Below are 72,089 nucleotides of genomic sequence, written 5' to 3' on the forward strand. Positions count from 1 at the left end.
AAGTTTATTGTGGAAATTCAAGTAAGAACGAAAGAGCAACAGCTGGCTAATTTGACAGGGTAACAATCTACAAAACTTACAGATTCGATTGATTTTTTTTTCAGTTACTATTGCTCTGTCATCTGTCTCATAAAAATTGCTTATTTCTCAATGGCTCAGTCCACATAACAGATACAATGAGGAAGTTACACTTCATAGCTATAAGCAATGTGAGCGTTATTGAAGTGATGAGTGTATTGTTATCTCGTGGAGTTAAGCTCAAATCCTCCTCATAGGCTTAGAGAAAAGACTACAGAAAACAGAACTCCACCACCTCCAGGTATTCATTTTTGATTCACAATATATGGTATCCTAGAGATCTGTTGTGAAACATTTACAGAAAGCAATGGATTATATTATTGAACGAATGGGAATTTTTTTTTTTCTAAATATAAATCAATACATTTTTTTAGATTCTGAATGAAGTTATTATTCTTTCATTTCTAGAATATATATATATATATATATATATATATATATATATATATATATATATATATATATATATATATATATATATATATATATATATATATAAAACCAGATAATTCCTGATATTTTATGATAGTCATAAAACTAGAGAATGAAATTATCACTAAGATCCTTCAACTATTATTTCCTTTACTTGTTTCTGCCAAAATATTTTGTGTTTCTCTCATATTGTCCAGAAAAAGCCTCAACACATGCAAACATGCACACACAAAAGTTCCATGCAAGTGATGATTTTCTTCTTTTTTTTTTGTTTAAATTAGTATGGGTCCAAATTTATAAAGCAGACAATATAATTTACTATGGAAAAAAAATATGAAAGACAAAAGTATAAGAAAAAAGGGTTTAGATTACAGAAATATATTCTGCAGCGTCCTATAGTAATGTTTCTGCATTTAACCTTAGTTAGTTAGTGGAACTTTACGGGTAACAAATTTTGTAGCATGTGTTTGCCAGTGCTGGATGAATGAAAGGTGGCATTGGCACAAGTGGAATTTGAACTCAGAATCTAGTGGGAGAGAACAAAATGATGTATTGTAATGGTGTACTGTCTTGACCAGTAAACCATTAAAATACAGCTCTGTATTATGTAACTTAGTATTGAGCCAGTATATATATACAATAGTGACTACTATGTGTGTATGGACACTTATGTCCATTCAGTTGTATGAAGTAAAGAACCAAAACTGATTAGACATATATATTTTGATCCACTATCTATACAGTTCTTCAACACTATTTATGCCATATTTTTTGCAATATTTATAAAAGCAAACACATATTTGTGTGTGTGTGTATCTATGTATGTACGTATGAATATATCTATTTATCTGTATGTATATGTGTGTATATGTAATAAGAACAGACAAATAGGTTTGCAGTGTTGCTACAATTGTTTCATTAGGAGTTTTTATTTTGACATAGGCTTAATACAATTATATTATGCAATACATTGCTTCACTGTCTGCTCTGTGTAATTCTGTTTAGCCTATTAGTAGCATGCTTCACATTGATATGCCTCGATCTTTTATAGATCCATTTTAATTGAATTATATATATATAGGCACAGGAATGACTGTGTGGTAAGAAGCTTGCTTCCCAACTACATGGTTCCAGGTTCAGTCCCACTGCATAGTACCTTGGGCAAGTGTCTTCTACTATAGGCACTGTGCCAACAACCTTGTAAGTGGATATGGTAGATGAAAACTGAAAGAAGCCTGTTGTATATCATCATCATCATCGTTTAACGTCTGCTTTCCATGCTAACCACTCCGAGAGTGTAGTGGGTGCTTTTAAGTGCCGCCAGCATGAGGGCCAGTCTGGCGGTACTGGCAACGGCCACGCTCAAATGGTGTTTTTACGTGCCACCTGCACAGGAATCAGTCCAGCGGCGCTGGCAACAACATATATATATATATATATATTTATATATGTATGTATTTGTGTGTCTGTGTTTGTCCCCCACCACCACCATCACTTGATAACTGATGTTGGTGTGTTTACATCTCCATAACTTAGCAGTGCAGCAAAAGAGACCAATAGAATAAGTACTAGGCTTACAGAGAACAAGTCCTGGGGTCAATTTGTTTGACTAAAGGCAGTGCTCCAACATGGCCACAGTCAAATGACTGAAACAAGTAAAAGGATAAAAGAAAGAATATATATAAGTTTGACTCAGTTTTACATGACTTGAGGTTTCTCTCTTCTTAAAGCATCTCTAATCCTGATTATTTGATGAGTTGCACACATGTGCTCATGAAACTTTAAATAATGTCGAGCTGAGTTAAACTATTATTAAAAATATATGTCACTCCTATCAAATGTGGAGTTACTTTATATATTTTTAAGGAGCTACTTTCTTTCCTTTGTTCACTCATTCATATCACACACACTCACACACACACATACACAAACTGTATGTTGTTGAAAGGTACACACAGGCTGTAGATGGGTATTGTTTCTTTTTTCTTGCATATTTTTTTCTTGATCTGTTTTGACAACTGGTTCACCCAAAACATCAGTGTTCTTTCTTTTCTCAGCATACTGTGTTCTCTGTCACAACTTTCTATGCTAATTTTCTCTGTTTATATTTTATCCATCACCTTTTGAATTTTTGTCTACCTGCTGTAACTTCTCACACTGTCCAACTGTCCATCTCTTAATCCCCTTGTGCCAACTGTGCTATTTTACTTCTCTCTCTCTCTCTCTCTCTCTCTCTATATATATATATATATATATATATATATATATATATATCATCATCATCATCATCGTCGTTTAACGTCCGCTTTCCATCCTAGCATGGGTTGAACGATTTGACTGAGGGATTTAACTGAGGACTGGTGAAACCAGATGGCTACACCAGGTTCCAATCTGATATATATATATGTATATATATATATATATATATATATATATATATATATATATATATATATATATATGTATAAACTCTGCCAAATCAGATTGGAGCCTGGTGTAGCCATCTAGTTTCACCAGTCCTCAGTCAAATCGTCCACACACATATTCATTTGAACATAAGGTGTATCCTTACATACTTTATAGTAAAAACTGCAAACTGTAAGTTTAACATTGTCATAAATTTCAGCACAGCCTGTTTCCATACTGCTGCTATATCAATCTTTGGGTCTTTTACACAATTATTGTATCAAGCAAAGTAAACAAGCTCATTAGATTATTTCAATAAGAATTTCAAAATACATTTATTTATCTATTTTTAGCATTCTATCCCCTTCTTTCGTCAACAGGTAAGGGTTTTGATGTGTGAAATCCTTACCAAGTTCTCTCACAAACTGTCAGAGTTGAAAACAGTTATAGCTACTGCTACAGTTTTAACAATCATCATCATCATCATCATCATCATCATCATTATCATCATCATCACCATTATTTAACTATATATTTATATTTACATATAGTGGGAACCATCAGTATTCTAGCAGCATACTAAAATATGAAGCGTTGCTACAAATAATAATTGCTGGAGCAATAACAGATATATCTAATGGTTCATAATTTTGTCTCATGTTATATATTTCACATCATCTAGGATATTATATTGTCCCCTGACGCTATCATAGACAGCAGGCATACAACTGTACTGGCTAACATAGTTGTCTCTTTATTCCAAATCTATTTGTTAAATACACTCACATTCTCTCTCTCTCTCTCTCTCTCTCCACCCCTATCTCTCTCATACACACACACATACACACACACACATACACACACACTCATGCACACTTACACTCATGCACACTTTTACACATGCACTCATGCATACATTCGCACACATGCCCTTACATATGCACTCACTCACTCATGCACTTACTCATTTTATCTCACCTCCCTCTTTCTCCCTCTCTCTCTTTCACTCACTTATGTTTGGGTGTGGAAGTGGAGAATAACTTTTTCTTGTGTATGGGGATAACCAACCCCTCCCTTGTTAGCTAAGAATATCATTTAGCTAATGGGTGGACAGGGTGGGGTGTACCCAACATGTGCTTAGTTTAACACAGAATGAGCTGTTACACCACATACTTAGTAAATGGCAATCATATGCAGACCATAATCAAAGCCTGAGTCTAAGACTCATTAGCAGAGTTGTCTGAAATCATTGATAAATCCCAGTTTGAAGCTGAATCTGTATATGGAGTTTTCAGTCCTACACAAAGGTGAACTCACTGTGCAAGTTCAGAATCAATTTGTTAATTCCACAGGTTCATCACTGTCTGTTGTTGCATGTTGTTTGTTCTTACTGTGTACTATTTAATTATGGGCTAAGTAGACTGTGCCATTTCATAGTCTCTTAGGCCAAGGACAAAATGCACTGCCATTGAGAGAGTGTGAAGTGGCAAACTCTTGGCTGGTTATTTGCCACTCTGTTGATTTGACCAGCTATGGCTTATGTGTATGTAATGTATGTTGCTTGCTCATGTGAATTTGTGTACATATATACATATATCTCATCATCATCATCATCATAATTCAGTGTCCATTTTTCCATTCATGCCTGGGTTAGATGGAATTTGTTGAGACAGATTTTCTACTGCTGGATGCTGTTCTGGTTACAACCCTCACCTTTTTCCAAGCAAAGTAATATTTTACCCATGATTAGATATGTTTTTTCAATGAAAACTGGAAATGGACAGCCTCGCTTGTATGATGAGGATGCTCATTTACAACCAACTTGTGATGTCAAGACAATAATATATGCATGTACACACACGCACACACATCGATCCTCTTTCAGTTTTTGTCTATCAAACCTACTCACAAGGCTTTGGTCAGCCAGGTGTTATGATAGAAGGCACTAAGCCACGATACCTCTCATTGGGACTGAACCAAGAACCATATGGTCAGAAAGTAAGCTTCTTAACCACACACAGCGACACACATATTTTCATATTTATCAACATGATCCAGTTTTGTATTCAAAGTTCCATTGAAATATAGTACCTTTATTAAGACCTGGCACCAGTTGCTCACAACCTCTGTAATCTCTATGGGGCTGAACAAACATGTGGGTGTTTCTATATATAATGTGTACATAACAGCATCCATGCTGGTGACACATAAAAGGCACCCACTACACTCTCAGAGTGGTTGGCGTAGGAAGGGCATCCAGCTGTAAAAACTAAGCCAAAGTCAGACTGGATCCTGGTGCAGCTCTCTGACTTACTAGTTCCAATCAAACCATCTAACCCATGCCGGCATGGAAATCAGACGTTAAATGATGATGGTGAGGATGAGTTTCTCTAACAAAAGTAGGAGTACTCAGTACATTGTGTGGAGTGAATATATTATTGTATAGTAGATGGATATTGCATTGTCTCTTTGAATGTTTTAAGAGGCAGCTAAAAGAGTGACAACAGGAATGAGATCTGGCTGTAAAACACTGCCCCCAATAGTGAACCTTGATACTGTCATAGGGCCCACTTTAGCAGGGAAAATGGCCTCAAAACGTTTGCTGTTGTTGTTGGTGTGTTAGCAGATAAATATTTCTTATTTTTAATGTCTTTAAGTTGCTTGCTAAACAGAGCATTCTGATAACTTGCTCTATTTAGCACGAAACTTAGATATGGGAAAATAATATTTGCTTACTATATTTTAATACACATCCACACACATGCGTACATACATATAAACACGCATGTGTGCATGTGCACACCCACCCACTAATAAACACACATAAACACACTAAGAAACACACATTTGTTTATGTGTATTGGAAGGTATGTTTATTTGAAGAAACACCTCTTACCGTCTGTGTTTACTCTCCCTCTTCAAGCACTATGTCTGTTATTACAACTTCATTCTTGAGATCATTCTCAATAACACCTGTACCAACCAACATGGGCTTCTCATAGTTTCCTTCCATATCTAAGGAACTTCTTAAATAAAGTGCTTGCTGTTGTTATGTTACTCTACCAAAGTGCCTTTCATTCTGTTCCTTATCCAGAGATTTCAATACTCTGATGAAGATTGTAATTAAAAAAATGATGTAAATGTTTCCTTCATTTTAAGAGCTGGTTCTTAGCTCCATTTAAAACCGTTGTGTGGATAAATGGTAAATCTCAAATTGAGATGATACCAATCTAGCTCAGGTAACATTCCCAGACAATCTAGTACCCACTCCCAGCAGTTATACATAAAATTGAGTGTGCAGTTTTAATTTGCAATTAAAATATCTACTGCAATTTGAAATGAAGATCTATGAGATGAGAGTCCAATACCAAATCCATTGCTTGCTTCTTGCTTGATGGAGTTGGGATCATCCCTGGTTAGTGGTCCCAGAGATATCATCATGCATAGAGCTGACCATGTTTATCAGTGCTGTCTATTGCTGGTGGCCCTGTGCCAGCCCCTCTGCATCCTCCAAAGTGACATTGAGCCTCTGGAGATCTTCCCTAACCATGTCTAGACATCTTCCCACCCTTAGCTGCTACGTTGAATGAGAGTAAAGCCCTGGTAGGATGATCTAGGGAGAGACAGAGGACATAAAACCACTCCTTCAATACTTCATCCCTTCGGTTGAGGGGTTTTGTCTTGTGAGTTACTTTTTGACCTCACTTGTACATAAAAATCACCCAATACACTGTGATGTGGCTGGTGCTAAGAAAGGGTGTCCAGCTGCAGAGACCATGCATATGCAAACATAGGAGCTTGCTACAGTCCTCTGGTTTGTTAGCTCTTATCAAACCATTCAATCCATGCTGGCAAGCAAAACAGACATTAACCCTTTCATTACCAACCCGGCTGAAACTGGCTCTGGCTCTGAGTGCAAATGTCTTGTTTTCATAAGTTTTGAATTAAAATCTTCCACCAAACCTTAGTCACAATTTATGTTCCTAACATTAACTGAATGATATCTAAGTTATTTTACTAAATTCTGAGTTGTATTTAAAGTAATTGAAAGAAACACAAAGCATCTCAAAATAATTACAGTAACAAAAGGGTTAAACAATAATGATGATGATGATGATCGTAGTGGTGGTGGTGGTGGCAGCAGCGGCAGTGGTGGTGATGATGATGATGATGAAAGGCCAGGTGTTATTGTGACACCTGGACCTACATATGCTCATTACTACATAAATCCAAATTAAATTTCTCGGTCTGACCATTCATATAAAATCATACTTTAAACTATATCAGTGATGTGTCTTAGTAAGAGTAAGTCAGAAGCCAGTTTTGTTTTAATGTTATTTATTAAACCTGCATGAATGACAAAGTAAAATTTGTCAATTTAAAGAGTTTTTAACTTGTTATATTCAATTAACCCATTGTACTCAGAATCTGTTCTTTATATTCCAGTGAACAAACCTCATTTTAATTCATTCCTTACAAAGCCTAACTTCAAGTTTTATTACATGGAAAAGTTAATTAAAGGAAGGTCTGGAGCTAATCAACAGTGATTATTACCTGGAATGAATGTAGTTGAACTGAAATTCATAAACTCAATCTTCAGTGACACTGCCCTGTTGATGCTTTCTTTAGACAATACAAGTCCTATATTTCCAGGGTCAATTTTGAGGCATATTTAATTAGATGGTACCTAGTGTGTTGTTTCATCAGTTCTGTAGGAATCATAAGCAAAGTCAACCCTGGTGATATTTGTATATAGATTTATGAAATTGAATACTACTGGATCAAAAATTAAATGTATAGTTTATTGAAGGACAGCCAGGAGGGGCATCCAGTCATAGAATCCATAACAAAGCAGATATTGGTGCTTGGCACAGTCCTGTAGCTCACCAGCTTCTGTTAAACCATCCAACCCATGAGAGCATGGAAAACAGATGGTAAATGGTGATGATACTGTAAACATCAATTAACTTGAACCTAAAAAAGTTTAACCCTTTTGTTACCAATCTGCCTCAATGTGTTTAGTCTGACCTCCATCCTTTGATCAGTATAGGAGGTCCTACCAGGAGCTTATGCTCTGCTGACATATCTCTCAGAGTCAAAAAAGACTAAGCATTGTTAATGGTGGTGGGGGGTCAACCTTACCTTTTGTCTTTTTCAAGATCAATAACAAAGTACTAATCAAGTACTGGTGTTGATTTAACTGACTAAAATCTTGCCCACAAATTTATAGCCATGGGCCATTGTTAGATACCGTCATTGTTATTGAATTGGAGTGCCAGATGGCAGAATTGGTAGAGTACCAGACTTAAATAACTTGAAATATTTTAGTTACATTATTCAACATACTGAGTTCAATCCCACTGAGGGTGGCGGGCAACTTTTCTATCTTTCATCTTTGTAAGGTTGATAAAATATTTATCAGTCAAGTACAAAATGACTTCATTGCAAAAAAGAAACAAGTGTGTGGCTTTGTGCCTATGTAAAGACTATTATTATTATTATTGTTATTGTTATTGTTGTCGTTGTTATCAATATTATTATTATTAAGGCAGAAAACTGGTTGAATTAAGGTGAAAAGCATGTCAGATAAAATGCTTAGCAGCATTTATTCTTGCTTCTTAAATTGTGAGTTCAAATACCACCAAGGTTGACTTTACTTTTCATCCTTTGAGGGTTGATAAATAAGTACCACCTGTCAAGTACTGGGGTTAATGTAATCAATTAATGTCCCCACCCCAAATTTCAGGTCGTGTGTTTATAATAGAAAAGATTATTATTATTATTGTTTTATTTTACTTCTCAGAGCTCTCAATCTTACTCTAGTTAATTCTGTGAGAATGAACAACAACCTGAAGCCTCTACTACTACTACTACTACTAATAATAATAATAATAATAATAATAATAATAATAATAATAATAATAATAATAATAATGTGGTGAGCTGGTGGGATTGTTAGAGCAATATGTCTTCCAACTCATTATGTTCTAAATTCAAAATTTTGCCAAGATCAGCTTTGCCTTTCATCCTCTTAAAGTCAATAAAATAAGTACCTGTTGACCCTGGGGTGGGAGGTGGGGGAACAACATAATTGATTAATTCTCTCCATCAAAAATTTCAGGCCTTGCGCTTATAGTTGAAAGAATTATTATCGTTATTATTGTTGTTGTTGAACACAGCAACTTTGCTGTGGAATGTAACTAAGTGTCATCTGTCCCCAACCAGTGGATTAAGGTAACACCCTTCATCCAGATTTCAAGAACATGAAGGATTCATGCAGTTCCAAGTAATACTGTTTTCTTCACATTTACCATTGTCCTCTCAGTTCAACTTGTAAGCTTGGTACTTGTAGTTCCCAAAGCTCCAACAACAGGTATAACACTCACTTTCTTCAATGATCATGAGGTAGTTGAAGGTATGAGTGATGGTGGCCTAGCATTGACTCTGGGCATCTACAAGAACCGTCTGAGCGGTCTCTTTTGGATCAAGGACCATGAACAGTTTCCAAAAGTCTTTAGCATGGCAGTGCTATGGGGGAGGGTGGGGCATTGCCTGTTTGAATCAAGCTCTTCAAGAATGGAAGTGCCAACAGCTGAATCTGAGATGCATGCTGGGTGACGAAACCATCCTGCAAGCAATTGTTCAGTATCTGTGCATTTGAGGCTTGTGGACTTGTGTTGAGCAGCTTCTGTCTGGAGTAAGATGAATTCAGCTGTCCATCTAGTGTATAATGAAGATTGATGCATTACCTCCCTTTCACAGAGAAGGGAGGCAGAGCTCTCTCTACTTAGTGGCTGTGGCATAAGGGTCTGTGTGGTGAACTCATCTGAATGGTTTGAAGGCAGGCACTTTCCTATATGGCCAAGCTCTCATCAATTTCTTCAAATATCATTTGAAGAGGAAGGCGATGATAGAGAAAGAGCTGCTGTCTTCTAGTGTGTTTATCAAAAGAGGCCTTTGTGGTCAATAAAAGAAATCATTATTATTATTATTATTATTATTATTATTATTATTATTATTATTATTATTATTATTATTAAGGCAGTGAGCTGGCAGAACTGTTAGCACACTGGGCAAAATGCTTAGTGGTACTTCATCTGTCTTTATGTTCAGAGTTCAAATTCTACCAAAGTCAACCTTGCCTTTCATCCTTTCAAGGTTGATAAAATAAGTACCAGTTGAGCACTGGGACTGATGTAATCGACTTATCCTCTGCCCTAAAATTTCTGGCCTTGTACCAAATTTGAAACCATTACTACTACTACTACTACTCCTACTCCTACTACTACTACTACTACTACTACTACTACTACTACTACACTTCTGTGTTCCTGAGATGTACGCAACATTGTTGTGTTAGAAATGTATAGAATTGTTGCTTTTTGTATGTAACATTTGTTTTTTTTTTTTAATGTTTTGTCTGTTTTTGTTGTGTAGATTATGTGTTGTGTTATTTTGTTGGGTGGTGATTGTGTTGAGGATGTGCTGTGAGTGTATTGTGCTATGTCTTATAGTGTTAGATGGTGATTCTATGGATTATGTATTGTGTGGGTTATGTTTTGTCTTATAATGCTGGGTGATGATTGCATAAGAGTATGTTCTGTGTGAGTTGAGTTATATTGTTGGATGGTGATTCTGTTGAGAATGTGGTTGTGCAAGTTGTTATTTTATTAAGTTATGACTGTATAGAATATGCATTATGTTATTTATTATAATCTTGTATAAAATAAAATTGAACATTACCTACTTACTGAAATGCTTTTAATGTCCTATTCCCAAATTGTCTCTGATAACACCTATACTATTTAAAAATTGTGTTGAAATTTTAAAGTTATGGAGCAAGTGCCTATGAAAGATTTTCTCTAGATGCCAAATACTTCAGGGATACCTCCTTTTATTCCTTTTTGTAATGTTATCACCGCAGTCTTGTTATATGGTATTGTTCATCTAAATTGCCTTAACATTCTCCCACTCTCTCTGTTGCCTTATATCATGTTGTTAATCTATGTATAAATATTGATTTATATTTACTAAGTGTAAAAACATGCAGTTTTGTAAGATGGTTACCAATATTTCTTTTTTAATTCCACCTTCTTATTGGTATTCTTTATACTGATCTCAAAATCAAAACAAGGAATCAGAAATATTGGAATCCCAAACTTGATGTTGTAAAGCAGTGCTTCTCAAACTTTTATAATTATTGCCCTTATGCTTTTGCTAAAACTTTTTCAATGTTACTGTTCCTATTATTCAGCAAAATTTAATACACCTCATATACTTATGCATATATATATGCTCATACATGTCAATACATTACCTAATTCTGCAGGTGCAGTGACTATCTTTATTGCATGTGTGGAAATGGCCCTCAGATTTTGACAAGATCTTTTAAATTATAATTTTGTTTATTGTTTATAACTTACATACACAAGTGGTATATACTCAGTTTTGTTTATTTACGTACTCATTTTACAAAATCTTTTGTTATTATTGATGTTGCAGTTTTTATAGTCATTGTTCTTGTGATTGTAGCTAACAAACAATTTACCATAGCATTACATTAACAAAACTTTTACGATAATATCTGAATAGAAGACAAAGACTTAGTAAAGAAGAGTGACACATATCTGTTTCTCTTCACTACTGCGCTCTTTGTTCCAGTACCCATATAAAATTTTCCACTGCCCCCACCCCCAGGGGATAATACTACCGGCTTTGAGAAGCACTGCTGTAAAGCATCTCCACTCTATTCAGTGTGGTTCTTTCTCTCACTGCCACTGATACCAGCACACTATTTTATCATGTTATTAATGTTTCGGTTACAGATTGTAAAAGTCCAAGCTAACTAATAACAGTTAGTGTATATCACATTGAGAAAAACTTCATCATAAAATTTACATTTTTTTTCTTCTCCAAGTACCCAACTATATGTATTTGGTAATGAATCTGCTGCTGCTACTGTTGCTTGTATACATTTATGAAACTGTTTCAGAGTTTGTTTTTTTTAATTCTATTTTGTCTTTTATTGTTATTGTTTTTAAACTTGACTGTTCAAACAATCTTACAGATATATGCCATACACCTGTTGTTTGACTTAGCTAACAACTAAATGCTCAACATATATATTTCAAGTTGTATATTTTTTATTAAGCAATTACATAAAAATGGATAAATTTTCAAATAGGAAATTAAGTGTAATTTCATTTTTTAATTAATTTTTTTTAATAACTTTCTTTGAAGTTTCAGGTTACAAAACTTGTTTTTTTTCTAAGGTTAGCATAATTAATATTTGATTCGAACTGTGAAAGTTAGTGACTGGAAAGATAACATGGATTGATAAGAAGTTCCAAAGGGATACTAATATGGTTCAAAATGATTGTGTATAGACATTAGACATATTTGTTTTTCTACTAGTGGTGGTGGTGTAATGATAAGGTGATTGTAGGGTTTTAAATCGCATTGTGGATAGTTAGGTATAGAGGTGGAGGGCATCAAGTGTCATAGCAGAGGTCACTAGAGTTTTAGTAGAAGAGACATAGATAAAATGTATGGCTTGACAGGGAAATGCTTACATGCATGCATACACACACATACACACACACACACACACACACACACACACACATGCAAATATATTCATACATACATATGTACACACACACACACACAAATATGTATATATAAAATCAACCCAGTAAATTTTCAAAATCCTCAGAATTGGACAAAACGCCTTATATTTCTTCCAGTTTTTTTATGTTCAAGTGTTCAAATCTCATCAAAGTACCAGTTTGGAGTAGTGAATTGGTAACATTGTTAGAGTGTCGGACAAAATGATATGCGATATTTATTCTGACTGTTTACAATTTAAGTTCAAATCCCACTGAAGTCAGATTTGTTTTTGGTCATTTCTGGGGCCAGTAAAAAGTGCCAGTCAAAATACTGGGATGCAGTATTCCCTGCCTTCAGCTATCATGCTTTGGAATTACTAGTGATTTTAGGGTGCAAAGATCAGGAGATGTATTTGTCTACTTGTAAGTTTATTGGTACCTAAACCATATGAGGAACAACTCTAAACATATATTGAAAACATGACTTACTTTTTTTTTTAATCTTCTTTACTAGAGGTTTTTTTTTTATTTTAATGTTTTTATGAGTTCTTTATATTTTGTTTGGAACACTTCCCAGGTCTGCCATGATGGATATTGGATCTTTGATAGAACTCAACTGAATTTCAATACAACACATACTCACACACACACATTATTCTTTAACAAGAATACTGCTGACAGTGACTTTGAAGTTTTGGGGCTGCTTAGCCTACACTGGACTTCAAAGTCACCTGTCCATGTTATTATTGTTAAAGAATAATAAATGTGCATTCTACAAAAAGTATTGAGTAATCCTTCAGTTTAATGTAAAATTGTTATTATTATAACTCAACATAAAAACAAACATTCAATTACCTATTCACACCTGACAGATGCCCAAATGCAAACCTGGAAGTAAATATAATACTACTACTGGATAGCGCAGGGTAAATCTGAAGGTGGACGAGCTTTATACTGTACTCCACTATGTTCTTAACAGAATATAACACACACACACACACACGCGCACACACGCACACACACACACACACACACACACACACACACACCATAAAGAATGTTCCTATTAGTAAAATAACATATAAAAGGCTTGATATCCAATTTTTTGTAGCCCCAGCCCAAAAGAAAAACAAGACATTAAGTATAAGTGATTTTTTTCTATGCATTGCTTGTGAATATGTATGTTTGCTGGTGCACACATATATGTTGTTTATAAATGTTTATATACATAAATCAACCATTTTAAGTTATTGCCATAGGTTTTTGCATCAGGTAAATTTTTATTATTTATTTGCAATATATACACACATATATATTTTTTCTTTTATGTAATCTTAAAAGACAAAACGATTTTTAATGAAGAATTTACTATTCATGCCTATATCTTTTGAAACAAATAGTTTGTTAGTAGCTGTTATTCCATGAAAATCATGAATAAAGAAAAGAAGTTTAAAATCTAAAAAACAAAAAGGTGTGTTCATTACTTTTGATTAAATGTCTGAAATGAGATATTAACAAATTCAACATTTTCAGCTAATTAACTCCATTGTTAAAGATGAAGTAAATAGTTTGAGATTCTCTGATCTTAGGTGCAAGCATGGCTGTGTGGTTAAGAAGCTTGCTTTGCAACCACATGGTTTTGGGTTCAGTCCTACTGTGTGGCATCTTGGGCTAGTGTCTTCTGCATAGCCCCAGGCTGACCAATACCTTGTAAGTGAGTTTGGTAGTTAGAAACTGAATGAAAGCCTGTTGTATATATCTTTTATCTTTTACTTGTTTCACTCATTAGACTGTGGTCATGCTGGGGCACCATCTTGAAGGGGTTAGTTGAACAAACAAATCCCAGTACTTATTTTTGATTTTATTTTTGAAGCCTGATACTTATTCTATCAGCCTCTTTTGCTGAACTGCTTAGTTACAGGGACATAAACAAACCAGTACCAGTTAACAAGCATTGGTCACACACACACACACACACACACACACACACACACACACACACACACACACACACACACACACACACACACACACACACACACACACACACACACACACACACACACACACACACACACAACAGGCCTTTTTCCAGTTTCTGTCTACCAAATCCACTCACATGGCTTTGGTCAGCCCAGAGCTGTAGCAGGAAACACTTTCTCAAGGTGCCATCCAGTAGGACTGAACCCAGAACCATGTAGTTAGAAAGTGAACTTCTTACTACATAGCCATGCCTGTGCCTATATGTACGTGTGTCCGTGTTTTGTGCTTGTCCCCTCTGTGACTGAAGCCTTGTCATTGAATTTGGTAGGCAGAAGTTATCATGATGCATGTATGTGCTTGTGCCTCCTAACAGAGAGGGAAACTGCTTGACAACTGATGCCATTTTTTTGTTTTTTTTTCATCCCTGTAACTTAGTTGTTTGGTAAAAGAGACCAACTGAATAAATACTAGATTTTAAGAAAAAAAAGTCCTTGGGTCAATTTCTTTGACTAAATCCTTCAAGACAGTACCCCCAATATTGGCCACAGTCCAATGACTGAAACAAATATAAGAGAAAAGTTAGTAGTGCTGTTCATTTTTGAATGAATAGCCGATGTTTTTAAGAAATTTGCTTTGCAATTATGAGGTCTTAGATCTGATATCACTGCTTGGTACCATAACCTTAGTTTGACTGGAGCCTTGGGAGTCAAACTGGGTAGATGGAAGCTGTGTTGGAGTTCAATGGATGGACTGTACTTATAATTTAAAAAAATCAGCCTTGTATACAGTGCACCATGCAAATTCTGCCTGAGAATTAGATTAAAGATACTTGTGTCTGAGGAATACTCTGCCACTTCGACATAAGTTCAATGAATAAGTAGCTCAGTTGATCAAACAACTGAATAATCATTGCTGAGGCTGATTACAATTTCTTTCTTTGCTGTAATAAAGGTTAAAAAGAATAATGCACTTTCTGAAGTCATACAGACTCATAGGGTAGGTTTCCTGATTTCTGTGGTATATATATTCCCCATCTCTCACTGGATTGGAATACTCACTTTTACCAACTGAGTAGACTGGAACAACGAGAAATGAAGAGTTTTGCTCAAGAAAACAATGTGTCACCCGGTCCAGGAATCAAAACCCAATCTTAAGATCACGAGTCCAACACCCTACTCATAAACCACAAATCTCCATTGATGTAATGCTAGAAACAAATTAAATTCTGGGTGTGTTTGTGTTGGAATTTTTCAGTTATAATGTTAAATTCTGTATCTAACCTTTATCCAATGTCAATACAGAGATTCAAGTTCATAGGTTGCATTTGAGCACTCTACTATAAAACTAAATTTTTTCATAGTTTCAGATCAAGCTTATGTAAAATAAATTCTTTTATTTTTTTAAAGTTATTGGACTCAAGACATGCTGGAGCACAACATTGAAGAGTTTAGTCAATGAAATCAACTTAAGGACTTATTTTTAGGTCTGGTCCTTATTGTAGCAGACATTTTTAGCCAAACTGCTAAGTTGTGGAATGTAAACAGTCCAACACCTTTGACAAGTGGTGAGACAAGCACACACACACACACACACACACATAAATAAATAAAAGAAGAAAGGAGTCAGAAGTTAGAGAAGTACTTTTTATTAATATTTACCACAATCTTATTGTGCTTTCATTCCTACAGGAATTTTTCACAAACTGTGAAATATTGAGTATATTTCTTTGTGTGTGTGTGTGTGTGTGTGTGTGTGTGTGTGTGTGTGTGTGTGTGTGTGTGTGTGTGTGTGTGTGTGTGTGTGTGTGTGTGTGTGTGTGTGTGCACAAGTGCATGCATACATGTGCATGTGTTTGTGTGATGGATGCTAGCTGTGTGTTGAAAATGTCAGAGATTTGAATATCTTATATTATAAAAGTCAATCTGATCTCCGTCCGTCTGTCTGTCACAACATATATGTAAAAGGAGGGAAGAAGGGGAAGACTCAGAAGAGTAGACAACCCCTGTAACAGCATATATGCAGAAGGAGGGAAGAAGGATTGGAGAAATATAGTGAGACTACTTCAGTAGTACTAGCTACAGGATGCTCAACACCACTAATACTGTACTGACTTTGAGGAAACTCAACTGTGCTGATACTGGAATAGTGAGTGCTGACTGTTTCTCAAATTCCTCTTCAGCCTTCTGACACTGCCCTATGAAGTATGCAATTCCCCATCAGACCTGATTTTGCTATGTCAATAAATAAGATTCAAGGACAAAAATCTATCTGATCCAGTCTTTATACATGGACAGTTTTATGTTGCTAACAGTAGAGTGGGAGATCCTGAAAACCAGCACATATATGCAAACCAAACAGAATTCAGCAGCACAGCCAAGAAGATACAAGATGATGGGAAAAGTATGTTTGACAAGGAATGTTGTTTTATTCTGTAGAATATGAAAAAAGTATTTTGTTCAACAGTATTCAAACTGTGCAGAGATTTACTTGCATAGCAAGTGACCTGATCTGAGATTGTGTGCTGGAACGAAAACAATTGCAGCGTGGAAGGTGTTTATAAGCCGTTTAAAATAACACACAAAAACCGTTAGATTCACTTCAACATTTAAATTTAATTTGTCAAAATATTTTCGTCGCTTTGAGACCGAGACCTGTTCACAGACAGAACTTTGTCAGTGAACAGGTCACGGTCTCAAAGCGACGAAAATATTTTGACAAATTGTTGAAGTGAATCTAACAGTTTTTGTGTGTTATTTTAAATGGCTTATAAACACTTTCCACGCTGCACAGAGGGAGTTGATCTAAACATTATTTGAACAATTTGTGAAGGTATGTACATGATGAACAAATATTTTTACTGGCAGTGTAGCAACAGGTAACAGCCTAGTTTTTAATAAATTTGTTTGCTTGGATCTGGGGGTCAGACAAAAATGTTTGGTGATGGCCAGTTAAGGTGTTCAACTACCTGTTTAGTGTTTACTTCAGCATGTGTAAGTTGTGGTGAATGTTTAAACAAAGGATATATAACTGTATGGTTTCCTTAGTGAGCACAGCTATTACAAAAGAGCTAACTGTTGCTTTCATAGTATTTGATATGATTTTAAATTTGAATTTGAAACAATGAAATTATAAGGAAAAAGATACATAGAATCCACATTATTTTTGTTTACTTATTGTGAAGTTTTTAAAATTTCTAGTTGGTGATAATCATGTATAGTATTATTTCATTCTCTTAGAAATCATCAGTATGACATAACCTGTGACTTATTAGTTAAACACCTTATGAAGGGAAGCATTTCATTAAAGATAGAAATAATTACAGTTCCAACGAAATTCATGGAATGTGTACGTGTATACTTTTTGTTGTTTTTTTGTCATAGAATTTTAGTAGTTTAGCAATCAAGAGAAAAGGGTGAAAGTTTGGTTTTTTAAACAGTTTAGGTGGCAAAAGGGCCAGTTGTTTATTGATTTCAGTGTATATAAGGAATTGTCAGCTATTTATTGTAGAATGAGACATAGAACAAAAATTTTCTGGTTTGTTATTTTAACCATAAGTCAGTCCAGAAATTTCAAGTTGTTTATTAATTTCAGTAAATTGTTGGCTTTAATCTGGGCAAGTCATTAAACAGTTGACTGGTTTTTGTTCAAAGATTTGTGATTTTTTTTTATCTATACATTTGTGTGTATTTGTGCATGAGGGTTGGGATGTTGGGCGGGGGAGGGGGCAGTGATTTATTTTAACATTTTTTTCTAGTGATTTGTTTCAGTAACAGCAACATTATTAATATTTGGTAATTACTTGGTTTGGTTCATCTGGAAAAGTAATTTTTTAATAAAATTTTTCATGTTTCTGTTGTATAGTGAAACTGTATAAGCCTCCCGGTAATACGTATAAGCCATTATAAATAGTAGCTTGTCATCAAGAGAGGGTCAAGAGTCGAAGAGTTAACAGTTGGCAGTTCTAGTTGGTGTCTTGTGGAGCTATCAGCGATAGTAAGACAGAAGAAGTTAGTATATTACTATTCTGGTATGAAGAGATACAACGGTATCTGATGACTAGTAACTATTGTGGCTACTAGTGTAAAACAGCATCTACACTACAACGGCAGTCACACATCACACCAATGGGAGGAACCCACTTTACAGCAGTGGTGATGAGGAAAAACAAATTTACGTTAAGTGAAAACAAACCATTCACACAGAGAGTTTAAACTAATTCATTTGAAAAATTAAATAATTCAACAAAAAAGAAACAAAAATTTTGTTGTACAAACTCACAAAAATCGTAAAATATGGAGGACTTGTTAACTGGGGTAGTTGAGTTGCAAAAACAGCAACAATAAGGATTGCAGCAGCAAATGTTACAACTAGTGAAGTTGATAACCAAACCAGAGAATACATTTTCGCCCGACCATGTAGCAAATTCCACAAGTGAATTCAAATATGACCTCGAAGAAGGAACAACTTCCAGGTTTACTTTCAAAGATTTGAACAAATTTTTGAAAAAGAATGTCAGGATTGGACAGACAAAATGAAAACATGTCTAGTTTTAAGAAAACTAATGACAGCAGAGCATGAGAAGTATAGTAACTTCATATTGCCAAAAAAGCATCCAACATAAATTTCACCGATACAGTCGACATTTTGTGAAAAATGTTTAGTGAAAAGAGCTCACTGTTTAATACTAGATGGAAATGTTTAAACATAGAAAAGAGCAAAGATGAAGACTTCACTACTTACACAGGCAGAGTCAACAAAGAATGTGAGAGATTTAGGCTGGCTATGTTTACTCCAGATTCTCTCAAGTGTTTGATTTTTGCACAAGGATCGACAGATTAAAGGGATGCAGAAATTCAAACAAAAATTCTAGCAAAACTGGACATGAACCAGGATTTGACATTGCAGAAACTGTTGGAAGAGTGTGACATGATATAAAAATTAAGGCATGACACAGAAGAAATTCAATGGAAAAAGTGTTTTCACATAAGACAAGTGTCAAAAAGGTTGGAAGACAAATAAAGTGTTGCAGGAAAAACAGAAAAAATATCAGGATGTAGACCCAGGTATGGCATGTGGTGGGATGCACCTGAAAAAAGATTGTCTATATAAAAAAGCAAAGTGTTTTTGCTGCGGATTTACAGGATATATAAAATCACACTGCAAAAACTAGAATGCTAGGAAAATGGAACAAACAAGAAAAAATAAATAGTTTGTCAGCAGGAAAAGTTGTGATTACAGCAAACAGAAAATTTATGAATGTGTGAACTGAAACCACTAGTGTCAGAATGCAATTAGACATGGGAAGTGACATCACAATCATAAATGAGAACAAATGGGTAAACCAAAATTTTGTAGTTCAAGCAAAATAGTGTATGATGTTACAGGAAGAAAATTATATTTCATGGGTAAACAAGTTTGTAATATAATGTTCAAATGTCAAGCCAAAAGAGTGAATGTTTATGTGTTGAAAATATCCATGAATTTATTTGGCACCGGGTGTATGGAGAAATTTAATTTATGGGATACACCCATAAGCATTATGTGCAATAACATAAATGGAGCAGTCAAACGATTGAACAAGATCAATGAACTGAGACAAAAATATGAAAAACTTTCCCAAAATATTTTTCAGAAGGTTTAGGCTGTTGCACAAAAACAAAAGCAAGGTTTACTATCAAAGAAAATTCAACATCTATTTTCAGGCCCAAATGGAATGTGCCATTTGTGGAAGTAGATCAGGTTAATAAAGAACTAGAAAGGCTGGAAAGCCTGAATATAATTGAAAAAGGTTGACCATGCAGACTGGGCAGCACCAGCGATCTATGTGAAAAAAAAAAAAAAAATAAGAGTGTGCACAGACTTGTCAACCAGATTAAATGACTGTTTACTCACACACAATTACCCACTACCAAACCCAGAAGAAGTATTTGCAAGACTAAATAGAGGGAAAATTTAAACCTCTCAGAGGCATACCTTCAAATTCAGTTAGAGGAAGACTGCACACATTTACTAACAATCAACATGCACTGTGGATTGTACAAGTTCAAACGACTGCCATTTGGAGTAAAAGTGACACTTGCCATTTTCCAACAAATAATGGGTGTGATGTTAAGTGATTGTAACTTCACCATCTCATACCTCAAAGACATTTTGATAAAGAGTGAGTCTTGGGTGCAACATGTCAGACACATAAAGAAAGTATTCGAGAGAATAAGTATGGGCTAAAACTGACAGAAGGAAAATGTGAATTTTTGATAGAAAAAGTAAAATACCTAGATCAAGCAATCAATAAAAGTGGACACAGACTGGACCCATCAAGGTAATCTGAAATATGCTGCCCCCAATGAATGTGACAATGCTACAAACATTCCTAGGCTTGATAAATATACCAAGCGCATATCTCGGATATACATAAGGTAAAGGCACCACTTAATGAATTACTAAAAAAAAATGCCAGATGGGTTTGGACAGAGAAATGTCAGAAAGCAATGAATTAAAAGATGTAACTTCAGACTTGAACCTTATGCATTTCGACCCAAAGTTAAAGATAATACTAGCTGCAGATGCTAGCAAGTATGGGATAGGAGCTGTGCTCCTACACAAGGATAATGATGGCAGGAGAAAGGCCATAGCTCACACATCAAGGACATTATTGTCAGCAGAAAAGAGCTATAGCCAGATTGGAAAAGAGATGTTGGCTATTATATTTGGTGTGAAAATGTTCCACAGGTTTGTTCATGGTAGACATTTTTGGTTGCAACCAGACCATAGACTTCTAATAATGATATACAGTTCCAAGAAAGGAATCCTGACACATGGCAAACAGACTGCAGCGGTGGGGTACCATTCTGTTAAACTACGATTATAGAATGGAATATCTACTTTCAAAAAAGTTGGGGCATGCTGATGGTCTGTCTAGGTTAATTCCTAGAAATAACGAACTGCTGGGGGACACCATAATGGCAGTGTTAAGAGTGGAAGTGGAAACAATAAAAGTGATGTGGAACATTGTGTGTGAACTACCAGTAACTTTGGAAGAAATAAAAAGAAATGCAAGAAACGACGAATTTATTAATGCGACAAAAAGAAAACTGTGGTCGACAAAAGGAAATAGAAAAAGGTCTGAGGTAAAGAACCACCAAGATGTGAGCATGTAATTTATATGTGATGATGTGCTAATGTACGCTCAGAGGGTGGCCATACCACAGACATTACAGAAGAGAATGCTAAAAGAGTTCCACATGGAACACCCAGGCATCTCTAGAATGAAAGCGCTGATGCGAAGTTTCGTATACTGGCCAAGCATAGACAAGGAAGTTGAAAATCTGGTAAAAGGCTGCAGAGGATATGCACTGGCAGTGAAACTACCTACTACAAAATGTGAACCTTGGCTGAGAGTGAAAATACCATGGTCCCAATTGCATATCGATTTTGCAGGCCCGGTAAATGGATATTATTACTTAATAGTAGTGGATAGCTACACAAAATGGCCTGAGGTCATGAGGTGTAAATCTCATATCTCATATATGGTAATCTCAATCTCATATATGGTAATCTCAATCTCATATATGGTAATAAACTTCTTACACAAGCTGTTCACAAGATTTGGTGTACCGGATATAATTGTCTCTGATAACAGAACACAGTTTGTATCCTGTGAGTTTAAAAGGTTCTGTGAGATGTTTACGTTAGAACATAAAACTATAGTATCGTATCAATCTAGATCTAATGGAAGGGCCAAACGGTCCATGGACACTTTTAAGAGAGCTTTAGAGAAAGTTAATAAGGAAGCCACGAACAAGGTCATGATCCAACAGTTCTTAAGGATATACAGGGTAACTCCGAACCTAAATGTGCCAGAAGGGAATTCACCAGCAGAATTAATACTTGCCAGAAAGGTGAAGTCAGTATTCAATAAACTGTTACCAGTGAAGAAAAAAATATATGTTAGTAAAAGACATGCCAAAATTCTTTAGAATCGGTGATAAGGTATATATAAGAATGAACAAAGATGGCAAGCAATACTGGGGAGAAGGAGAAATTGTTACATAGGAAGAATGATGTATGGTGTAAGAAGCAGAAATGGAATAGAAAGGAGATATTGAAATCCGCTTAAGGAAAGAGTCATAGAAAAGGAACCAGTCAGAGTAGAAATACTGATGGATTGGCTTTATGACACTATTCAGGTTCCAATACTGTTACAAGTTGAAACCACATGTACAAGGAAAAGGAAGAACACTGAATTCCTAAAAGTTGATCCTAAGAAGAAAAAATATTGAGTATATAAAAAAAAAAAAAGAGGAAATGGGGCAAATGAAAGAAATTGATTGTTAAATAAAATAATTAAAAGGGGAGATGTATAGTGAAACTGTATACCCCTCCCGGTAATAAGTGGTAATAAGGAACCAGCCATTATAAATAAGGAACCAGCCATTATAAATAAGGAACCAGCCATTATAAATAGACCAGTAGCTGACTGTCAAGAGGGGGTCATGAGTCAAAGAGTTGAGAGTCAACAGTTTTAGTTGGTATCTTGTGGAGCTGTCAGTGATAGTAAGACAGAATTTAGTGTATTACTATTATGAAGAGATACAACGGTATCCAATGACTAGTAACTATTGTGGCTACTAGCATAAAACAGCAACTACACTACAATGGCAGTCACACACCACACCAGTGAACCCACTTTACAACAGTTTCTATAAATAGAGTTTTTACTCATTTAATTTTGGAGTAAATATTTTGATAAAATGTCTCTCTATTTCCGTCCAGTAATTTGAATCACCACTTGCGCTCTTATGGAATTTGATCTTTCTGCAGATTTCTAGAGGTTTGCTTAATGGTATCCTCTCTGAGTCTGCATGTTTAATCTACAGTTTATATACTCTTGCGTGTTCAGTAATGGAGTTTCCAATCTGACTGATGTATTTTTCTTTGCAGTTGGAGAGGTTTATGCAATATGATAGATTTCTTGTTTTGTGTAGTTCATGTTTGCACTTATTTGGAAAAGGAATTTGCTTTTAAATATTTTATTGGATCCTGTTTCCAAATATTTGAAATCATTACTGAATATTTCACATTAGCTGTTTTCACAAGCTTTAACAGAAAGTTCAGAGTTATCTTCTGATGTGGATTCTTCCCATGTGAGGTGTTTTTTCCAGATCTTGTGGTTGATATTTGCTGTTCATTATACAATGGAGTTACATATTTTTAGGTGGAAGTGTAAAAATGACAGGTCACTATGACTGGTTTCTGTCATGATTTTAATGGATGGATGAAGGGTTTTCAGAATGATATAAAATGTTTGTAGTTCACAAGTTCATACCAATCCTACACATACACACACACACACACACACATACACACACACACACACACACACACATACACACATACACACACATGCGCGCGCGCACACACAATATTTCACAACTTTTTAAAATTCCTGTAGAAATGGAAGTGCTAATAAGAGAGTGATAAATTTTAATGAAAACTATTTTTCCAACTTCTGATTACTTTCTTATTTTATTAATATTTCAAATATGTACAGCACCACAGACATTCTATATGCACACACACACACATCAGCCATTTGGTTAAGATCAAAGTGCAGTATATATATATATATATATATATATATATATATATAGGTTCAAAAAAGGAAAATGACAAAAAAACAACAAAAACAACAACGCGAGGACGTGATACAGATTGTGTTACTGGACGCTCGGGAAAGGAAAGAAAGAGAATTTGACGTTTCGAGCGGAGCTCTTCATAGGAAACATAGGAAAGTCCAAAGAAGGGAAAGACAGAGGAAGAAAAAATCACCAACAATATCCACGAGGTTACATTGTGTGTGTGTGTGTATGTATGTATGTATGTATGTATGTATGTATATAATCCAAGAGAGTTAGGGGTTGAGGATCCAACCCACTAAGGGATAATATCTATCCAATATACTACTGGGAGGGTACCCAGTTATTGTTATACTAGTGCTATACCAAATGCAATAAGTGGGTGTGGGTAAAAGGGGGTTGTTTTACCCTAAATTTATATAGCAATAAGAAAATGGAGGGGAATATGAGGTACTCATCAACTTGCCCCCTCCATTTTATTATTGCTATATATATATATATATACACACACACATACATATATAACAGATCAGAATTCAAGTGAATCAAGCACTTAAATGGTAAGGCAGCAGGTTGGATTGAAAAGTAAAATGTGTATACAACAAAAATAAAAATAGAGGAATACATACACAGGTATCGAAGAAGAGGTAGAAAAATATTCAGGCTATGTGTACAATTAACTGTACCTGACTGAGTATATGAATAGCCCTGAGGCTAAACAAGAAATGCACGTACTAAATGTTTGGACCATAATATCCATCAGATCTATGCAGGTTCCAAGAGAGGGGAATAATAAATAGATAAAAAAGTGTGTGTGTGTGTATATATGTATATATATATATGTATTACACACACACACACACACACACACACACAACAGGCTTCTGCATAGTTCCTGTCTACTAAATTCACTTAAATTTGGTCAGTCCAAGGTTTATAATAGAAGGCACTTACCTAAAGGTACCTTGCAGTAGGACTGAATCTGAATCATTTGGTTGTGAAGTGAACTCCCTAACCATGCAGCCATGCTTGCACATGTAGAAAGAATAAATCTTGAATATACTCGCATGCAGAAAATTAACATCATTATCATTTTACATGCACTTTCTATGCTGGTTTGGATTGGACATAACATCATGATTAGTGACAATTCTTATCCAGAGTTACTGCCCTTTTAGCCATAGTAGAGGACTATATCTTACTCGGATTTCCCATTTTAAAATGGTTTCTATATCTGAAAGCTCTTTTTAAATACCACTATCTCACAATAACTAGATGAAATAAATGTTTTGATTAGATGAATCAAGATGTAACTAGTAAGTTTCTTGTGTATCTAATTACCACTCTCTCCCTCTCTTTCTTCCCCGTCCTCCATCTCTTTCTTCCCCGTCCTCCATCTCTTTCTGTTAGACACATATACATTCATGGTGATTACTCCATCTTCATAGATGATTGCCATCTCTGAACTTCCACATTGTCAATGGCATTTCTGACATTCCATCCATGAACACTCAGGTGACTATTCACTTCTGCTGCAGGTCTATATTGGATGAAACATTTAGGTAAAAGATGAACATTTTAACTTCCACTGGACTGATCTGGTTACTTTGTGGGATATGATCTCTGTGGATTGCCATATGTCTTTACAGACCTAAAATCATCTTGCAAACTTTTTCACATATTACACATGTTGAATCACCTGGTCTAGAATGAAGAGCATTGCATACAGTTGATCTTTCATGGGAATTCATGTGCTTGACATACTCAACCATAGAAAGAAGTATATATACACAGCTACTGCTGCTGCTACTACTATCACCACCCCGTCACCACTACCATCAAACCTACTACTACTACTACTACTACTACTACTACTACTACTACTACTACTACTACTATTACTACAACTACTACTACTACTTGTTGGTCTTGGTATATTCAATCATGTCATTTTTAAAGACTTAGGGTCTGATTGTTATTGCAAAAATAGTATTTCTCATCATCATCATCGTTTAACGTCTGCTTTCCATGCTAGCATGGGTTGGACGATTTGACTGAGGACTGGTGAACCAGATGGCTACACCAGGCTCCAATCTGATTTGGCAGAGTTTCTACAATTTCTCAATAAGCAGACCAATATTTGTTCCTTTAAACATGAATTGAGAGGTTTCTACGATTTTACTTTGAGAAATATTGCCATTGATCAGTATCAAATATACAGAAAAAAAAATGCTTTTTTCCCCTCAAAAATGAGGCATTTCTGTACAGCAAAAATGGTAGCTAAACAAGAAAAAGTAAGGGTCATTTTCAGATTCAGCGCCCTAAAATGAGCTAAAAAAGATGTTTGATGTCTCGACACCATTTCAAAAAAAATTTTTTTTTTGTTGACCAGTGTTATTTTTCTCTTTGCTGGTATAATCTATCAAATAAATAAATAAAAGAGTGAGAGAAAATGGATATGAATATTTCACTCTCAAACACAATAGACTGCATGATGGAAGGAAAAAGGTAAGATGGATAAACTGAAAGAAGAGAGAAAGGTATTTAAAATAGTGACAGAATTACTTCAGTCAGTAAAACAGTTAGTTATGCTGTAAAATCTATTTTGATTTAATGAATGCAGTTCTTTCTACCACTTGAAACCATTCATTTTTGAGGTAGAAAAAATTATGTTCCAGAATTCATCAATCAGTAAAACAGTCAATTCTGTTTTTTGTGAGTTTTTTTATTTAAATATTTGTTGCTATATAATAATTGTTAAGTTAATTTTGAAAAGTAATGAAAATTCTCCTTATCGTGAATAAAAATAATCCCCTAAAACTTATCATTTACCACTTTATTTATGTATAAAGGAGTTTTGGTTGAAATGTTATGCTAATCTTGTGGACAATATTATTTCAAAAATTTCTTTTCTGACATTCATCATATATATACTACAAACATTACTAACATATAGATACATATTCACAAACATGAGAGCTTTTATGCGATTACTTCACCAGTTAGAAATAGCAATCAAGTCTTCAACAAATTCACCAGAAAAAAAACATCATAATGATGAAAATAGAAACTTAGCCAGAAATGTTGATTATGGAGAAGTCAACAAAGTAAATGTTAGTATTGTACATTGTAGAGTCTGAGTTTACAGAATTCAAAATAAAATATTCTAAAAATAAAACAGTCTTGAAATATCATTTGCTTAGTCTCTGCTGAGAAAGACAACCTTAAATTCCATAAATTACTCAGGTAAAGTCCAACAAATATAACATCTATTTGTCTGAAAATGAAAATAGAGTAAATTTAACAACCTCCATAGACTATTTGTATTTAAACTGAATATATTTTATATTATGAAGGTCACAGAGAAAATCATTGTACAATTGATCTGTAACAGAGTACACACAGATGAGGTACAGTTTGTTTTTGTTCTCAGTAGAGGTACGACAGATACAATTTTTCTAGTGAGGTAAATGTTGGAGAAACACTTGGTTAATAAATTCCTGGCTTTTGTCGATTTGGAGAAAGTATTTGACAGGGTGTTGTGTTCAGTAATTTAGTGGTCACTGAGGAAACTAAGAGAAGACAAATGGCTTGTGAAGATTGTATAAGCTATGTACAAAGATGCAATAAGTGACATGTAAGTTGATAATGATTATAGTGATGAATTTAGTGTGATGGAAGGAGTTCATCAAGGTTCAGTCTTCAGTGTATCCTATTCATCAAAGTTCTACAGAACTAAACAGAAGAGTTTAAGACTGGCTGTCCTTAAAAATTCCTATATACTGATGATCTAGTTCTTATAACTGAATCTATTGGGGAATTTGAGAGGAAATTTCAGGATTAGAAACTACACCTAGAATCAAGTGACCTCAGGGTAAACTTAGAAAAGATGAGGGTTTTAGTATGTAACAGAGAAGGTGTCATCAGTAAAATAGCCTTATCTGAACTGCAGAAAAGGAGTAAGTATAAACTCCATACACTGTGTCCAATGTAAGCTATAGACCAAGAGATTGGCTGTAAATATAAGCTTTATATATGCTAGATGCACTGGAGCAGAACATACTATAAGTACACCAGAAGCAAATTCTCTTAAATGCCGGATGGCTCATTGGAAGTTGGTAGCTTTTACTAGGAGATGTAATTAACAAGATGTAATTTGCAAGGTTGCTTTGAAAGTATAGTGGTGAGAATAAGAGCAGGCCAGAGGAAGTTTAGGGAACTACTACTGCTACCATCAACAAATGTTTCAGAGTGAAGGGAAGATTGTATGATACTTGTTAGAACTGCAATGCTCCATGTTCGTGAGACATGGACTTTGAATACAGAGTATTTGAGAACACTGGGAAAAAAAAATGAAGCAGGCATGCTCTGTTGGATGTGCAGTGTAAGTGTGTATGAAAGCCATAGTAGAAATCTGCTGAGAGATAAAATTGGCATAAGAGAAATCAGATGTAGTGTGCAAGAAAGTGATACATATAGATGAAGACAACTGCAAAAAAGGTGAGCAACTCAGGAAGACATGGGATGAAGTGGCAAAGGCTAATCTCAGAACCTCATACAGGAGATGATAAAGACCAACCAGGATGACTGGCAATATGCAATTTTCAAGAAAACACTGCCTTGGCAATATTGAGTTCTGGTAGTGCTTTATGTATATTTATACACAGCTGGGCTCTTTATCCAATTCATTTCCTCTTCAAGTCATCCCATGACCCATCATCTCTCCATCTGCAGCTCTTTGTTGATACCACTTACTTTTCTTACTACTCAGAATTGTTTCACTTGTTATCCATCCTTCTTCTATCAATACTTTTCTCTCCACCTACATTTTCATTGAACACCACCCCCACTGAGCTATCTAATTATTTTTACTTCCTCTACCACCATACATGTCTCAACTTCCTCATGCACTATGCCTTTCATTCTTTTCTCATCAATAACATAACGACCAGTTGAACACTGAAGTTGGTTTAATCAACTTACCCTTTCCCCTAAAATTGCTGCCAAAAGTATGAAACCATTATTTGGCACGTAAAAGCACCCACTACACTCTTGGAGTGGTTGGCGTTAGGAAGGGCATCCAGCTGTAGAAACTCTGCCAAATCAGATTGGAGCCTGGTGTAGCCATCTGGATCACCAGTCCTCAGTCAAATCGTCCAACCCATGCTAGCATGGAAAGTGTACATTAAACGATGATGATGATGATGATTGTGAAGATCACCCCCACCACCTTCTTTTAACAGGGAAGGGCAGGCAATTTTTATATGTTTGGTGGCCATGGCTAAAGAAGTTGTATGATGAACAAAAGATTGAAGGGGCTGAAGACAAACTGTTTCCTCTTTGGCCAATCCCTCATCAACTTCTTAGTCATTTTGTTGAAAGGTGAATGAGAGTGGTGGGAATGGTTCTAGTGATTGGGCCTGCCCTAAGTATATGGCTGTAAATTGGAGATAAGGAACTGAGAAAAGACACCTGCCCCAGAAGTCAGGGCACCTGTTGTTGTATGGGGATTTTCCATAAGCAGCCTTGAACGTCTCCCCCCTATTGAGAATTACACAGTTTTTTTAGTTTTTTTTTTAATGTTAAACGAGTTTACATGCAAAACCCTCACAGCAATATACATACATGCACATACACACACACATTCACTGTTTTGTCCTGTGCCACCTATAATGTTTTTCTTGATGTAAGCCCTTTGTTGTCAGTAAAGAATTTTTTTTTCTTATTATTATTCCTTCGTAACACAGTGTAGGTAAAAATGCACCGGAGTCTTTAGTCATCTGTCAAGTCACAACAAGGACCTTAGACAGATAATACTTTCTTTAAGCTGTGTGCTGTGCCCAATAAAGCTGCTTTTTGCAAGACATCAATCTTGTATGGGATTTCCAGTTGCCTTAAGAAGTCTTGAAGTTTCAATGGGATTGAGCCCAAGACTCCGATCACCACTGGTATCACTTTTATATTACCCTCTTGCATTCCATACAGTCTTGCCATTTCCACTTTCAATTCGGAGTACTTGGTGATTTTTTCAACCTCCTTACTCACAACATTCATGTCATTTGGTATGGCTACATCAATGATCTGACAGTATTTGTCTCTCTTACTCAATATGACAATATCCCGCTGATGGTGTTCGATTACACGATCCATCTGAAAATCATAGTCCCAGAGTATCGTTACTTTTCCATCCTCCTGCATGACTTTATTTGGTGCATGCTCATACCATTTCTCTGTTACTTCATATTGGTATTTATGGCATAAGAGCCAATGGAGATACACACACATTTTATTGTGGTGGTTCTTGTACTCTTTTTGTGCAAGGCTCTCACATCCATTTACCAAGTGGATCACATTTTCCACAGCCTTTCCTTCTGCATTTCTGGGTGTCAGAAGTTTTATAGATGTTATACTTCACTGACTTGGTAGCAAACGCCTGGTCTTGTGCAGCAATGATCAAGCTTTTGGTAGTACGCTTCAAATTACCTCACTCAAGCCATGCCCACGATGCTGTATTATCCTTAGCATCCTGTATATTCCTTTCAAACAGTCCATGCATTCTCTTTTCAAGGTCTTCTTTTCTCTTCTCCTCAGCTCTTTGGTTAAACTCTTCCTTGCCCATCATTTCATCTGCATTTACACCCATATCTTTTGCAGCAGGTCTTTATCACTATTTATCAAATACTCGGCAAGCGTTCTCCTTTCACTCCTTATACAATGGTCTATACTAATTAGTCCTCTGCCACCATTCTTTCTTTTCATATATAATCTGTTTGTTTGCTTTAGGGATTAGCGCCCCATGCAGCATCATCAACTTTCTCGTCTTTCTATCCAGTATTGATATTTCCTCCTTAGTCCATTTGTGGATGGATGCACTATATCTGACCATTGCAACTGCCCAGATAAATTCATTGCGGTAATCAAATTTTTGGCATTCAGGCTGGATTTCAACACCATCTTCACCCTTTTTTGATACGCCTCACTGACCTTGACTTTCATCAGAAAATTTGTAATGTTGACTTGCATCAGAAAATTTGTGATGTTGTCAGCTACACAAAGCATCTGCAGGCATTCAACAATCCAAGAATGAGGCATCATATCATATGCCTTCTTAAAGTCAATCCAAGCCATAGACATGTTTGTATGATGTTTTTTACAATGCCCCAAAACTGTTTTATCGATGACCAGGTGATCTTTGGTACTCTGAGAACTCTTCCTACATCCTTTTTGTTCCCTTGGTAGTATTTCTTCCTGTGCCAGGAAAGTGTACATCTTTACCGCACATATTCCAGTGAGTATCTTCCAGATTATGTTTAGGCATGCTATGGGACGGTAGTTTCCCACAATATTCCCCTTTCTTCTATCATTCATTATAAGTGTTGTCTTCCCAGTCACCATCCACATGGGGACTGTACCTTTCAGGACACACTCATTCAATTGGGCTGCTAGTCTTTCATGCACCATGTGGCATCTCTTCAGCCAAAAGCCATGAATCCCATCTAGTCTGGGGGCTTTCCAGTTGGGCACTTTACCTACTTGTTCTTTCACATCACCCGTTCTTATGACAATATTCCTTTGTTTCTTTCTTCCTTGTAATTCTGTCTTGATAGTTCCTATCCACATTGCATCCCTTTTATGCACCACATTGTCTCCCCATAATCTGCTCCAGAACTCCTTGGCTTGATTTGCATCAGAAGAATCATTATCCCCATTGTCTCCTTGTAACGTTCAGAAGAATTGCATTAGGTTATTTTTGAACAATCTGTTCTTCTCGAACTGCTTATTTCTGTTCACAAATCTTCTGATTTTCTGGCTTTTTGCCATAATCCCCTGTTTTAACTGCTCTTATTACTGCATCAAACCTGTTCTCCTGTATTTTATATTTCTTCTCTAATTTTTCTCGGTCAGTCTTTATCCCATTTTTCCAGTTTCGTCTTAACTATTGCTCAATTTTTCCTAGGTTTTGCCTTGCACACATTATGTCCCTTTTCACTATAATTCTTTTGCTCCCCCATTTATTATTATTATTGTTATTAGGGCATTATTATTGTTGTTGTTGTTGTTGTTAGGGCAGCATGCTGGTAGAATTTTAGAGTATGAGACAAAATCTTTGTGGTATTTCTGCCTACTCATTACATTGTGAGTTCAAATTTCATCAGGGTGCACCTTGCCTTTCATTCCTTGAAGGACTTGATAAAGTAAGTACCAACTGAGCACTGGGATTCGTGCAACTGACCCACCCCCTGTCCTCAAATTTCAGGTTTGGTGCCTATAATAGAAAGAATTGGTGTTATTATTTTTTGTTTATAGTAAAAGCTTCTGTGAGCTTAGAATGAGCCTATTTTGATTTTCAGTCTTGGACATTTCTTCAGCTATGTCACTGACAGTTTTTATGAAATGGATGAATGTTACAACTACTTTTTCATTATAAATAACCTACGAAGACTCTCTCTCTTCATATCAGTTTATTATTCAATATCATTATTTATATTTAGCCCCAAGTCAAACCGAAGACAAATAATGTTCCAATGGAGACTATTACATCTTTATGCAAATATTAGACTTTTTCACCATGTAGAGCACACATCAAACTTAGTGTTTGTACCACAATAAAAGGGGCTATCTGTCGATAAAGGTAGACAGATAAAGAAAGTATTTGTTCAGCAATTTCTGTACAAAATTTTTATTTCTTTAATTTTTTTCAGCTGCACTGTTAATGTTTATGCATTTTTTGTGTATTACATGTATTATGTATATGTATGCATGTATATTTGTGTAAGTACTATGTTCATGTATTTTTTGTGTATATATGTTTATGTATGTGTATGTATATATGTGTATGAATGTGTATACACAAATATACATACATATACAGTACTAACAAAAATATACATAAGCGATTCAACTGAAAAAAAAAAATTAAGAAATAAACACTTTTTACTGAAATTGCTGAACAAGTACTTTCATAATCCGTCTACCTTTATCGAAAGATAGTCACAAAAAGTACTCATTACACTGTGAAGCAGTTGGTGCGAGAAAAGCATCCGGCTGGAGAGACCAAATGAAAAATGGTCCCAGTGAGCGAGACCTTGTCTTCTGACTTGTCAACGTTGGGAAGTAACTCTGAATATGAACTGAGTCAGTCCATGACAACTCACCAAACCCATGTCAGAACGGAAAGCAGACGTGAAGACGTGATGATGATGACGATGATGATTAGTCTAGTTCGAACAATAAATAAATAAATAAATGAATAACAATAATCAAATATTTTATGTTAAATCATTGCTGAATTTCTTTTCACTTTATTACAAAACTCCGTGAAATAAAACAAAAATTATATTTATATCAATTCATTATCCAGTATCCTTATTTATATTTAGCCCTAAGTGAAACCTAAGACTAACGTCGTTCAATGGGGATCATTCCCTCTTTCTGCACATATAAGACGAAATTATTCAATGTGTTACTTAGCAGAATGCGATTTAGGGAAGATGTGGCTGCTACTTCTAGCAAGCCAATCGACCACGTAGGTGTCTCCCATTGGTTCGTCCAAACAATGTTCAATGAAACAGATGGAAAAAGGAGGAGAGTGAAACGAAGCTTCCTTTTTTTTTTTTTATCTCCTTTTGTGCTACATCCGTCTGTCTGTGTGTCGAATTATCTCCCTTTAACGTGTTTACATCCTAAAAAAAAAGTTAAAGGATGGTTGGAAGGAACGGTTAGTATATATAATATATATATATGTCTATATAGATATAAGCACATATATTTCATTATATGTAGCTGACACGTATATATTGATATTCATTTATAAAATGTAGGGTAAATGCATGCGAAAGCTACAGTGTAAATAGATGCATTCTTCTTATAAACTGTATAAATGCATCATATGTACTTGCATGTATGGTGATGGTCTGTTTTGTAGTTGGTTAATTTAAAAACTATCCAAAATCCAACAACAAATATGCATTTACTCTAATTCATATTAATTCATTGTGCATGTATTATATTGTGGTCGATGTAAATCACTTTGAGCTTATCTCTTTCTTGTGTCGTCTCTGTCTGTGTTTATACTTCACACTATATTTCTGTCTAAATCTTTTCTCTTCGCTTGGTTCTTTTCGTCTTTTCTTTTTTCTACCTCGCTGTTCCCTCTCTCTTTCTCTCTCTCTCACTGTTGGTCTGTATTTGTATCAGACTCTCTCTAAATTGTTATGTGTGCTTGTAAAACAGTTTAGAAAAGACAGAAAGAAAAAAAAAAAAAAAACCTCATATAACTTCTTCGTAAATTAATATTGCCCCGTCCCGTTCTTCCCCATATATGTATGTTTCTACGGTAACTTATCGAAATTTACCGTTTCTACACATGTATTGCTACTTACAAAGTCTCTTTTATTACACACACAAACACAGCTAACGAAGTGGGAACTTCTTCACGATCGCCCGATCCGTTAGAAATAGCAGCTAAATCTTTCTACTACATCTTATTTTAAATGAACAAAAATAAAATGAAAACAAATCTGGCATTATTAATCCAGCTTTAACACCTTTGATCATATATAACTGCTCAACCAAGGTTGATCTCCGTTTAAACTACAAAACATATAGAACAGCTTCTGTGAAATATATACAGTAACTGTTTATTGTACAGTTCAACGGTTGCTTAAAACACCTCCAGAACAACTTGTAAATATTGCTGCACCGTTTAAGCTGTTATTTCACCAAACATTAAACTTATCTCTAATATGTGAGAAAAAAGATTGTTTCTGTGATGCCACTTAACTTCTCTCTGATTTTTTTTAAAAAATACATATAATTAATCCTACTTGTGTGGATTTTCTAAAATTTTTAGCCAATTATGTCACCCAAAATTTGCTAACTTTTACAAAGTTTTTCATATTTTAAAAGTTGTCTTGTCACCGGTAGATAACTTTTACCATCAAATATTGTTAATACAGCTAGAATTACACCGTGCTGAAAGATATATATGTGTGTGTGTGTATATATATATATATATATATATATATATATATATATATATATATATATAGTTGAAATTTACAGAAAAACAAAAGACGAAGACAGGTGTATAAACAACAAACAGGTGTATTAGTTTAACGCTCGGGAAGGTGAGAAAGTCTTTTACGTTTCGAGCCTACGCTCTTCAACAGAAAGGAATACGAGAAAATAAACAGAGAGAATAAAAAAAAAAAAAATTTGGAGCTAGCGGTCAATCATGCATATATATATATCAGCGACGGTTCGTCGCTGGAAAAAGCATCTAGTATTTTGCGCGTAGGGTGAGCTTTCATCACTAGCTTGTGATTAACACACGAGTCCGTGTGTAGCACGTAAGGCTAGGGATGGGAACGATGACCTCCCCTCGCAAATACTAATCGGACACAGAATGTGTGTCGTTAGCCATCTGGAAGAGAAGTCTTCCTGGGGCTATAAAAGTTAGTAGCACTATCCCGTTTTGGACGCCACACTTGGTTGGCAATTATATGTTGCAATATATATATATATATATATATATATATATATATATATATATATATATATATATATATATATATATATATGCACCTATATGTAATATAATGAAATTAACGTCGACGTGTTGTAATAATAGTAATAATTTGAAAATAGGTTTTAAAATAAACTAAATAGAAACATGAGTAAAAATATCCAGTTCTATAAGCGACATACACCCATGTAAAGTTTCTAGAGAGTAAATACTAGAATAAATGTAGTGGTGGGTAATCTTGTACTTTAACGTACCGTTTTCACTTTTGCAGACTAGCTTTTTTTTTCCTTCTAATTGTGCAGTGGTTTTTTTCTTCCTTACAGTTTCGTAAATGAATGATATCAATAATGATAATAAATACAATGATAATAATAACAATGATTTAGTAATTAGAATTTTAAATAAATTCCCTTCAGGAAATATTCTTCACGTGTTGCTAGGAGAATTTCATATTTTTCCAAAACTCAATCACCACCAGGCTTATATACATTTTTATATTGTGAAGCAGTAAATCCATATAATTAATAAACAATTACAGAACACAGCTGGTGTTTGTAGACATACTGAAAGCCGAAAGTTAGAAGAAAACACCAGCAAAATTAAAAAGTAATACATTACTCATGGAAAATCCCCAGGTAAAAAGAAAACTACGTCTGCAAAAGTGAAGTCTCTACGTTTATAGTTTTAGATAACCTAAACTTATTCTTTCAAAGCATGCCAAAGTGCTTTTAGATCTAAACGTGCGTTACAGTATATTTAGCTGTGTTGAACCGGCATCGTTTTGAACAAAAAATGCACACACACACACACAACAGTTGTTTTGTCCCATGTCATCTGTAGCGAAGCAGACCATAGATAATCAAGAGTGGCCCACTGCGTGTATTTGTTGGACATTGTATGTCTTGGACTACATTGTCCAACATGTCTCGTTCTTTTCAAAGGCTGTATGGTGGAATTTGATTGAGATTCGCTTGTTATTTCTAGCAGGTCATTTGACCTGCTAGAAATAGAGGCTAGTGTGTGTTCTCTCTCTCTCTCTCTCTCTCTCTCTCTATATATATATATATATATATATATATATATATATATATATATATATATATGTATGTATATATATATAAATAAATCTATCTATGTATATATATATATCAAGCTTTTTGTATGTGTAAATGTAATTGAATAGTAACTTTGTAACATTCACATATGCATGTACGTACTTATATATACAAATAACTATTTAGTCGTTGCTTAAATAAATCGTTTACGAAAGTATGTCTGCATTATCTGTTTACTAAAAAAGAAAAAGCCATTGATAGCGATAAAGTAACTATTGTTGTTATTGTTGTTCTAGCATTTCTCTGGGCAGTGTCTTGTCCAGTTACAGGTGAGCTTTGAATGAACAGGGCTATGGTCATAGACATTCCAGCTCCGACAATCCAAGCTTTATTCAAACGTTAACATTATATCTAGGACTTGCATTATACGACGTGTCTTATTTTTATAATTTTTTTTTCTTTTTCGAGTGTAAGGAATGATTTGATAGAGATTGAGCTGCTATTTGTAGCAAGTCGATTTACTGTATGCATGAAATCTTATTGCTCTGTGGTAACTGTTGCGGTTTAGAATTGTTTTCTCTTTACTATTTTTATTGCATTTATTTTTCTAAGCGTGAGGTTTTATCCCTTATTTGGTTCGATGCTCTCTCACTTGGTACTGGTACTAAATAAAGCACCTGGTTAATTTTGAAGTTTATTTAAACTGTTTTGTAGTTTAATTGACGGCATTAGCAACGCCGTCATTATTATTAGAATTCGACTGCAGTTATTACAGTCATCATTATTGTTGTGATACAAACGAATGTCACGAATATCCCAGTTTCTCTTAGCCATCTCCACGTTATTTTGCTTATGTTAGCAGTCACCAACATTCGTCATGTTGCGACTGCCGCTAGTGTTGACGTTACCTGTCGTCTTTCTCTAGTGTTGATAAACTAGTAAGTAGTACCAGTTTTATACGATTAAATTAACAGCACTAGTCCTCCGCCATCCAAAATTAATTGTCACCATCTGTCTGTTGAAGTTAGACATCGATATTGTCAGAGTCGGTAGAGTTACCGACAGCTCTCCTTGCAGTATTTAGTCATGGTATTTGATTTTTACGTTGAGTTGAAATCCCTTCTAGATCCGACTTTGCCTGTCATCCTTCCAGGGGCGATAAAATAAGTACCAATTGAATTCTCGGGTAGAACTAATCAACTATATCTATTCCTTACATTTCAGACCTTGCCCCTATATAAGAAACTAATATTTTAAATGCCTTGGGAACCAATAAGGAAGCCTTTATGTCGACGCTCGACCATTCTAGAATTAGCAACCAAATTTTCCTCATGTCACACAATATTGTCTTATGGGATACTTTGGATATTGTTGTCTGGAAAAAGAAAAGATGGTCATGGTTGGAATGTCTCTGATCAGAGGTTTTGTTCGTTCAGGGTTGATTTTGGACTTGTTACTTTGGATGTCTCAGTCGAAAAAAAGTTGTAACTTTGTGTTATTTCGGAAATCATCATCATCATCATCATTATGAACATCATTTTTTCAGCTATTTCTTGGGAATTACTGCTGCCCCATCACATTGCACCTATGTTTCTGAAGTATAGGCAGCATCGTCTTTTAGGGATGAAGAATTCTCTGTGTATGCTCCATCAGTTTTGCTTTGGTTCTGATATTATTTCAGTGTTCCATTTGTTGGTCGGAATATCTTGTTTCAGTCATTGGACTGTAGCTATGCTGGGGCACCACCTTGAAGGGTTTAGTCAAACAAATCAATCCCAGTATTTATATGTCTGGTACTACCAAACTGCTAAGTAACGTGGACATAAACTAACTAACAACAATTGTCAAGCAATGATGGGGAACAAACACACACATATATACACAACAAGTTTCCATAAAGTTTCCATTCACCAAATTCTTACAGAGCATTAGTTGACCCAGGCCTATTATAGAAGATACCTAAAATGCTATACAGTTGGACTGAACCCAGAAACGTGGTTACAAAGCATACTTCTTAACCATGCAATATGAGTTGAATAATTGTTGTTTTTACAATAATTAAATAAGTCCAAAATAGTAATTAATTTTTTTAGCTGAGTAAATTGGGGTCATGATCAATAGACTATAGAGTAGGTAATTTAATATCAGGAATAAGTTCAAATCCTTAGACATCTGTAATATTACTGTGTATCAGGGTTCTCCACTGCTTTCCGGATGGAAAGGCAAGTACGTTTTATTCTCATAATAAGCAATTGTGTGGAATGCTACAAATATAACATTACTCCAGCTACAAAAGTTAAACCATGTTGGTCATTATTTCTTTGTAACTTCTGGATTCCCTTTTAGATTTGGCAGTTCCCAGTTGAAGTATTGTACATCTTAATTTGCTGTGAGTATTAGCAGGATTCAGTGATATTGGCAATATGGGTATGAGATGTTTTGGCATTGCCTATTTGATGTTACTGGTTCAATGCTGACTTATTTCACATCAAGCATTTTAATATTTCTCTTGTTCTCAACTTCTTTCTCCCCCCCCCCCACTATGTGCAAACATGTTCCTCTACATGTATGTGCCATCATTCTTATACATGACATGTCCAAACCAACACATTGTTTTCTCAAGATCCTAAAACCAACGTACCTCATTAAAAGCATTGGTGTTGGTTCTGGTGCCATGTAAAAAGCACCCAGTACACTCTGTAAAGCGGTTGGCATTAGGAAGCACATCCAGCCATAGAAACCAAAGCCAAAACAGACTGTGGAACCTGGTGCAGCCCCTGGCCTTGCCAGTTTCTGTCAAGTTGTCCAACCCATGCCAGCATAGAAAACGGACATTAAATTTTGATGATGACTACATTCAATTCCTCTTATACCCACTTTTTCTCTTAAATCATCTGTACTTTGTCATTCATGCACATTCAGCAGAGCATGCTTGCTTCATTTCTTTCCAGTCTTCATATATCCTTCACATTCACTGACCATATTTTGGTTACCATGCTGCATTGCACTTTGTGCACAAGTTGCATATAATATATTACTCAGTGGAAGAGAGAATCCTTTTTGTTGCCTTCAGAGAAATTTTTCCACTTTCAGGACACGCATTCTACTGGGGATTTGGTCACTTAGGTAACAGCTGCTATCAGCTACTTGTATCAAGCCTTCCAAGAATTTGAAAGAATGTATTTTATTTTTGCTCTGATTGCTAACTACTCCTGTTTGTCTGCCACATGCAAACCTGTTGTTCACCATCAACCTGCCTGTGAACTCAGTTCACCTCTTGTGCACCCATAGATCACACCATGTACTCTCTAAAGTGTCCCTGTCTACTTCTTCTCCACATATTCAACATGACCATACACACACACACACGCACACACACACACACACACACACACACACACGCACACATGTATGAAGGTCTTTTATACAATTTCCTTCTACCAAATCCCACTCAAGATATGTTTGGTGTTATTTGCTTTTAGTGCCTTGCAGAGGTATTGAACCTGGAATTAGGTTGTGAAGCAGATTTCTTAACCACACAGCCATATCTGTACCTCTTTATATGTACTGCTTCTCAATAGGATCCAGCAAATGGCTTAAAAGTTCTTTAGAATGTGGGGACAAAAAATGCAATTGTGTGGCTTTGTGAGTAAGAAATTTGCTTTGTAGCCATGTGGTTTTGGGTTCAGCCTCACTGTGCAACACCTTTGCTAAGTGTCTTCTGCTATAGTCCTATCTTGACCAATATCTTGTGAGTAAATTTGGTTGATGAAGAATCTGAGCATTCAGCTGTAAAACTTTGCCTCAAATCTAAATGATGCCGTTATGGAAAAAAACAGATGCTAAACAAACTTTGTTGTTTTCCACAAGCTCTTTCAGAAAGATGTCTATTACATTGAAGATTGTTACAACTGGGAGACAATACAGGGTCAAAGTCTTACTTTATTCATGAGTTTTTTTTTATTGTTTTTATCTTTCATATTATAAATATCAAAATTTAGATAGATTTTATTTTTCTTTATTTTTAGATGATGGAATACAACAAGCAGCTGCTGTTTTTGACAAGAATTCTTCACTTTTGAATTTTTGAAAGATAATTTCTTGATGTAAATGCATAAATATATCTGCTGAAAATTATTTGGCAGACTTGCAGAAAATAAAAACTGGTTATGATTTTATACTATTCTGCTATGTCTTTGAAAACTAATGCTGTTAAGAAAAGGAAAAAGACATTACCAAAGTATATTGCCTTCAGATTCTACCCAAGTGATAGGTTATTGGATAAATGAATATTGACTATGGAATTCTATCAGCCTTTTAATTCTTGATATGTCTTGAAAACAAATTTGATTGCATTTTTCAAATGGGAGGAGCAGCTGTAAGCATTGTTTTCAAAATATTTTTGTTTTCAAAAATTAAAACTGATTTTGGAGAATCTAAATTCAAAAGATGAAGTTATTACAGACAATGAAATCAAATTTATAAGTTAAAATTAAAATATATATTTATATATACACACACACACACATACTTACACATGTATGGGTGTGTATGTGTATATATAAGTATATGTATGTAAAGAGAAAGGACAATCCACTAACAGTTAAATATACATACTAATTTGTTTCTTTTAAAATACCAATTGTTATTAGTTGCTGTCTAGAATTTGACCATTAAAAATTATGGATAAAAACTTGTCACCGAAACCATTTCCTTGTGACTTGTGTGGAGAAAGTTTTTCACGTCGCAGTACTATGTTGCAACATAAACGAACTCACACTGGTGAGAAACCGTTCCATTGTGAGATCTGTTCAAAAGGATTTACACGACCATACACACTACAAAAGCATCGTCGCTGCCACACGGGTGAAAAACCATTTGCTTGTGATATTTGTGGTCGTAATTTCTCGCGCAGCAGTACTTTGCATGAACACAAGCGAACACATGCCGGTGACAAACCGTTCCAGTGTGATATCTGTAGGGACAACTTTTCACGGCGGAGCACATTACTCCAACACCATCGCACGCATTCTGGCGAGAAACCGTTTCCCTGTGACGTTTGTGGGAAGAAGTTTACGCGTCGATACACTTTGCAGAAACATGCAAGAGACCACACACGTGAAGCACCATATCACTGTGAAATATGCGGGTGCCGGTTCACACGGCCTTTCGCTCTTCAGAAACATCGCCGCTCACATACAGGAGAAAAACGATTCCATTGTGATGTATGTGGGGAGAGTTTTTCTCGAAGAAGCAACCTGCATGTTCATCAAAGAACCCACACTGGAGAAAAGCCCTTCAGCTGTTCGTTGTGTGGCAAAAGCTTTTCTCGCAGAAGCAATCTACAAGTACACATACGCAGTCACTCAGGAATTAAGCCGTACTGCTGTGAATATTGCAGCAAACGGTTTGTTCGAAGCAGCACACTGTTAGAACATAAACGCATTCACACAGGTGAGAAAGCTTCATTCCAAAACTTTAATCCTCCTCCTCCTCCTCCTCCTTCTGTTGCCATCAATCCAACTACTGTTGTCAGCAACAATAACAACAACAATAATGCTGAGAAGAATAGTTGTGTCATGAAAAGTTCAATTGATGACAGCCACAAAGAATTTGTTTTCAGTACTAACAATAACAACACCAACACTAACAGTGACGTTGCCATGGGAAATGGTAAACAGTTTACCTACAACATTATTACAGCAGCTGCTAACAACACTTTTCAGAATACTAATGGAGACGAAAACTCTCACAATGAGGCACTTCTTGCAACAGATAATAATATGCAATTCAATCAACCCAGACTAGCCACCACCACTACAACTGATGGCTCTATGTTGCACTGCAGCAACTGTGGAAAGCCATATGCCCAATGTTGCCATGTACAACACCAGCAGCTGTTGCTGCAAAGGGGAGCAACCTATTTACAGTCGCAAGCCAGGACCCGGTTATCAGCTTTGGTGACAGCCAGAAAATGGCTTGAGCCGCCCACTGTGATAGTAGCTGCCTCTACCACTGCAAACCAGACCAGTATGCCCCCGAATGCTGCTGCCACAGCGATAGCTTATTCTGAACCTTCCAAAACAGGCCTTCAAACTAATCTTGCTGCAGAGACACTGCCACCTACAGCTTGTAATACACTGGTAGTTGTACAACCCCCAACTGCTTGCCCTATAATGGAAACCTGAATATTTCACAACAGATTGAACTGCTCTGAGCCTCTCTGAAACTTACTGGTGTGATACACAGATATCCACCAACGTCTAAAGTGGTAATATTATATGCAAATACAGCAATGATGGAAAATACAAAATTGGACAATCTCTTTTTCTAAATTGTTAAAATATTCCAGTAATGATAAAAAAAAAAAAAAGAAATTTTTTTTAAGTAAGGTAAAGTTAAAAGAAAAAAAGAAATGAGAGTTAAAAAAAAAAATGAGTGACTGTTTTTTTTTCATGTTATAATTGAAGTTATATTTGGCTAATCTATTTTTGTTTCAACTTTAATATGATTATTATTAAGGCAGTGAGCTGGCAGAAACGTTAACATGCTGGGCGAAATGCTTAGCGGTATTTCGTCTGTCTTTACGTTCTGAGTTCAAATTCTGCCGAGGTCGACTTTGCCTTCCATCCTTTTGGGGTCGATAAATTAAGTACCAGTTGCATACTGGGGTCGAGCTAATCAACTGGTCCCCGCCCCAAAAATTTCAGGCCTTGTGCCTAGAGTAGAAAAGATTATTATTATTATTGATTTGCATATGAAGTGGGGTTCTTTTTTTTTTTTGTTCTATTTAAATACACTTATGATGCATACACTTATAATTTCCACTTGTTATACACAGCACTTCAACACCTTATATATATATATACATATATATATATATATATATATATATATATATATATATATATATATATATATATGAATGTTCCCCAGCCTGCCTATTTGATACCCCTTTCCTTTTTGCTAAACATGTGTACATCTGTTTACCCAGGTATTTGTACTCTCCTCTTGCACTCACACACACATGCAGACACACGCACGTTTGCATTCTCACAAGTCGTTTCTCTGTTATGAGCATTCTCAAACATGCATATAGTTGCCTAACCCAACATATACATGTGTATACCCAGCCCAGAAACGAGCATACCACCACCATGCCTCCTTCAACCCAAATAACATTTCTGTATACCTGGATAATATACATGTGTCTCCTGTCCAGCATACATGCATACATATCTGTGCATGTTGCAACAATAGTACATGTATTCACATATGTACAGTATACTACTGCAGATCCTACTAATGTTTGTATGTGTGTAGTACACAGCACACAATATGCACAGCCCTCAATCACATGCATGTGTGTGTGTGTATATATATATATATATATATATATATATATATATATATATATATATATAGTTCCAGGTTTTTGTGGCTTAGTATTTCTCTCATATCAGTGCACTCATTGAAATATTATTTTTGACTTGCACTTCAGCTGAAAAGTTATTTTTGTGATAATGCATTTGAGTGATTTTTCAGATGTTATATATATATATATATATATATATATATATATATATATATATGGGTGTACCTGTCTACTAATTGTTAGGTTAACTTGTTTCTCTGCAATTTCACCAGTCCCCTCTCTCTCTTTCTAATGTTATTTTGTTCTCCTCTGTATGCAGTTTAATGTATTTTAATGTGTGTAAACGTGCATATATATATATATATATATATATATGTATGTTTGTGTGTGTATTGAAATTACGAAATTGATATTGGAATTCAATCTTTTGTTGGGGAAGAAAATCAAAACACTTTTAATAATGAATTTTTACTCGGGCTGGAGTGTGTCTGTGTGTATGAGTGTGAGTTAGGAGACATTTGAATTTCTTTGAGTTAAATGTGATGATGTTTTAACACACATACACACATACAAACACACATGTATATACACAGACACATATTAAATCTTACCAAAATCAAACTCATTTAATCTGAAGTGTGGCACATAACCACGAAAAAATTCAAAGACACACACACACACACAAGGTGCAACATATCCCCCCAAGGAATGGTTTAGAAATAGAATGTCCTATTTTTCCATCAATTTAGAGCAACTGGCCATTTTCGTTGCCTTGTTTAGGCAGCCCCAGGTCAGCCCTGACCAAATAGACATATAATCAAATATTTTCCAGCTGTGCCCATCCTCTCTCTCTCTCTGTATATTAGGGACTACATTATCCAATGTGTTCCTTATTTTTAAGACACTTCGGTGTATTTAAAGCTGTTGGTTGCTATTTTTAGCATGCAATTGTATATGGCTGGCTGGCTGGCTCTCTGTCAGTTTTGATAATGGGGCTTCAGTTGTTTAATTGACTACATTACCTGCTTATTGAGTTGGTGTGTAAGTGGCTGAGTATTCCACCAAAACATGTGTCCTAAATGTAATTCTCTGGCAGATTTTGCATGACACCATCTGTTATAAGGCTGTACCTGTGAATTACAGATTCAATCATTTCAACAGGCTTCAATTCAGTTTCTGCCTATCCACCTTCACTCACATATTATGGGGTTGACCCGAGACTAGAAAATATCACTTGCCCAAATGCCATATGTTGGAATTGAACCCAGGACCTCATGGTTACAAAATTCTCAACTGTTCAGCCATACTGTATATTCTTTTATTCTTTTGCTTGTTTCAGTCATTTGACTGACCATGCTGGAGAACCACCTTGAAGTGTTTTAGTCAAACAATCTTAGTATTTATTCTATCAGTCTCCTTTGCCAAACCACTGAGTTATGGGGATGTAAACACACTAACACTGGTTGTCAAATAGTGATGTGAGGACAAAGACACACACACACACATATATATGATGGTCTTCTTTCAGTTTCCTTCTACCAAATCTACTCACAAGGCATTGGTTGGCCTGAGGCTATAATAGAAGACATTTGCCCAAGGTGCCATGCGGTGTAGGGCTGAACCTAGAACCATGTGGTTAGGAAGCAAACTTCTTACCACACAGCCACACCTATATCTATATATATATATATATATATATATATATATATATATAGATAGATAGATAGATTGATATTACTGGAAATCATTGCAATGTACTGGAGATTGAAAGTTTTGAAAAAACCCTTCACTTTAATGGGTAGGATTTAATTTGATTATAGAATTTACAGTATACTGGAGAGATTTAAGATTGGAAACTAATAAGATACTCAGCTGTTATTACAGCTGTATCCAGCCACTGCTGCTAGAAGGAATATCGCAGCAAGAGATATGCATCTTGACAATGGTCATAGTATACTGTAGAGCTTGTTACTCTGCCAGCTTAGATGCATTGATTATAAATCTATTTCATGTGCTTTTGTTGTGAATTTAAACAATACACTTAATGCTGTGATGATCAGTTTATGTAACTGCCAAAGATAGTTACTGAAACGTCTGGGTGTTGTTTTACATTTGATAAGTCATTATTTTGTCTAGCGTGGGTTGGGAGAATTCATTACTCATCTACCTAATGCCACTGGTTTTTAAAAAAGACCAACGGCACATCAGAATCCAGACTTGAAGGAACTATCACCATCTTCAACTGGCTGACGATTATCTCCCTTGTGGCTGTTCCTCTGACATGATCTACAAAAGTTCTTGCCTGTGTTCAACAACAAAACTTTCTGTGAATGTGTTTTGTAAAAGTGAAAAGGAAAACTAATACATTTATGTTTGTATTAACAATTCAAATGTGATGCATAACACAACATTATATTTTCTTTCAATTCATGATTGTTCTTCCTCTGTGAAACGCCAGTAAAAGTTACTTAGCTGCACTATTATATGTGGTGGTTCTAACTGTTAAAATCTTAAGTGAAACATGCACACAACACAATCCAAGACATTGAAGTTGCAAAGGAAACTATCAGTTAAAACATTTGAGAAAAAGTTGTTTTTTTTTCCAGTTTTTGCTTGCTTCCACAGCTTATGCAACCCAAATACTCTAATGTAGTCATTCCTCAGTTATGGTATCTAGCTGCCTTTTCTCCACTCCCCATCAGTTTCAATGGCTTTAAACAAGCCTCCCTCCTCTGACAATCATTGTTTAAAAAAAGATCCCTAAAAATGAAACTGTATACATAATTTTTTTTTTCCTTAATAGCTTCCTAATACTTTTTGCATTAAATATGTTAACACTAACTTTATTATATCTGTATAATAGTAAAGTCATTGCTAACGTACTCAGAAATTTTAATTCACTAAAATTTCACCATTAGTGAAGAAATATCATTAGCATAATGATTTAATTGGTGAAAAAAGGTAGTGGAGATGATCTTGAAATTTAAAATAAATAAAAAAAAAAATGCAGTGAAGAGTGAAGTCTTCTCACTGATTGTATTAACCAATACATATATTGGTTAATTTGATCATGGACCATAATTTAAAATTGTATGAGTCGTATATGTATATATAATGTATTTATATACATATATGTATGTATATACATATATATATATATATTTATTTACTTTACTTATTTGACCATGATTTTATTTTTACTGTCTCACTATTTCTGTTTCTCTCTCTCTCTCTCTCTCTTATACACACACACACACATTTGAGATCTAGTACTCAATACATAAATCAGAGTTTATATTTGAAGCTCAAACTGACTTTCATTGTTTATTTATATTACTTATCACATGACTGATATTTTGATATTCATGAAACAATGTTGAGAAGCTTCTACTTTCATATATAAATATATACACACACATAAGATATATGTGAATATATATATATATATATCTATATATATATATATACATACTGACTAAAATAAAATATGAAGATCAGGTTTTGAAATTAAAAAAAATATGCATAAGCACATTTGCAGTTGTCTGTTTTAATGCAGTGGAAGCAACATTTGGCTAAGGATAATGCTTTTATTTATTTATTTATTTTTTTTGACTAACAGTAAGCAACATCCAACTGGCAAAAGATACATATAAACACAAATTCTCACAGAATTATTATTATTAATAGCTGGATAATTCATGTTTACATTACAACTGTTTGCTTTACTTCAGGTAATGTAGATTGTATTATTCTAAATCATCATCATTTAACATCCCCTTTTCCATGCTGGCATTTATTTGACAGTCCATGAGGAAATGACAAGCCAGAGGACTGTGCTGAGCTCCAATGTCTGCTTTGGCATGGTTACTATGGCAGAATGTCCTTCCTAAAGCCAGTTCTTTATAGAATGTACTGGGTGTTTTTTTTAAATTATTTTCTTGTGGCACCAGCATTAGTGAGGTAATCTAGTCCTCACAAGATAAGGCTCTTCAACTGGTTGGGGTATAAGTTTTGAAGGATGTGAAAGTATGATAGATGTGAACAAATGTTTTATTGAAGAGGAGGATACATGGCTTTCCCAGCTGGAAAGAGATAGTGAGATGGTGAGGATATATATACCCTTTAGGTCCAAGGTGAATATGCGTAAGAGAATACAGTTAGAAGAACAGAAAGGCTGGGTGAGGAGGTAGGCAAGTGCACTAGAGTAAAAAAAGTGTGACAAAGGATTAGAGGTGAGGATTTGATCTCACTCCACACCATTGAACAGCTATTTTAGTGCTAAACTAATAGCCGTGATGTAAAAGCAGATTAACCAGCTGTTGATAAAATATATAGTACTCTGCAAATTAGTATTCAGTTCTCTTGTGTATAATTGCTTTTAATTCTAAAAAAATTTTTATATAAATTATTTATGTTAATTATTAATCACTAATCAAGATCAATTAGTTGGAGTCCTATGGGAGAGCACATTTTCTTTTTCCTCTTCTAATTTTAATGTATATGTGTGTATGTATGTACATCTTATTATATATATATAGGATGAGATAATGTTAGATTATATCTATAGGTCTGGTGAAACAAACAGGAAAATAGAACTCAAAATGTGTTTGTGTGTGTGTGTGTGTGTGTGTGTGTGTATGTATATATATATATTAAACTATATTTGATTTGCAGAAGTTGCAGAGTAACTCAAAGGCTGAGAGTTTCATGCATTGGCCCTTGAGTCACTCTGTAACATTTGCTGATTAAATATATATACACACACATGCATGTATTTATACACATATACAAATAAATACAGTGTGCATACATTATATGTGTGTATTAAGGTGGTGAGCTATCAGAAACGTTAGCATGCCAGGCGAAATGCTAAGTGGTATTTCGCCTGTCTTTATGTTCTGAGTTCAAACTACGCTGAGGTCAACTTTGCATTCATGTTTTTCGGGGTCGATAAGTTAAGTACCAGTTGCGTACTGGGGTTGATCTAATTGATCCCTCCCAAATTTTGGGCCTTGTGCCTAGAGTAGAAAAGATCATATGTGTGTGTATTTGAAGGCATGTGGCCTAGTGCGTACAGCTTTGGGCTTAGAATCATGAAGTCAGGAGTTCAGTTCTTGGGCTGGATGATGTATTGTGTCCATGAGCAAGGCCCTTCATCTCCCATTGCTGTAGCCTATAATAGCAGCAGCAGCTGTTGATTAACTCACTGGTGGGCTGGGATCCTATTTAAGGAAAAGTCTTGTGCTCTCAATTGCTTAAAAGCCTTAGAAACTGGAGTAAGCTCCGGCCAAATGAGCCTGTTACCTTGAAACAGACTTCAACTTTTTTTTAATATATATATATATATATATACACTTACAAACACATATATGTGCACACCCATACCTACACAAGTTGTTTTTTTAAAGAAACTGTTTAGATGAGAGGTTATTAAAATTCTTCAGAAGCTGATATAGTGAGTTTGATTTTGGTTCAGCATTTTAACATGTGTGATGATGCCGAGTTGGTGCCACTGGCATTTGATTTCTAATCTTGCCATCTTGTTTTTCAGCCATGCAAGTCAGTATATGAATGTACAAGTATGAGTGAATTGTATTCAAAGTTAAATTTTTTTCACTTAAAACAAAGATATTCCTTGGGTATAGGTGATGTCCCTATGCTGTACTATAATTTAGTTCAGGAATGGGGGAAATCTCTAGTTTTAAAAAAACATTGTATTTTTCTTGAAACGCTATATGTCAATTAACCAGGATTCCTAACACTGCATGCTGAAAATTATAAACATATACTGGAAAATGTCTATAGTTTATTTTCATATTCACAAACTTTAACCCTTTTGTGCTTTTGTTACCATATTTCTGTTGAAATACACTGCCTTTGTTTTGATTAGTTTGAAAATAATGAAGAATTTATTAAACTAACTCTATTATCAATCTGATATTTAGAACAAAAATGATCATGAAATTTGGTTTTTAGATAATTTTAAATCAGGAAATTAGTATCATAGAACCGAGGGCAGTCTCAGGCAGGTTGGTATTAAAAGGGTTAAATTAAGCCTAGTCATAATAATAATAAGTAAATTTATTAAACATTCACTAAATCAGTCTTAATTTGTTTTAAAATAGTTGACTAAAGAAATAACATTTAAGTGAAAGGGCCATCAGATTTTACAGCCTTTTCACTGCAGATTCCTTGACCTAAAGTCAGTCAAGGAAGATAGTTGGGAAGTTAAATCTATCTCAAGATTTTGCAGTTACTGGATTTCGTTTACATCTTCAGAGTAGACATGGTTATAATGATACAGCTTTCTGTGTATAAGTCTTTAGACATTAGACATAGGTGTTTCTCTCTCTCTCTCTCTCTCTTGCATCATTACCATCATTGTCATCATCACCACCACCACACACATTTCACATCTGCCTTTTTTGAAACAATTATTCTGTCTAAAAGACAGTGGTTTCTCTCCAACCTTCTTTTGAACTGTATTAAGCAACCCAACACTGTACACTTTCTTCTCTTTGACAATCAGGTTGCTGTGTTTTCAATATGGTTATTTTCACCTCCAAAAAATATTTATCATTTTTTTTTTTTTTTAGATTCATGTATTAACTGTTTCCATTTGTAAACCTGGTTGGAAGAAGGGCTTAATTGATTGATTATTGATCCATTGATCCTGGTTGATAATCAGGGAAAATGATTTATAATTTTCTTCATTATTATATATGTACTAAGTTGGTACCACTGAGGTCAGCTTTGCTTTTTATCCAAAGCAGTCAATTAAGCAATTACCTGTTAGTAAAGTACTGGGATTGATTGAATCAACTCATTCCCTTCCTTAAATTTCAAGCCTTGTACCCACATCAGAAACATTTGTTACCATGCCAGACAAACTGCTTTGTGGCATATTTTCAGGCTTTACATTCTGAGTTCAAATTCCACCTGTCATCATTTCAGAAGTACCAGTTGAGCACAGGGGTTAATGTTGTTGACTAGTCCCCTGCCCCCCAAAATTGTACCTATTTTAGAAAGAATTATTATTGTTTTTATTTTCATTATTATAGGTGTGCTAGCAGAATTGTGAGTGTCAGGAAAAAATATTTGTTATTTCTTCCGACCTTTATGGTCTAAGTTCAAATCATGCTAAGGTCAACTTTGCTGTTTGTCTCTCCAGAATTGATAAAATAAAGTACCGGTCAAGTACTGAAGTCTAACCCCTTCCCAGATTTTAGGCCTTGCTTCTATGTTAAAAACAACAATTGTTATTGTTGCCGTCATTATTTTTGATAATAATAATAATAATAATGATAATAATAATAATAATAAGCAGCGAACTGCTGCTGGTAGAAGCATTAGCGCTTTAGAGAAAATACCTTGTCTTTCTGAGTCAACTTCGCTTTCATCCCTCTGAAGTCGATAAAATAAGTGCTTGAGTTGAGAGTATCAATTATTCCTTCCCCTCAAAATTACTGGCCCCTCAGGCCTAAATTAGGAACAAATATTAAGGATGCTGAATTGGCAGAATCGTCAGAACTTCAAGAAAAATGCTTTAAAGTACCAATGAAATAATGGAGTTGGTATCAACTACCAGTCTCCTTTCAGACTTGTTGACCTTCTACCCAAATTAGAAATAATTGTTCATTAGAGCATTGAAATCATACTGGTATTTGTTCCAGCTCTTTACATTCTGAGTTCAAATCTTGCCAAGGTCAACTCTGCCTTTCATCTTTAGGGGGTTGATAAAATAAAGTACTAGTCAAGTGCTGTGGTTGACTAACTCTGCCTCCCTTCAGAATTGATTGCCTTGGACCTAAATCAGAAATCATAATCATTATTATTATTATTAAGGCAATAAGCTGGTAGAATTGTTAGCATGCCAGGTAAAATGCTTAGCAGCATTTTGTTTGTGTTTACATTCTGAGTGCAAATTCTGCTGAGGTCAACTTTGCCTTTCATCCTTTCGGGGTTGATAAAATAAGTACCATTTGATCACTAGGGTCAATGTAATGGACTTACTCATTCTCCGAAATTGCTGGCCTTGTGTCAAAATTTGAAATCATTATTACCTCTGCCTTAGTGAAGGCAGAAGGATTGTTTTCAGTCATTGTTTGTGTGTTTGTTTGTTTGTCTGTGGACAAGATATCTCAAGAACCACTGAATGGATTCAGATGAAACTTTCAGGGATGTTTGGCCTCATGACTGGCATGAACTGATTAGATTTTGGGATCAATCTGGTACCGGACAAGGATTCTGGATTATTTTTCCTGTTCTTTTACTCAATTTTTGAGAGCAGTCGGGTTCATTTTTAGTATTCTCGTTTGTGAGAGCAGTCGAGTTTACTTCAGATATTCTCATTTTAAAAATCATCTCCGGCTAATCGTTGAGAAGATGTTGGTGTTGTCTTGGTGGAGGTTTGCATTCTCAGAGTGCTCTTGTTATTATTAAGGTCAGCTTTGCCTTTCATCCTTTTGGGGTTGATAAATTAAGTACTAGTAAAACACTGGGTTGATGTAATTGGTTAGCCCCCTCCCCCAAAAGATTTCTGGCCTTGTGCCTTTAGTAGAAAGGATTATTATTATTACTATTGTTTTCATTTTGCTTAGTGTACTCAAGTGCAAAAAAATTAATTCTGTTTATTATCATTATATACTAATACAACAAAAAAGTAGATAGCAGTTCAAATTGTAATTTGTTTTTGTTTCATGTTTTTACTGCTAAGACAATAATTTGAATTAAATTGAATTTTCTCAGTGGTAGACACTGAACAAAAGAAGTGGTGGTGGGGGGGGGGGGAATCAACATTACTGAACAATTTAGATTTTAAGAAAGGTTTCTGCAAGCAGCATGATGATATGCAAGAATAGTTTTTGCTTTCAACTGCCCTCTCCCTGCTTCTCTTTTTAACTCATAATTTTCTCCCCTTCTTTGATAATGTATTATTTTTCTCTCATGAAATTCTGAAGAAATGTGAGAATTTCATCTTAAATAATAGCAGCAGTTGTTGAAGCAAAGCTTTTTATTTTTCTTTGATTAACGAGTTTTATTCTGAAGCAGTATGACCAAATGAATTTCTCCTCAAATTTATTGTGATATGTGCATGGCAATACCTAACTTTTAAGATAATTTGTCAATTCTCAAGTTGTGTGAGTGTAGGAATGTCAAAGAATTTTGCCTAAGTGTATAGTGACAATTACTAAAAGTGATCAAGCAAAGTGAGACCTGATCCTTGGAATAAATTCTCAGACTGTATGAGTCTTAAGAACTTCCTTTCAGATTTCTAGTGTTAATGGAAAGTGAGGTCTAATTTTTCAGTAATAAGTCTAAGTTCTTAAGCAGCATGAATGTAAAGAATTTTCCTCAGAAATTATATCATCCATGGCTGAAAATGGAAAGAGAGCATATGTTTACATCGAGGTGTTGATGTAAAATTTCCTCTCAAATTTATGACAACAGGTGAAAGAAAAGGAGTGGGTGTAACTGATTTTGCCAAGCTCAAATAAGTGAATTATTATAGTATTGGTTTTGCAGATTTAGAATGTTTTTTTGTTTTTTTTTTATGTTTATGCAGTTCTCTTTATAGACAGATGCTTTTACTAACACCAGTCATTCACCTGGGAATGAAAGAATAGAATCTCTTGCTAGACCAGCAGACTGAAACAAACCGAGTTCTGTAGCTTGCTCAAAGGACACCATGTCTAGCATATTGTGCACAGTTGAGTATTGAAATTACATGCAGTGCACAACTTTTAATTCCTAATTTGTCTAAGTGTAGCTTGGTGATGAATGAATTCTGCCTGTCTTGCTTGCCTTAAATAGACAAAAGTATAATGTGACAGTAACTCATGAATTTATTATGAGATATATATATTTATATACATATATATATGTGTGTGTGTATTTTTACATGCACACATACATATTCCCAGATGTATATCATTATCACCATTTCATGTCCATTCTTCATGCCTCTATGCTGGCATGGGTTAGACAAGATGTTACAGTCCAAGTCAGTTCTTATTCAGAGTTTCTGTATATGCTAGTGCACATATATATTAAAAGTTACACATATATATACGTGTGTGTGTGTGTGTATATATAGATAGAGTAATAATTCTAACAAGATGTCCTACCCATTAAAAGCTGAAAATTAGACCTAGATGAGTATGAACATGATCCATAACTGTAGTGGTCCCATTAGGCTTAGGAAGCAGCTAGGACCACACTTTGGTTATTGAACTCACATGTTCTCTTTTAGGAACTACAAACCCCAAAGTCTTTTTAAGAGCAAGGCTATACCAAGAAAATTATATAGAATGAATGAATTCATATAGTCATCTGTAATGTTTATTTATATATCTATGAAGAGATAAACGTGTGTGTGTGTCATACTTTTACAAGAAGGGTGACTGACTTCAAAATTTTAGGCTGCTACTTTTTGTTGAACAGACCAACAAAAGCTACCACCAGGCTGAACCTTTAATTTACTGTTACTCTCCTTGTAAAAATGTAATATGTACTCTACAGAAGAGTAATTAATGATTCTTCAGTTTAATGTTAAATTGTTTTTATTATAACTTGGCATAAAACCAAACATATACAGATACACACACACAGATTGATGAATTTTTATGATTACAAAGAACTGCTTACATATAAAGAAGAGTGAATATTTTATTAGATGCTGGAGTCTCTTGAATCATTGCTGATTATTTGAATAAAAGAAGGGAAGCCATGTGGCTATAAATAAGCAGATGTATTTGTAACCACATGATATATGATTAACCATTTGTGGTTTTTAACGAAAGATCAGAATTAATGAATTCTTGCACACACTTCCATTGATATTTATTAAGGAATTTCCAAATACCAACTGATTAAAATACTTTTACCCTACATAATTGGTTTACCATACATACCCTTGAAGATGATTGCTCATTGAAAAAAAGAAAAGAAAAAAAACTATTCACTTTCTCAGCAATACCAAAATTACATATACAATAGCCATTTTCTTGTTTTTGTTTGTTTTGCACTTAATATGAAAATATATTTTTTGGCATGTAAATAGCTGAAGGTGTGATGCATTTTCCAAATATCTTTTCTTTTTCTTTTTTTTTTTTTTGATAACCAATCATATTTCACTGACTAATTGTATTTTGATGTGTATTTATGAATATTTCTGCTTACATAGTGTCACACTACCCTTGTTCAAATAATAAGCAATGTGAAATTCAGGCTAACTGTGTATGTGTGTGTATATATATATATATATATACACACACACACAGGTACACACCAATTTTACATTATATATATATAGATAAATAAATAGAAATATATACTTATATATATAAACACTCACTCTCTCACACACACACACACACACACACACACACACACACACACACACACACATCGGTATGTACCTGTCATAATATACCTACAACATTACACAAAAAAAACTATAAAAAATATTTTTAGATTTTATTTTTAATGCTCTACAATTGTTCTTGTTATTATTTGTAAAAGGCAAAAATCTTGTACTTTTTTTAATATTTCCAAAATCTAATTTGTTCCAATTACAAAAATGAATATATATATATATATATATATATATATATATATAACCTTTTATTTAAAAAGGTATTTAGCTGAAAATGGTTATTATTTAATCAATTCCGACTATAAATTAGGTAACTGTTATAACAGTAGACTTTTGTTTCTATTTTGTTTATTTTTTTTTGTCAGTCTCTGTTCTAGCACCAGTCTCCTCTGTGCATTTCCCAGTTTAAAACCATTATCATTGTAATCATTATTATTACTGAAAAGGGCAGTACCTGGCAAAATCAGTAGATTGCCAAATGAAAAATATATATGCCTTACATTTAAATTAGATCCATTTATATTCTGAGATTAACTTTGCCTTCCAACCATCTGCGGTTGATAAAATATGTACCAGCTGAGTACTCAAGTTGATCTCAAAGAATATAACCTATCTTTATATTTAGTGGCCTTGTGCTTATGTTACAAATGATATTATCATTACTATTAAGGTGGTGGAGCTGGCAGAATCATTAGCATGTTAGATGAAATACTTAGCAGCATTTCTTCCAGCTCTCCACATTCTTAGCTCAAATCCTGCCGAGGTGAACTTTGCCACTCATTCTTTCAAGCTTGATAAAATAAAGTGCCAGTTTAGTGTTGGGAGTCAGTGCAATTGACTTACCCCCCACCCCCACCCCCACTCCACTCCGAAATTCCTGGCTGTGCCAAAATTAGAAGGAATTATTATTATTACTCGGGTGGTAAGCTGGCAGAATTGTTAACCCATCAGGCGGTGAGCTGGCAGAATCGTTAGCACACCGGGCGAAATGCTTAGTGGTATTTCGTCTGCCGCTACGTTCTGAGTTCAAATTCCACCGAGGTTGACTTTGCCTGTCATCCTTTAAATAAGTACCAGTTACGCACTGGGGTCGATATAATCGACTTGATCCGTTTGCTTGTCCCCTCTGTGTGTAGCCCCTTGTGGGCAGTAAAGAAATAAGAATTGTTAACCCATCAGACAAAGTCTTAGTGCATTTCTTCTGGCTCTTTATCATCTGGGTCCAAATGCTGTCAGGGTCAACTTTGCCTTTAATCCTTGGGGGGGGGGGGGGGGGTCAATGAAATAAAGTACCAGTTAAGCACTGAGGTCAAAGTAATCAACTACCACCCTTCCCCCTAATTTCTGGCCTTGTGCTTACAGTAGAAAGAATTATTATTATTGTTATTATTTGTTTTGCAAGATTCCTGATGTGAAATCCTGTGTTGAAACAGATATTGTTATATTTCCTTTAATTATCATTATTATTATTATTATTATCTAAGGCGGCAAACTGGCAGAATCTTTAGTACGCCAGGCAAAATGCTGCTAAGCATTTTGTCTGTCTTTATGTTCTGGGTTCAAATTTCGCTGAGGTTGACTTTGCCTTTCAGGGTCAATAAAATAAGTACCAGTTGAACACTGGGGTTCATGTAATTGACTTATCCCCTCCCCGGATATTGCTGGCCTTGTGCCAAAATTTGAAATTATTATTACAACAAAGGACAATGACTGGCAAAATAGGTAGAGCACTGGACAATACACCTTGTAATATTTAGTTACATCCCAAGTAGAAATCCTGGTATTGTTGAGAAAGTCTTTCTTACTTTAGGAGTAGATTAAGTAATTACTAGTTAATTACCGGGTGCTAATTAATTGTATCTCTCATCCAAAATGCTTAGCTTTGTGCCTATATTAGAAACTTATTATTATTGGCATTGATTTTAATTCATTGTCCTCTCCCCCTCTTACTGAAATGTGTGGCCTTTTGTTTAAGTAAGAAATTATTTTTCTGTTAACGTGTATGTTGTTGGTTCAATTCCTGCCAAGATCGATTTTGCCTTTTATCCTTCCAAGAGCCAATAAAATAAATACCAGTCAAAAACTGGGGTTGATTTAATTGACTGTGCCTTCCCTCTGAAAAAAATATTTTGTGGCCTTGTGCCAGTGTTAGATATTGTTATTGTATTATCCATTGTTCTCTGTCTGTTATGAGTTCAAATCCTGCCAGAGTTGTCTTTGCATTTAGCCTTCCAGAGTTGATTGAATAAGTACCAGTAATATACTGAAACTCTGATTAAATCAACTACACTTGCTTTCCGACAACAGTTTTTGACCTTGTGCTTGCATGAGAAATCATATTTTTATTATTAGAGTAGTGAGTTGGCAGTAACAGTAGAATGATGAGCAAAATTTCACTTGCTGTACATAGTTAGTTACATTCTTAGTTCAAATTCTGCCAGGATCAACTTTGCCTTCTATACTTCCAAGGTCAATAAAATTAGTACCATTTGAGCATGGAGGTGGGGGTGATTGACTTGACTGTACTCTTCATTCAAAATTTGTGGCATTGTGCTTAGGTTAAAAGTTATTAATTTGTTTTTCTGTATGTGATGGCATAAAAGACACAGGCATATAGATGCACCCTAATTTCATCAGTGTGTATTCATGAAAAAACTTTTAATGCATTAAAGCATGTAATGAAGGCCCAGCTTTGCTTATAGGACTCTGATGATTTTTTTTTTTTTTTTTTTTGAGACGTTTTTGGGGGAAAAACTAAGCATGTCTTATATGACCAGCACATGATACTAACTGCAGTAGGGCCTTCCATTGGCACATAAACCTGTTGTTTCTTCTCTCTCTACCTACTCTGATATTACTATAGCTGCCTTTGCTCTATTGAATTAATTAGTGGTATACTACCTCCACCCAGTCCTGCTGACAAACACATCTATCCTCATTTTGTTACCTCTTACTGTGCCTCACCACCCTCGCCTTGCACGTTGCACACACACACACACACACACACACCCCCCAGCCCTGCCCTTCAAATTATTCTTCCCAGATTATCAACCTTCTGTAATTTCCTGGCAACATATTTCTCTGCAGATGTCAACTTGCTGAGGATCAAGCTGACTGCCAACTGCATCAATTTTGACCAGTCTGAGAGAGTCTGCTGCAAAGGTTCATGAGTACAACCCCTAAAATTTCATTGTAGCCATTATAGACCATGCTCAATAAAAAATCCCTTGCTTTAAAGATGCATGGATTCAATCATCATTGTAAGAAATTTGTACAATTTCCGCTCACCCTTCCACCTTATAACTATTGATTCCGTTCAGTTTTTTATGTAATTGCTTCATAATGATGCATTCAGCTATTTTGTTGTTGTTTTCATTATCTAAACAGACATCTTAAGGTCAAATTCCTGGGTTTTTTGCGCTTTTTTTCAAGCTCATCCTTCTTTTTTAAGATGGTTATGAGTGATTATGTGGAAGATTTAGCTGCTATTTTTAGCAAGTTAAATGATTATTTATAGGCTCCCTTGTTACTTGGTTTTGTTTTTTTTTTTAATAGAGGAGCAAAATGATATGACTTCTGTAGATGTCTTTGTAAATTTGAATTTTCTTTTAATGTTTATATTTATTTTACTTTTTTTTATAAACTCATATATGTCCTGAATTTTGTTTTTTAAAAAAAATTTTTTTTGTCCACTCCATTTGTCCGTTGACATTGCTAATGATACTCTCAACACTGCTTCAGCAAATAGACTGAAGTGTACACTTCACTGATGAGGTCTAATAATACTGAAATATGTCCGGAGTTGTCTCCCATACTCAACAAAATGATTAAAATAATATTAGTCGTTCAGCTAATGATGTCATTTCTTCACTGCATAATTCTAATTAGATTTTTTGGGGGATTCTCACTTTATTAAATATGCTAACACTAACTTAACTATTGTTTTTTTCATGCAGATGACGTCTCTGAGTAATTAACTTCAGTGAATTATTTTTTTAAATATTTAAATATTTTCACATCTCCTTGTGTACACTGTTGTACATCTACTTAGTGATTCTCTCAACAATACACCAGCAAGTATGGTGACGTCTGTTATACTGTGGAAATCTATCTAATAAAACTGAAACATGTCTGAAGTTATATCCCTTACTTGCTGGAATAATTAAAACTATATTAGTCATTGAGCTAATGTTGTGTTTTCCTCACCACGTAATTGTTTCTAATTACATTTTTGATGCTCATTACATTAAATATGTTAACACTAACTTAACTGTTGTTTTGTCATGTGGATGGTGTCTCAAAATAATTAATCTTTGTGATTTATTTTATCACTTCATTCAAAGTGTTCTATCAGACACACACACACACATCATAGATACACTGTGCATACATTCTACATGTCACTGACACTTCACACGTATCACAGACTAAGATACATTTTACATATATATATATATAATATATATATATATATATATATACACACATATATATGCTGACACCTCATACCTCTTACTCACACACACGAAAGCATATACCAATTTTGATGTTCACAGAAACAGATGGATCTGTTCTAATGTTGAAATGCATAATGCACACATACATTCATTCACGCACCTTACATTGTGTATGCATACACTGAATCATACAAACATGTCTTGTGTAACAAATATACAAATTCATTCTGATATGTACAAACACGCATATCAGTGTCATGTAAAAAATACTCATGCTGGTGCTACATTAGAAGCATCCAGCACACACTGCAAAGTGGTTTACATTAGGAATGGCATCCAGCCATAGAAACCAATCCAAATCAGACTGGAACCTGGTGCCAGCTCTGGTCAAACTATCTAACCCATGCCAGCATGGACAATGGATGTTAAAGGATGATGATCATGATGATATATATATATATATATATAAGGATGGAGCTGTGCATGTGTATACATACACACAAACTCTCAGATGTCTGTTACATCTGATATTTCATAATGGTTATTAATTAAAGCAATGATGGAATATGTGCATTTGTATTTGATTTCCCTCTTACACTTTGTCACTATATTTCATTGTTGAGTTTAGGTAACAAGCTGGCAGAATCATCAGATGAAATGCTTAGTGGCATTTCTTCCAGCTATTTATGTTCTGAGTTTAAATTCCACAGAAGTCAACTTTGCCTTTCCTCCCTTCTGGTTTGCTAATATAAAGTACCAGTCAAATACTGGGGTTGATGTAATTGACTTGCTCCCTCTCTTCAAAATTGCTGACCTTGTGCAAGAATCAAAAAGAATATTTCACTCACACAAATACATACATGCATGCATACATACATACATACATACATACAGACAAACAGCATTAATTTGGATTTCAAATCCCCATACCAAAGGATGTGACAATTGTTTCTGAAATGAGGATACCCTTGGTCAGTTGTGGACCTGACATTCTGCCACGTCCAGGCCATCGACTGTACCACAATTCTCTTATGCATGTCTACAGACTGTGTCCTACTTTTTCTCAATTTCCATGTGCCTGTCCTTCCATTGAAAGATAAACTTATTTACAACTTCTTAATTCTACTTTCTGACTCCACAGCTGCTCCAAGCTTTTCTTCACCACCTCTCGTCACTTTCAGAAATGATAAGAACCTCAGAAACCTCCTAGTAAGAAGCTCCAGACCACCTAGCCCTACACAACCCAGCACTCTTAAATGCAATTTCCGACAGTGCAGCACCTACCCCTACATTAATAACACTACAACAACTATTGAGCCTAGATTACAATCTCATATTCCTCAGAATTTCTGATGTACTTTGTATCATCTTTTATATTGTATCATATGCAAACTTTTCAGCGTTTTTAGCACTGGGGAAACAGGTTGATGTTTGCCTGGAGCACATTCAAAGCGTTCTACTATATATGCCAGGCCAACCTGCCACCACCCATTTCGGCACTACAGGTCATTCCATCACTCACTTATCTGTGCATGGCAATGCTGCACACTATGGATTCACATTATCAAGTAAGCAGTGGGAGCAACATTTCATGTTATCAACAAGTTCATTATCCCTTTAGCATTTTATGTGGCCCATATGTTCTACCTATTTAATGTTCAGCTCATTTGTCCCTTCCTCCCAGCCCCTACAGGCTGCCAATCATGTCATTCCTCTCTCAGCCTCCCCAACTGTATCATCTTTACTACTCCTACTGCCTCCACCCCACCCCCACCCCCACCCTTCTGCATCCTTCTATCTCTCCTAACTAATGGTTCCTTCTCATCCATCTTTCAACTTCTGGCAGTCTGTCTCTCCATTCCCTCATTCTCCTTCCACGCCAATCCTTCAACTCACTTTGTACCTTGTGGAGTCACCTAGGCACCTCATTGCCATTATCTATCTCTTGCCACTCCTACTGTTCATTTTCTCTTTCTCTCCCCTTCCCCTATTAAATGTGTGTAGCCATGCAGATCCTCTACAAGAACCTGCTCTGCCTCCTACTTATCTTCCGAACTCTTCATCCACTAACATGAAGCTGACCCCACTCCCCTGCTCAGAGCTTGTAGTTCTGCAAGCTGCATGGCAACCTCAGCAGTGAATGTGACACACACACACAAAAAAAAGGCACCCAGTTCACTATAAAGTGGTTGGCATTAGGAAGGGCATCCAGCTGTAGAAACCATGCCAGAATAAACAACGGAGCACAATGCAGTCCTTGGACACACCAGATCCTGTCAGACCATCCAACCTATTGCAGCATAGAATACAGATATTAAATGTTGATGATGTATGTATGTGTATCATTGTCTCCTTTCCTTGACATTGTGTCTTAAGTGTGAGTGTTGCTATCATGTAAGCGATGTCCTTCATTTCCAATTTTCTGTGGAAACATGTCCAGTCATGGGGAAATATTACCTTGCTTGGTGAGAGGACAGGCATCCAGCTATAGACAATCTGCCTCAACAAATTCATCTGGCCCATGTGAGCAAAGAAAAATAGATGTTAAATGATGATGTTTCAGTAGATTTGATCTCCAATCATTATCAGGTGCTATATATATATATCATCATCATCATTTAATGTCCATGTTGGCATGTATGTGTGTGTGTGTCTTTGCAATTGTCCTCCGCCTCACCACTTGACAACTGGTGTTGGTTTGTTTACATCCCTTTAACTTAGCATTTCAGCACAGGAGACTGATAGAGTGAGTACTGGAGTCAATTTATGTAACTAAAAGAAGTGCCCCAGCATGGTCACTGTCCTACATTTGAAGCAAGTAAAAGATAAATATTACATTTGTAACTAACAGTGTGGAGACATCAAAAATTAATAATAAATACATTCACTAGAATTAAGGCCATGTAACTCTTACTTGTTAGCTGAGTGTGATTACCCTAATTAAATGTGTGGAATGCTATAGGTGCTCAGGTGGTAACTGTGTTGCTAGCAGAAACAACTACATACATGCATTGCAGTATTCCGTGTCAGCATTTCTTTTTAAAATTTAAAGTTCACTACTGCATGTATCTTTAACCGTGGATTCTCCCAATAAAGGAGGAGCTAGTTTTTAGGAGCCTCAATGAAAATGCCTTGAATAGGAAAGAGGAACAGCTATGTAAAGTCACATACTATATTTTTAGATGACTTAAAATGTTTTTATTTTTGACTTCAGTATGTGAGCTGTATATGTTTCCAGCGTGGAGGCGCAATGGCCGAGTGGTTAGGGCAGCGGACTCGCGGTCATAGGATCGCGGTTTCGATTCCCAGACCGGGCGTTGTGAGTGTTTATTGAGCGAAAACACCTAAAGCTCCACGAGGCTCCGGCAGGGGATGGTGGCGAACCCTGCTGTACTCTTTCGCCACAACTTTCTCTCACTCTTACTTCCTGTTTCTGTTGTGCCTGTAATTCAAAGGGTCAGCCTTGTCACACTGTGTCACGCTGAATATCCCCGAGAACTACGTTAAGGGTACACATGTTCTGTGGAGTGCTCAGCCATTTGCACATTAATTTCATGAGTAGGCTGTTCTGTTGATCGGATCAACTGGAACCCTTGACATCGTAAGCAACGGAGTGCCAACGAACAAATGTTTCCAGCAATATATAAATAAATATGCACATCATCATCATCATCTCTTCCTGGTTATGTAGGAAGGGGTGATAATATATTACACTGAAAAATAAGAAAATATTTCAGCACTGGTTGGCCACCTTTCAGAGAACAAGAACCCATCATTTTTCTACTTATGAAGAGAGTCTCATAGCAATTGCTATTTAAATTGATCACAAATCTGCACTAAGCTGAAATGGCTGGACTCAATTGCATATTGTTTTAGTTAGCAGCATGGTTAATTACTTCATATTTTTATGTACAAACAGAGTATATTAAAAAAGCTGAGGTTGGAGTTAGGAGGGTGAGATTAGACATAAGCTATCAGTCTTTGTGAGCTGAAAAGTTGGGTAACATTGTACACCTGCATACTACTCAACCTTGGTTGCATGTACACATATTAAAGAACTAAGGACTATTTACTCTTATGGTGTACAAGGTAACTCTACCATGCTGGTGCTATGATGAAATACACTCAGCAAAATTCTTGATGAACGAGTGGAATAAGATGCGGTCAAGAGACCCCTTTAAGCTTGTTTTAAGGTCATTACCTCTTTGGTTTTTATACTGATAAAATGCATTCAGTATACCCTGTTAGATAGGAAGAGCATCAACAATAATGAAACATGGAGATGTATTCTGAGCCAGAATTAATTGCCTAATAAGTACTGACTCAGACCATGATGACCCTTACATCCCATGCCAGCATGGAAAGCAGATGCAGAATAATGACAGTGATATATATCATCATCATCATCATCATTGTTTTAATGTCCCCTTTTCCATGCTTGCATGTTGTAAGCCCCTTGGACATTATTGTTCCGAGGCCTATGACTCATAGGACTGGTTTCTTGAATGGGACGCTAGTCTGTCACAGGGGTACCCCTTTACAGCCAAATGAAACATTTTGCTTGAGAACACAACACACAGCCTGGTCTGAGAATCGATAACAATCTTGAAATTGTGAGTGCAATATCCTAACTACTGGGCCACATACCTTCACATGCTTGTATGGGTCAAACAATTCATTGAAGCAGATTTTCAATGGCTGGATGCCCTTCCTGTTACCAGCTTTCACCTGCTTCCAGTCCTCAGAGCTCTGGTTGACATCTTGGAGTGGGAGAGATAAAAAAACATACCTGAACTATATAGATTAGCCCCTATTCTTCCAGTTTGTCAGAGAGAACAAGAAACTGCTACTACCAAGAGATGCTTCCTGCAGGAAGCACAATCACATCCAAATATCACTGTGATTTGACATGGATACAGGTTTTGAAGAGACAAAGATCATTCTGATTGAACTGTTGGTTACATGAGAAGATGTAGGCAAGAAAGTATCTGAGAAGAAAGTTACCAAGTAACAGGACCTAGTCTATCAATGTAGAGATCAAGTAACAGGACCTAGTCTATCAATGTAGAGATAAAGGCTATTTCCATGTGAGATTGGCTGAAAGGGTTTCTTGGTATGGTCTATTTGGGAGATACTTATGGTTCTAGAGATAGTTGCAGGTGAGAGGAAGACAGCTGCTTGCAGGTTGGGGGATGGTGTGTAAAATGCTTCTATCTGGTTTTGGAAAGGGCAGGAGGAACTTGGAAGGAAACCAGCTGTAAATGGTCAGTGACTGAAAACCACTACTGGCAAATTGGAGGACATTGTGATTTAGGATTGAAACTTCAGAGAAAAGCTGGACACCTCTTACCAACAACCTCTGGTCAAAAACTAGTCATAAAGGACGTGTTTGTATGTATGTATTATATATATATATATATAGGGGTAGTTTATCCTGTTCAGGCTATATTATTAGCATTATCCTGCGTTTGAGAATTTAAAATCACTTCTTTAACTTTCTAAGACATCTCAACACTTCTAAAAGCAAACTTCGTTTGTTTGTTTACATTTGTCGTAATTTGAATTTATATATATATATATATATATATATATATATATATATATATATATATATATATATATATATATATGTATATATATATATATATATATATAATCCAAGAATGGAATTTTGGGTATTATATTTATTCCTCAGGTGTGTTTTGACAATACATGATAGATATATTTCTTTTATGAATGAAAATATAAATGGTTTGTAATGTTGCTATTTTATATTGCTGTTTACCCTTGTCTTATAAGATGTATATGGATCACATGTAATATGCTAGCTGGAGGCACATAATGTCTTTTTCTAATGGAAGTAAGAATACAATCTTAGCATGGGAGTGAAAAAAACCCTGAAATGAAATTCTTAAAGTGAAAATCCCTCTGGGAGAGACAAAGTTATCTTTCTTTGAATGGTTCCAGTTGTGTCAGAAAAGGGTCAGTTTATGTATGTTTTGCATTCACTAGTTAGGAAGCAGGGAAATCCATGTTTCTGACACAAATTTTCTATTATGAAGGCACCAACTAAACATCTCACTTTTTGAATTTAAGAAGGCTCCCGGATCAAGTAAATTTTTTAGTATCTTTGCCCTCCTAACCATGCAAATTTTGCATCATCTGCATCCATTGAGGCATGGTCCAGGCTGTTCCAGGAGCTTCCATTTAATCCAATATGGCGCTCTCTCTTCTTTAAATTGCCATATGTAGTTTACCAAAAACTTAATCTTGTGTTTCTCTGGCATCTTAAAAGAGGACAGCTTAAAAGGACCCTCTGTTGCTCCGATATATTTCCATGTATGTGTCCTTATGCTGTTGGCGCTGCTGTTGTTGTTGCTGCTACTACTGCCATTGCTGTTGTTGCTGCTTGGCACTACCACTGCTTTGTAGACCATGGCCTTGGAATCGCCTCAACCGCTGATTGGGTACTCCCTATTAAACCTACATGAGCATCTTGTATCTGTGCAGGGTTTAGGAGCATTTGAACAGAAATGTACATAAACTGACCCTTTTCAGGCATGATTGGAATGATTCGAAGGGAGATAACTCCGTCTCTCCCAGTAGGACTTTTCACTTTGAAAGTATTTTGTTTCACAGTTTTTTTCACCATCATGCTCACCAAGACAGTATTCTTACCTCCATTAAGAGTAATGATAACCATGCAACCGATGGTAACATGCTGACTGGCCATAACCAACATCTTCATAAAATATTATACATATATATGCATGTGTTTGTGTAAGTGCGTGTGAGTGTGTATATACATAATTGTGTGTATATATATGTGTGTGTGTGTGTGTGTGTATATATATATATATATGTATATATATACATACATATATATATATACATATATATGTGTGTATGTATGTACATGTATATGTGCATGTGTGTGTGTCTGTGTATATATATATATATATATATATATATATATATATATATATGTACAAATGTGTGTGTGTGTATTTGTTTGTTTCCCACCACCATCACTTGACAACTAGTGTTAGTTTGTTTACATCCATAACTGAGTGCTCTGGTAAAAAATGACTGATAAAATAAGTACCAGGTTTTAAAATTAAGTCCTGTAGTTGGACTAAAACCCAAACGTAGCAAAATACTCACAAGTGAGTTTTTGTATTTATATCGATTTAAATGAGAGCTCAAAACTGATCCATTGAAAATACTTTATTATAATAAAATATTTTCAATGGATCAGTTTTGAGCTCTCATTTAAATAGATATGTATATATATATATCATCATCATCATCATCATCGTTTAACGTCCGCTTTCCATGCTAGCATGGGTTGGACGATTTGACTGAGGACTGGTGGACCAGGTGGTTACACCAGGCTCCAATCTGATCTGGCAGAGTTTCTACAGCTGGATGCCCTTCCTAACGCCAACCACTCCGAGAGTGTAGTGGGTGCATTTACGTGCCACCGCCACAAAGGCCAGTAAGGCGGTACTGGCAACGGCCACGCTCACAATGGTGTATTTTATGTGCCAGCTGCACAGGAGCGAGTCCAGCGGCACTGGCAATGATCTCGCTTGAATGTCTTTTCACGTGCCAGGAAGGCGACATTGGTAATGATCACGCTCAAATGGTGCTATTTACGTGCCATCGGCACGGAAGCCTGACAGCTGCTCTGGCAACGATCACGCTCGGACGGTGCTCTTAGTGCTCCACTGGTACAGGTGCCATCACGATTTCGCTTTCGCTTGCCCCAACAGGTCTTCGCAAGCCGAAATTTAACATCCATGTTCCATGCCTGAGGTTATAGTAGAAAACTACAGTAGAAGGTTAAGGTGCCATGTAGTAGGACTGAACCTGGAACCATGTGGTTGGAAAGCAAGCTTCTTATCACGTACTTGAATCAGTTTCAACACATGATTCCAGAATATATATATATACATATATTTTTATATATATAAAGTTGACCAGTAAAGTGGACATTTAATATGCTAGAAATAGACCACATGTGTCTACTAAGACCTAGTAGTTCTCAAAAGAAATTCAGTGAAATACCAAACCGTAAGCGGGCAAGACATTGAAAATTACATATATAAAATTAAAATATAAAATTAAAAAGTTATTTGCGGACCAAGGTTTCGGAGTTAAAAATCTCTTAACGAGAAAATCTGCTCCATCTTCAGCGCGAACTGCTAGTCATAATTCTCAGAATCTTACACAAGTTGTTCACCGACTCACTGGTGTGTAAGATGTACATCCTGTTGTAAAGGCTGTTTGCTTTTCTATGCTGGACATGGGTGAGGGAAAAATGTTTTTTTTTTTTTGACAACATTCAAATATTTTTGATGACTGAAATATAAAATACACCAAGCGAGATCATTGCCAGTGCCGCTGGACTGGCTCCTGTGCAGCTGGCACATAAAATACACCATTGTGAGCGTGGCCGTTGCCAGTACCGCCTTACTGGCCTTTGTGGCGGTGGCACGTAAATGCACCCACTACACTCTCGGAGTGGTTGGCGTTAGGAAGGGCATCCAGCTGTAGAAACTCTGCCAGATCAGATTGGAGCCTGGGGGGGGGGATAATTTTTGGCTTAAAAATAAATAATTAAACATAATTCAGCAGCAAATAATGGTAGCTGATTGATTGATTGATTGATTGCCTTATTGTTAACTTTTTTTGCTTTACAACTAATTAATTTGTACTAATTTCTGTAATGTCATTGCAGTCTATTTTTTCTGCCTTTAATTGTTAATACAGCTTGTGGTAAGTAGCTTGCTTACCAACCACATGGTTCCGGGTTCAGTCCCACTTGTGTGGTAGCTTGCGCAAGTGTCTTCTGCTATAGCCTTGGGCTGACCAAAGCCTTGTGAGTGGATTTGGTAGGCGGAAACTGAAAGAAGCCCGTCGTATATATGTATATATATATATATATGTATGTGTGTTTGTGTGTCTGTGTTTGTCCCCCCACCATCGCTTGACAACCGATGCTGGTGTGTTTATGTCCTCGTAACTTAGCGGTTCGGCAAAAAGAGACCGATAGAATAAGTACTAGGCTTACAAAGAATAAGTCCTGGGGTCGATTAACTCGACTAAAGGCGGTGCTCCAGCATGGCTGCTGTCAAATGACTGAAGCAAGTAAAAGAGTAAAAGATATATATTATATATATATATATATATATATATATATATATATACACACATATATATATATATATATACACACATATATATATATTTAAGACTCACTGGTGTGTAAGATGTACATCCTATTGTAAAGGCTGTTTTTTTTTTCTATGCTGGACATGGGTGAGGGAAAAGTGTTTTTTTTTTTTGACAACACTCAAATATTTTTGATGACTGAAATATAAAATACATCAACTTTTTTTTTCCGGGGTGGGGGGATAATTTTTAGCTTAAAAATAAATAATCAAACATAATTCAGCAGTAAATAATGGTAGCTGATTGATTGACTGATTGAGTGATTGATTGCCTTATAGTTAACTTTTTTTGCTTTACAACTAATTAATTTGTACTAATTTCTGTAATGCCATTGCAGTCTATTTTTTCTGCCTTTAATCCTTAATACAGCTTTTGAAAACATATGCAGTATGTGTGTGTGTGTGTGTACTTCTATGATTTTTTTTTATTTCCAATTTTCTTGTAAATGCTGGATTATATTTACTATCTTAATAAATTGCTTTCCTTGCTCTGTGATACAATGGTAAAAATTACATCTTCCTTTCTTCTTCTTCCATTCAAATCAGTTGTTAAGCACAGCATTAAATTTTCCTTTTTATATGCATTTACGCATATGTGCATGTATGTGTATATACATATGTATATGTGTGCATAAGACTTACTCACCTACACACATCTATATCTATCTGCTAAATGCATCGCATTTAATATATGCTGTGTACAGTTATATCTACTCTTAGTAGATATGTATCCTGAACATGTGTACATTACATATATCACGTGTCTTGTATTGTGAATGTAGAATGTGCACATACAGGCTTAACATAGCCTTGTGAGTGGATTTGATAGACAGAAATCGAATGAAGTCCATCATGTGTGAGAGAGAGAGAGAGAGAGAGAGAGAGAGAGTGTGTGTTTGTGTGTGTGCATACCCTTTCCAGTCTTCTATGGAAAACATGTCTGGCCATAGGAAATATTACCTTGTTTGGAAACAGGTGCAGGTTGGCAACAGGAAAGATATCCTGCTATAAAAAAATCTAACTCAACATAATTTGTCTGATTCACTCAAGCATGGAAAAGTGGACATTATAAAGATGATGATGACATTATTCCTTATGGTTTTAGATTAGACTGTGTAACTCAATTCTTGTCCTTGAGTTGCAACTATTATTTCCAATTTGCCTACTCCTAGAAAGTATGAGAAATGGCTAATATTTCCTTCAAACTTTGCTTTTGTTACATTTATTCAAACTCCAAAGAAACCTCCTCAACACATGGTTATGATGCTCTCCCACTACTCCTGCTCATGATCAGAGATGCACATATCGTCTGCCACTAAGGAACATGCTCATGTGGCTAAGGTCAAGCAACTGAAAAGCAAATCAGTTATTGAACAGAATATTTGCTATAACGATATTTCTACTTCAGCAACTCAGTACTAAATCCATCTGAAATGTTATGGAAAATAGATAACTTTCAAAACATTGGTGGTTGGGTCAGAAAAGCAAAGTTTGAAGGGAATAGTAGTCATTTCCTTTGATTTCTAGATTGAAGCAAATAGGAAATAACACTTACTTGACCAAAGACAAAAAAAAGAAAAAAATTAAAATGTTCTTACACAATGTTATTTTTGATTTTCTTTACCATGAAATTGCTTTCTCAGTAGGTATACTTACTTCATTGTATGATATATGCTAACAGCTACTTTATAAAAGTTTTAATTAGCCCAATTCCTTGTAAAGGTTGAAGGTAGGGGAGAACATCACAAACCTGCTTAAGCAATATTTATTTTTGTTCTGCTTGAATTCTAAATTAAAATCTTCCCTGTTCCAACTTCCTCTTTTATCCTTTCGGAGGATCCATGGAATAAGTACCAATAATATTTATGGTAACATTTCAGTGCATCACATACACATCTTATTAAAAATCAGTGGCAATGTTGTGCCTGATTAAGCAGAATCATAATTTTTTTTCTTCACAGTTCCACAGTTAATCTGCTTGTTGTTTCATTTTTTAATGAGTTGGACAGATCTTCTTGAGCATGGTGAATCACCAATCATTTCAATCCTTTATTGTCTTCTCTGCAAGGCTCAACAACCTGAGGTTAGTATTCACCTCTTCCCTCTCATCTTCCTCACTTACCCTCATCCATTGGGTCCATCCATATTTTGCAATCAGCACTTCTTCATGCTACTGTCTTCAACCATACACATCACATGGTTGTACCAGTGCAGTCTTGTTTTACACTCTACATGTAATACCTCTTATGATTAATTCTTCTCTCAACAAATTTGCACATTGTTGTACATACACACCGATGTTGTAGATCCAGTGGAGTATATTAGCTTCACTTATTTCTAGTCTTCTCATGTCCTCTGTTTTCATGGCCTATATTTCCCTGCCATGTAGCATTGCTGTTCACATGCAAGCACCAGACAATCTGCTTTTCACTTTGAGAGAGAGGCCTTTTGTTTCAACAGAGGCAATAGCTCTCTGAATTTTTGCCAGCTGGTCTGTATTCTAGCAACTATACTTTCAGGACATCCCCATCCATTGCTTATTAGATCGCCTAGGTAACAGAAACATCTACTACCTCAAAGGATCCTCCTGGGCATTTGAGAAAATCTATTTCATATGTTTCTTAGTGTTTATTGTTCATGTGCATCTGCCACAAACTCCTACCTGCACATTAGATTTGTCACTATATTCATTATTAGCCCTCACCTTACAAACACAATCCCTATACATGGCTTCAATGGCTCTAATTAGCCATTCATCTGCTACCTTCCTCAGTGATCATCAGATCAAAGAGCAAAGGACCCTGTCAAAGAGTTTTCTCTATGTTAATGAAAGTTAAGTACAGCAGTTTATTTTTGGCTAAATACTTCTCCTGCAGTTGCTTTACCGGGAAGAAAACATGAGTAGTACTTCTCCTTGGCA

General features: G+C 35.5%; 1 protein-coding gene across 4 annotated transcripts; it reads left to right on the forward strand.

Moving 5' to 3' along the window:
* The first annotated feature begins 33,820 nt into the window (after window positions 1–33,820).
* Window positions 33,821–43,101, forward strand: LOC106874064 (uncharacterized). 4 transcript variants are annotated; one of them, XM_014921641.3, is made up of 2 exons: window positions 33,821–33,860; window positions 40,753–43,101. In XM_014921641.3, exon 2 carries the CDS (start codon window positions 41,407–41,409, stop codon window positions 42,910–42,912), a length of 1,506 nt encoding a protein of 501 aa, XP_014777127.2. In that variant the 5' UTR covers window positions 33,821–33,860; window positions 40,753–41,406; the 3' UTR covers window positions 42,913–43,101. The 4 variants fall into 4 exon arrangements, with proteins under 4 accessions (XP_014777127.2, XP_052828780.2, XP_014777128.2 ...); XM_052972820.2 differs by lacking the exon at window positions 33,821–33,860 and adding an exon at window positions 36,171–36,304; XM_014921642.3 differs by lacking the exon at window positions 33,821–33,860 and adding an exon at window positions 36,970–37,053.
* The last annotated feature ends 28,988 nt before the right edge of the window (window positions 43,102–72,089 follow it).

This window comes from Octopus bimaculoides, chromosome 14, assembly GCF_046866305.1.
Source record: "Octopus bimaculoides isolate indiv1 chromosome 14, ASM4686630v1, whole genome shotgun sequence".
Lineage (NCBI taxonomy): Eukaryota > Metazoa > Mollusca > Cephalopoda > Octopoda > Octopodidae > Octopus > Octopus bimaculoides.

Bases quoted from the DNA above. Each gene is read 5' to 3' on its own strand.
- LOC106874064 (XM_014921641.3), top strand. From the start codon at position 41,407: ATGGATAAAAACTTGTCACCGAAACCATTTCCTTGTGACTTGTGTGGA.